General features: G+C 35.1%; 1 protein-coding gene across 1 annotated transcript; it reads right to left on the bottom strand.

The window, feature by feature from the left end:
- Positions 1-620: 620 nt before the first annotated feature.
- Positions 621-59,007, bottom strand: UGCG (UDP-glucose ceramide glucosyltransferase). Its single transcript, XM_074206685.1, has 9 exons — positions 58,868-59,007; positions 20,103-20,244; positions 11,732-11,834; positions 9,979-10,080; positions 8,187-8,299; positions 4,303-4,481; positions 1,937-2,023; positions 1,377-1,566; positions 621-916 (listed from the first exon to the last, which is right to left on the bottom strand). Exons 1-9 carry the CDS (start codon positions 58,963-58,965, stop codon positions 746-748), a joined length of 1,185 nt encoding a protein of 394 aa, XP_074062786.1. The 5' UTR covers positions 58,966-59,007; the 3' UTR covers positions 621-745.
- Positions 59,008-60,948: the final 1,941 nt, after the last annotated feature.

Raw genomic sequence — 60,948 nt, 5'->3', positions numbered from 1 at the left:
ACAGAACCAACAAGAGTTGGCCAAAAAGATGCCTTCAATACCTGGCTACCATTAAAAACCAAACTCAGTCTACTTTTGGTTCATTGCAGTGAGACCAAAAAAAAAAAAATTCTTTCTCATATATACATATAAATACAAGACTCCAGCTCTTTTTCTTGTTTGTTTTTGCAAGGCCAAGTTACCTAATACAATTTATATTTGCTCTGCAGCAACTACAAGAGGTAGTCGTAAAGCAAGAAAAAGTTTCTCCATTAGTCCCTCACTGTGAACTGTTGTACAATATCAAGACACTCCATATTGGCATAAAATTACTATCCAGTACTTCGCTAGCCAGTGGGCCAAAAAATGATTTCATTCCATAAATAGTTACTAGACTATTTTACTGCCCAATCTGAAACTTTCTCTACTGTAGGTTACTTTCATAGTATTTGGTACAGAGCAATTACATGTTCCTTTCTTTCTTTTAATGGTCCTGCATCCAATTATCTTGATTTTCTATTTGTACAAAACTAGGTACCACTTGGCCAAGATGACACATGTATTTTTTTCTTTTCACAGATGCAAGTGCCATGCAAAATAAATTAAAGAACAGATACCAAAACATACAAGTAACAAAACTATTGAAGGTAGATTTTTAAAGCATTTATATAAACATAATTTATAATACTTCTCTCTCTCTCTCTCTCTCTCTCTCTCTCTCTCTCTCTCTCTCTCTCTTTTCTTAAATACAGTCACAAAGCTGTGGTTATACATCAAGGATTTCTTCTGCTGTGCCTCCACAGCGTAATCTGTAGCGTCCTGTTCGCCAGCTTATAGTAGGGTCCCACAATGCCGATAGGAAAATGTATATTGTCATAGATTCTCTGATGAACCAAGCTACAGCATAATCAAGTTTTGAAAAACACAGAGAGCCACCCTAAAAAATCACAAAAAAATGAACATTTAATATAGCCTTTCTTTATTGCATTTCACAAGAATTATTTTGCAATATTTTAGAGCTTTTATCATCACAATATAAAGTATAATTTAACTTTGTGCAAGTAAAACTTTTAATAAACATCCTTCATATTATCTATGAATGATTTCCAAAATCTTTTGAAAAATTAACTAGAAATCATGGAATATTGAAATAATTTTCTAATGGCATATATTATAATGAACTTTCCATGACCCACATTTCATTTACAAGGAATTGAAATCATTCTAAATTCAACACTACACTAACAGAAAATAATGTCCAAATGTAATGCCAAAGTTCAGGAGAAAACTGATGAGTGCTTCTGACTAAAGGGTAGAGAATTTGTTCAAGTCTTTAATCTGCAAAAAATATTGTTTTGCTCAACCAACTGCCAAGTTTTATATGCTTACTCACATACCTGGACACCCCTGAGTTGAATATAGTCAAATATAAACCAGGCCAGGCAATGACACATGAAAAAGACCATGATATCCCATCGAAATACATGGTGAGCTGCCCATCCAATAATTAAACTGGCAACAAAGCATTCAGAAATTGGTTCACAAATTATAGTTGCAGGCAGCATATTGATTCGTAATTTAGTCCACCTAAAAGAAAAAAAAATTCTTTTAAAAAATAAAAAAAAAGCCAATTTCAAGACTAATCAGTTTAATTTCTAGTCAGAACATTTTTTGAAAGGTATTCCTTCTAAGATTGCAAGATTTTTCTAAAGTTTTATACAGCAAACAAAAAAATATGAAAGCAAAAAGATTAAATTAATTGTAATGGTCCATACTGACAAATACTATCAATTATAAAATCTAAATACAGCTTTTTAATTGAGCACTTTTAAATTTACAGAGATTATACAATCAAAAATATAACATTTTTCAAAGTAGGGAAGGGGGGGAGAGACAGACAGACAGACAGACACACACACACACACACACAGACACAGTCACAGACAGAAAGATTTACCTGATCATTCTGGATTGAAACTGAGAAATTGAATAGGACCCAGAATTTTGCATTGCAACTTGAGTAGCCATTGCAAACCTCCAACCTCTGGAAATTAATATAATTATTAAATGAGAAATTGTTTATAGCTCTCTAGATTAAAATAATAATTGCTTTCACATTTATCAAGAATAATTTGACATCACAGTTTTAGTTTGGAAATCTTATGCAAAACTGTTGTTAAAGGCAAGACCAGCAAACCAGAAAGATAATGTAACTGAGGTATAGCTTATCATAAAAAAGGTATTTTAATTTAACTTTCTTTTTGGTTATCTGTCATTGTTTAGCATGGGACATATAAGTTACAGTTACTAACTGTAACACACTAGAATCTGGACTTGTAAGACACAGAGCTAGAGGAGACCTTAGAACTCAGAAAGCTTAATTCCCCTTGATTTTACAGATGAAGAAATTAAGACCGCGGGATGTAAGTCGATTTTACAGATGACGAAATTAAGGTCACATGATGTAATAGCTAGGAAAATGGTAGATCTTGGATTCAAACCTAGGTACTCTGATTCCAAATGCAGTATTTTTTCAACCATGATATTAAACTAGGTATTGAAAAGATCTATAAATATTATACAATGAGGTTTTTAGATTTTTTTTTTGTTTCCAATATACTTGTGGCACAAAATCTAACAAAAAGCAATTAGACAACACATTGATTTCTTTAGTAAATTTAGAGCTAAAGTTAGGTTGCACAATGGATAAAGTTAGGTAGCACCTAAAGAGAGGAAGACTTATACTAGCTGTATCACTCTAGGCAAGTTGCTTGTTTTCTTATCAAAAAATGAGTATTAAACACATACTCTTACCTTAGCCTCAGCATTATGATGAGGATAAAATGAAATATTTGTAAAGTATTTTGAAAATCTTAAAATTATACATAAATGCTAGTTATTAGTAATAACCAGTATAATATAAATATACAGACACACATGCATATATTATATATAAATATATAAATGGGCATACCATATAAATAGCATAAAAATTTGAAGTCAGATACAAAATATTCATGTAACTTTTAGAAATATAAATATCAAATAAATAATTGCTCAATTCTGAAAGCACATTCTTTGCATTTTTATCTAAATTCTGAAAGATCAAAACATTAAAGCTATCTTGAATTACAACGAAATATTTGTGCTTTTTTCCAAAGGGGAAAAAAATTCATTAACACATCACATATAGAATACCTTTTAATGACATCAAATCATATTAAATTTGAAAAAAATTGAAGCATCTAGACAGTTTTCTTCATTGGGATATAACTATGAATCATAAATATATTTTTCTTTTTCATTCTTTCATAATTCTATTATGTTCACTAGAAAAAAGTTATAGCTATAAATATTCTTTCAAATATACTAGTACCTGAACTGATCATTTTTTCTTTAAAAATATAATAAATTGGAGAGAATAGGGAACTGGGTTTTCCCCTACAGTGATGTAACAAAAAAATAGCTTGTCTTATACAATAAGACTATTTTTCATGCATAGTTTATAAAATTGTTTTGTAACTTTTAAGTCATGTCATGCACAAATCTCAGGAGTAGCATATTTGAGAGAGCTTGATGAAAAAAGAAAACAATCTTAAATTTGGTAAGTTAAATTGATTTAGCATTTTAAATTGTTTCCCGTTTTTAAAAAATGAAATGCCATCTTCTATGGTTCTCTAATCTGAGGCCAAAAAAAATTAGAAGACCTTTTTATTTCTTCACTTGTTCAATAATTTCATAGATCTTTGATTTTGTTAACATAGGCATTCCCTTCACCAACACATCTCTCCAAAATGAACTGCCACAAATACATTTCAGTCCCTGGCAGCCAATCTTGGGCTAATAAGCCTCATTAAATTGAACTAGATTAGTAGGCCTTGGACAATAAGCACAAAGTCCCTCACTGGAACTTTTCTCAAAATCTTTCCAGTTTTGCTAGACCTTATTAGAGCTTGTATTCTACTGGAATAGCCTTTAAGAATCCAGGAGTAGGGGCGGCTAGGTGGAGCAGTGGATAAAGCACCAGCCGGAGTCAGGAGTACCTGGGTTCAAATTTGACCTCAGACACTTAATAATTACCTAGCTGTGTGGCCTCGGGCAAGCCACTTAACCCCATTTGTCTTGCAAAAACCTTAAAAAAAAAAAAAAAGAATTCTGGAGTACATACAACAACAAAGCCTCCAAGCAAGATTTTAGAGGTAAAAAAATTTGTGTAGTCATTTTTAATATTTTTTAAAAATTATTTTTTCTATTTCAAAAACACATACTACTTTATGCTGCTAATAAAAAAAAAAAAAACCCGATTTAAATTAGTTATCTTACCGGTCAGCTATTGCTTTAGCCATAAAGTAATCTTCAGCAATGTATTGGGCAAAAGCTATAAGCCCTCCAGCTTGATCTAATACATCCTTCCTCATCAAACATGACATTCCTGTTACACATTTGAACCCAGTTACATTAGCTGAGATATAGGACCTTGGATGTGATGTTCCAAAATATACCTGCCAAAGTAGAAATCAAAATTAATTTCTTATGATACTGAAACAGGAAGGGTAAAGATTTTTCCAAATAAAGTATCTTTAAACAAGCATCTATCATTTTTCAGGCAAACAATTAGGCTCAAAATAGAACATATGGGCATTTAAACAATATTCTCAATCTTTATCCTTCTTGATTTTTATGCAAGCATCTGACATAGTTGACCAGCTCCCTTTTGGATAAATTTTTTTCTCTCTGGATTTTTCATAATATCACTTCTATCTTGATTCTGCTCTTACCTGTCTGGTCAAGACTTCTCTCTTTTGCTGAATTATAATCCAACCCATAAAATGTAACTTAAGGGTCTATACTAGACCCTTTTTTTGGTCTTCATACCCTCTCTATGACCTCATCAGATGCCACAAGTTCAATTACCATATAAAATGGTGACTCCTAAATCTTTATGGCCAGACCTTATCTGTCTCCTGAGCTCCAGTTACACATTCCAGTTACACCTTCCCAACTAGTTATAGCTTTTGAATTGTATGTTCTGGGGGAATCCTCAAGGTTAACATATACAAAACAGATTTCATTATCTTTTCCCCAAAATCTATTTCTTTAATAAACTTCCCTATTTTCTGCTGATAGTACCACAATACTTCCAATCAAGCAAGTTCCCAACCTTGAATCACTTCTGGTTACTCATTTTCCCTCACCTCACATATCCAATGAATTTCCCCGTGCCACTCAGCTTCACTCAGGTTTAAATGACTTCTTACTTGCAACACCTTCCTAATTAATCTCCCAGCCTCAAGTATGTCCCTTTTCCAACACATTTTATGCATAAAGGAACACCCAACATTCTGTGCCCTGCTTTCATAATAACCATACAGGCCTATGCTTCACACATGGAATGCAATCCCTTCACAACTGTACTTCTTAGAATCCCTAGTTTCCTTAATAGCTCAGTTTGAATGTCACCTCCTACATGATTCTTTAGTTTCCAAAATGCTAACTAATGCCTCACTATATTTTGTCTCCTTGTTTTATACAAACTGATTTGTGTACATGTAATCTTCTATAGTACTTAAGCTCACTGAGAGTATAAACTGTTTTATTTTATCTCTGTATCCCCCCAGCACCTAACATAGTATCTGAAAAACAATAGATACTTTATCATTGATTTTGAAAGCTTGATCTCAAACAGGAGATAAGATCTACTACTCCTTTGAAGAGATTAGGTTTGATGATGTAATGTCACATCAGATTTTTTTCAATGTGATGGTGAGTTTGGCTAAAATTTTATTCTTTTCTTTTTAAAAAAATATTTATAATAAGATGGTTCTCTGGAAAGGGAAGAAGAAGAAAGAATACAGGGGTGTTGAGCAATGTAAAGATAAATACTAACAATAAGATGCATTAATAAAAATTTTTCACTGTGTAAGAAATACAGACTATTCATCCTTATAGTTTTCTTTTACAAGAGGCTTACAGGAAGGAAATAAAGAAAATATCTTGACTTCTGCTTAACAAAAGTTATTTTTAATATTTATGTATTAGTACAAATATAAGTTTTCATAAAGCATAGATCTCACACATAAAATAAAACCTTTGAAAGGGAAAAACATCAGAGGTATACACAACACACATAATTTTACACAGATATCTCTATGACAGGTTTTATATTAGCCGGAAGGTAGGGAAATGATGTTCTCTTATGTAAATAAAAATAACATGGTTAAACTACTTTTTTTGCATATAGGATACTATGTAGCATTTTTAATGCACTGTTTTTTCCAAGATTCAAATGGGGGGGAAAAAAAATAAAGGTAATACATTACATGCATACACCAAATAGTAATCCTCTTGTTTCTCAGTTTTAGATCCTGTTCTAATCAAACACTTCTTATCTAATCCCCAGAATGATCCTTCTGTCAACCAATTAAAAATTTTAAATTTACCTTTATCTTTCTCATACAAAAAAAAAACCTTAAAGGTTAACATAGATATAAAGCGTTTCTACAGTCAATATTTTAGTTTGTTCCTTTCCATCTCCAAAACTGTATTACAGATCATAAGAGGCTCAATACTGCCAAGAGGGAAAAGATAAAATATAAAGCCTTTTAATTTTTGAGGTGGTCTACTTTTCATTATTTTCTCAAATGAGCATACAACCAATTTTCCCAGAGAAGAAAACATCCTTGCAAAGTTTTGGAAATTTAATGAAAGAAACTAGGATGAATTGGAATCTTTCTTCTAACTCCTTATAAAACAATTAATCCCAAGTTTGGGGTTGACCTGAACTCAACGAACAGGTTTGACAATATATTAAACAATTCAAGTAGCAAAGAGTAGTTGATGAATCAAGTATAACAAAAGACAATTCCAGGGGTGGAGCCAAGGTGGTGGCAACATGAGAATAGCTAGGAGGTCTCTCCAAAATATTCCACAAACCTTAAAATTATGGTTCTAAAAATTTTTGAGACAGAACCCACACAAAGATCCAGTGAGGCAATTTTTCTAGCCCAAGATAATCTGAAAGATCATGGGAAAGCTCGGTTTCATGGATGTGGAGGAGGTGACAACACAGCCAGGAATATTGTTTCAGAGCAAAGGAGCTCCAGTCTTCCACACCTGGGTCCTGGGGAACACTGGCTCCCAGCAGCAGAAGCAATTTCCTGACCTGCCAACCCAGGAAACACCAAGTACAACTTAGAAGATCAGCAGGGAAACATTTACCAAAGTGAGTGGGAGCCAGTGTGGCTTTCAGTACATCTGTGGCCCTTAGCACAGCCCAGATCCTAGGAATGGAAGCAGGCTTGCAGAGCCATCTGTCCAGCTGCTACAGAGTGCTCAGCCCACGGAAGGTAAGGGTTTTGAAGTCTCTCCTCTGTCCCTGGGAGAGAACTCTGGGGCTTTGTCTATATTCAAACCCTGTTCACAGTCTGCCCTCCCCCCTATTGCCACAGAGCAGGGACCATCCTCACAGCTCCAGGGCAGAGGGGTGTGCTTGTGGTCATCCACAGACCAAAACAGACAGGAAAGCAGTCAGAGCCTCTCCTAAGACCTTGAAGGAACTGAGGTACTTGCAAAGTGTTCCAATAATACTCAAAAGTTCAGGAAGCACCCCAAAAGCAGAACACAGGCGGGGAAGTAAGTAAACAGAAAAAAAGGAATGTAATTACTTCGGTCACATGGAGGACCAAAACACACAATCAGAAGAAGTTCCAGCTTCTGTATCTAAATCTTCCAAGAAATATAGAAGTTGGTCTCAGGCTATTTCAGAGCTCAAAAAGAGATTTTGAAAATAAAGGGAGGTGGAGGAAAAATTGGGAAGAAAAATGAGGGAGATGCAGGAAAAATATGCAGAATTGGCCAGATGGAAAAGGAGATAAGATAAGATCTGGATTATCTTTAAATCATCAGAAAGGGCAATTTATAAATCCATAGCACTTGATCAGAGTCCAGTTGGCTCCAAGAGAGAAGCAAGGGAACCAGAAGCAAATGCAAATCTTAGTAACTCCTAGGGTGGAACAGTCTCATTTTTTTTCTCTAGGGAGATGATTCTGCTTTATATCAGATATTTTTCAAACATAACAAATATAAGGGGAAGATTCAGATTTCCTAGGTTCACTGAAATTCTAATTCATAATCCTAGAACAACTCAAAGTACTTTAAAGGATTGTGGCCTAGACAACATAATGGCACTCACAAAACTCCATGCTCACCTGTTCTAATGTAGCAGCAAAACCCTGTCTGTCTGCAACATAGGGAAGACCATGAACCAAACCCACTTTTTCTGTCATTTGATTCACCATGTCAGTAAGAGTGTCTGGAATTACTAGAAAAAAAGAATGAAGAGATTTAGTTTCCTTTAATTAAAATGTCAGACTAAAATTTTCTTTGTGAATGATAACACAAATATAAAATATGATTGCATTTAGACTTAAATAAATATAACTATCAAATAAAATTTCTGGGCTATGTGCCATTTCAAAAAAGTATTAAAACACAACAAATCTAAACATTTACAATGTGACAGACTGCTACTGATAATGGAGAGAGTTCACAACTGCCCACTAATTGGGAAGCTAAACTGAGAAAAAAATTGAAAACAGAATTAGATGTAAGTTTTAAACCAGTGACAACAAAATTGGCAGATTTGGGCCCTAACTTTAAGAAAAAATGCCTATGAAAACTTACAAAACAGTTTTCATGCTATTAAAAAAAACCTCACAATAACATTCCTGGGGAGGCTAGGTGGCGCAGTGGATAAAGCACCGGCCCTGGAGTCAGGAGTACCTGGGTTCAAATCCTGCCTCAGACACTTACTAATTACCTAGCTGTGTGGCCTTGGGCAAGCCACTTAACCCCATTTGCCTTACAAAAACCTAAAAAAAAAAAAATTCCTGAAAACATTAATCTTCTGAAGCAAATTCAATAAGATTTTAATTCTTAAATTTTAATTCATGAGCAACTTTTTGGGGTTTTTTTTTTTTTGTTTGTTTGTTTTGCAAGGCAGTGGGGTTTAAGTGACTTGCCCCAAGGTTACACAGCTAGGTAATTAGTAAGTATCTGAGGCCAGAATTGAATTCAGGTTCTCCTGACTCCAGGGCCGGTGCTCTATCCACTGTGCCACCTGTTGCTTTTAAGACAGGCAACTTTTAAGACAAATATTTTCTATAAAATGGGAGCACATCCATATTTTTAATTAAAAATAAATACTGAGCAAAAAAGATATTCAGAAGATGATATATTTCCTTCAAAGCCAATGTAATATATGCTATAATCTGCTTGCAAATAGAGGGAAAAAATGGGACTTAGGAAAATTTTAAATTATTATTTAATCAATGATGCTTGCCTGGACTCTTTCAATTAAATAATTAAGCTTTAAATTTCATTATTATCAACAGGTTACTTGGTTAAATCATTTACATAGATATGTGTATGCATATACTCAAAGAAAAAAGACATGGAACTTAGCATATTTAATAGAAAAATAGTCTGAAAGTCAGGAGTTGACAATTGACAAATATTGGCTGTGGCACTCTGGACAAGTCACCTAACAACCAAGTGTAACATCTAAGTTGAAGAATATTTGCCAATTTTCATTGGTAGGAGTCTTCTCCCAGAGGGTTGCCCACACTAATGAAATTTGAGGTCCAGATCACTCTACACGCCCCCTCCCAAAAGTTACAGTAAGAAATATACCTAATGTTGTTAATCTTTGTGTACACAAATTAAAAAATAAAAAGGAAGAATAAACAGAGGGAAATACAAAGAATAAATACATGCAAAAGTTATTAGGTTACACTGTTTTTTGTATTTAAGAACATGTTAAGACAAGTTCTAGTATGTACTACTAAAGATATTAGATGATAAAGATTGCAATGTAATTTACAGATCTTTTTAAAAGATGAGCCTCATTTGCCACCTCTATGCCATAATGTAATAACAAAGCAACGTTTTCAAGTCAAGAAAGAGGAGCTTGCAGCAAATTAAAAATTCAATTACACTCACCTTTGATTCCACTATCACAAATCCATATAAGGTCATATTTTGCAACTTCATATCCTGGCATTAAATTATTAATTTTGGGATTAATACCAACCTTCTTGCCACCTAAAAATACCAAAATAAAAGGAATTATATAATGCTATAAATACTTACTTCTAGAATTTGTAACAGTCAAAAGGAGAAAAAGTCACCAGAGACAACCCTACACTTTTCAAAAACATGTTTAAAAGCTGATTTAGTTATTATAAAATAAAAGTTAAAAACTGAAAACCTTAACATTAATTTAACTTTTCTTTCCAGATTAAAAAAAATGATGTAGTAAGAGAAATTAGTTTTTATTATCCAAAAGAAATTTCATATTTTTGTTGTATGGCATCAGGTTTCCAGTTCTAAAGGCACTGTCCTGCTTTCCTTTCATTAGTTGAATTTCTATCCATCCGGTAAGAATCAAATTAAATGAAACCTTCCTGATGATCCTACAGTATATTTATCTGTTTGGCTTCATCCCCTAAAAATTGAACTCTACAACAGAAGGAACAATCTCCTATCACTTTGTACCTATGTACTTATGTACAAAGTAGATACTTTCAATCTGAATTATCATAACTATGAATTTAGGGGCTAAAGTTGTTTCAGAAGCTTGTCTTTCTTCCACTGAATGAAACAGTATGCTTCTCTACTTGACTCTCAATTTTAAGTCTTGGTTAATCTAAGTCAATCAGTGAGATAAACAAAAGCAAAAAATATACAAAATAAAAATCACATATAAAGAAATTATTTTTTTCAAATTTCACTCCAAATAACTATTTTTTCTTTAAGATTTTATTTGAGTTTTACAGTTTTTCCCCTAATCTTACTTCCCTCCCCCCAAAAGCAGTCTGTTAGTCTTTACATTGTTTCCATGGCATACACTGATCTAAGTTGAATGCGATGAGAGAGAAATCATACCCTTAAGGAAGAAAAAATAAAGAATGAGAGATAGCAGAATTATAATAAGATAACAGGTTTTTTTCCTAAATTATAGGCAATAGTCTTTGTTTAAACTCCATGATTCTTCCTCTGGATACAGATGGTATTCTCCATTGCAGATACCCCAAAACTGTCCCTGATTGTTGCACTGATGGAATGAGCAAGTCTCAAGGTTGGTCATGTTGCTGTTAGAGTGTACAATGTTTTCTGGTTCTTCTCATCTTGCTCATCATCAGTTCATACAAATCCTTCCAGGCTTCCCTGAATTCCCATCCATCCTGGTTTCTAATAGAACAATAGTGTTCCATGACATACATATACCATAGTTTGTTAAGTCATTCCCCAATTGAAATTTAATTACTTTCCAATTCTTTGCCACTACAAACAGGGCTGCTATGAATATTTTTGTACAAGTGATGTTCTTGCCCTTTTTCATAATCTCTTTAGGGTATAGATGCAGTACTGATATTGCTGGATTAATAAAGAATAGCATTTTTAAAGGATATCCCATGTGAAATAATCTTGCTCTCATAGCAAAATTCAAATAATTGAGGTTGTTTATTTTCACAAGGAATATAACAGTAAAAATGTCGAAAGGTTTTGATTTGAATACCATAACTGAAAATCTCCTTCAGAGATCAAATAAATTAGTGTCTGTAATAAAAATAGAATTCCTAAGACTACACTGTCTTATTAGATAAGACTTATAAAATCTTATAGGGATTTTACAGCACAAAAAACAATAAAAGCAGATATAAAAATGAACCAAAGAATTGCCTTTACTTACCTATAAACAGTCTAGCATCCACATTTGGGTATTTGCCAAGAAGCTTTTTACATACATCAATGGCTGGGTCATCATGATCTTGCACACAAAGGAGAACTTCATACTAGTCAAAGAAGTTATCGCAAGTTAACTTTAAAAATCAATTATATCTATTAATTGCTCAAAACATAAGGAAAATAATCATATATATGTTAAAAGTTAAGAAATCAACATTGTTGATAGACATAACATATGAATACCAATGGAATAAAAGTCTAAAGATCATGCATTTCTTCAGAATTTGCTTGATATCCAAACAGAAAATGTAAATAAATGGATAGGCAGGACCCAAGGTACTTAAGTCTTGTCATTTCAACATAGCTTAGGGACATTAAATTAAAGCCCAAGAATTTGTATCTCATTCATTTGCAACTAAGTTCTACTGAACAATACAATGTTAAAATTTATAATAAACATACATAGTAAGCTAAACATCTAAAACCTCTACCTTGTAGAAACTTAGAATTTTTAAACCTAGTATCATTTATTGAAGATTGAAGAATCACAGGTCAAATCCCACTACAATTAATTTTAAGAGACTATCAAAAAATTGATTGTACTAAATACTGATTAAGTTATGTTTGCAGAAAGTAGGTCTGGAAATCATGTTTTATTTAATACTTACACTAGTGAAATTTGACTTACACAATATCCTTCACTATAAAAAATTCAACTTAATGACTTTGAAGACATCTATAACTATAAACTGACCAGGACTAAACACTACTGCTTGAGGGTAAGCTAAACCACAAAGTTAATACTTGGTACATTACAAATTTTTTTTAAAAAAAGGTTCTCACCTTCATGTATGAAGTTAATGCAAAATATTGAGGTATCATATCACACTTAGAGTTTTTATTTCCCCAAAATGGTAATAAGTTTAGGCTGATCTATTCCTAGTCTTAGGCTCCTAGGTAATCAAATTAACACACACATATATAACTTATTTCAAGAAGTGGAGAGGATGGCTATGGCCACAAAACTATGTTGAGTGTTTGCAGGATTAAAAGTAGCTAATATTAATTTTTAAGAGACTGCAAGGAATTTTCCCCACTTCCCTTTATGGCACAAAATTTTGATATACCAAATAATTAGTTATTTTTTATTCCCTATGACTCACATCCACTCCCATCTACTCTATTAAGAAACTGAAGATTCTAATTAGGAAAATGAGAATATTAACTGTCAGAAAGCTAACAAAAGTTTAAGAATGGAAAGAAGAACTATCAGTAGTAGTATGCCACTGGACTCAACTTTAACTTTTTAATTCCCATTATATTCTTTCCCCATACATCCTTCCTCCCACTCCAAGTGAGCCATTCCTTCTAAAAATTAAAGGAAAAAAGAAAAGTAGTCCTGCAAAATTAACCAACATATCAACCAAACCTGACAATCTATACAATGTTCCATTAACTGCAATCTCCCACTCAAGCAAAGGAAGTATCATCTTTTCTCAACCTTCTTGTGTAGTCTAAACTTAGGTTATTACAATTATAAATAAGGCCCTAAAAGTACTATCTTCCCTTCCTGAGTCTCAGAATATTTTTTGGAGTAAACCACAAAGAATATGAAAAATTCATAAGAAAAGTTAAGATTCTTTCCTTAGAAGAGCTAAAAATAGGGGCAGCTAGGTGGCACAGTGGATACAGCACTGACCCTGAAGTCAGGAGGACCTGAGTTCAAATCCATACTCATATATTTAATAATTACCTAGCTGTGTGCCCTTTGGCAAGTCACTTAAGCCCACTGCCTTGTAAAAACCAAAAATAAAAAAAAGCTAAAAATCATTGATTCTTTTAGCTAAATTAGGCTGCTCAAACATAATAAAAGTTCTAAAAAATTTTCACAAATATACTATTTCAAAGATTCAAAAGCTACTATGATACCTGTTATTTATGCCAACTAACTCTACAATTAAAAATTAGCAATAAAATATCACAAAGCAGGTTAAGTTAGCAGCATTACCAACACCCCACCCCCAAAAGCTACTTTTTAATGAGCAGATATTAGCAGTATAATCTCCACCATCCCAAAAAGATACCTTTTAGTGTCACTAATCTAATGCTTGAGATATAAAATACTAGAAGCACAGGAAGGTTATTTTCCTTTCTATGTAGAAGCAAAGGCTTTTAAATACTATTTTCATTAATTACAACTTCTTTGGCCCATTTTTATTTTTTTTTTAAATTAAAGATTTTATTTACTTATTTGTTTGTTTGTTCGTTTTGAGTTTTACAATTTTTCCCCTAATCTTACTTCCCTCCCCCCACCCCCCACAGAAGGCAATTTGTCAGTCTTTACATTGTTTCCATGGTATACCCTGATCCAAATTGAGCATGATGAGAGAGAAATCATATCCTTAAGGAAGAAACATAAAGTATAAGAGATAGTAAGATCAGACTTCAGTTTTTTTTCTATATTTAAGGTAATAGCCTTTGGTCTTTGTTCAAACTACACAGTTGTTTCTCCATAGATGGTATTCACAGATGGTATTCTCCATTGCAGACAGCCCCAAATTGTCCCTGACTGTCACACCGATGGAATGAGCAAGTCCATCAAGGTTGATCATCACCCCCATGTTGCTGTTAGGGTATACAGTATACTGCCCATCTCACTCAGCATCACGCAAATCCCTCCAGGCTTCCTTGAATTCCCGTCCCTCCTGGTTTCTAATAGAACAATAGTGTTACATGACATACATATACCACATTTTGCTAAGCCATCCTCCAATTGAAGGACATTTACTTGATTTCCAATTCTTTGCCACCACAAACAGGGCTGCTATGAATATTTTTATACAAGTGAAGTTTTTACCCTTTTTCATCATCTCTTCAGGGTATAGACCCAGTAGTGGTATTGCTGGATCAAAGGGTATGCACATTTTTGTTGCCCTTTGGTTTGGCCCACTTTTAAAAGAAAAAAACAAATATGAATACCTTCTTACATTTCAGATTACAACTGAAATTCAGTTTGCAAGACTAAAATATTTTAATCTTTAACATAACTGCCATTCAATTATGTTTTTGGTACTTAAAAATGATACCAAAATGAAAGTAGCATTTCAAGTAGGATCAAAAGAACTGAGGTTTAAATAAGTATCTTCAATTTTCAACTGGGATAATCAATCAACTTTGTGTTTTTACAGTTTGATACTGGTTTATTACTATACTATAATATTTAAACACTGGGTAGCAAATAGGATATTAGATCATATAAAGCCTGGTTATGACAGTACAGAAATTCTTCAAATACATAATTGTTTGCTACTTAAAATTTTTTAAAACTTTTAACATCACAATGCTACAAAGAAAAAACTCATGAGATAATTTCTCAATTATTTTGCTGAATGGGGAAAATATGAATAAAATATGTATAATTTTCTACAGTTAGTCTTTTTTTGTATTGGAGTTTATACTGAATTTTACTTTTTACTAGAATTGTTAATAAACTCATTTAAATTTCTTTCTTTTTCTCTGTCTCCCTCTCACTCTCTGAGAAAGGTAGAAATGAACAATGAAATGATCAAAATGTTTATTTAAAGTACAATGGAGGAAGCTTTGATAAATTAATCAATTTGTTCTTTTTTTAAAAAAACCTCTTGGGCAGCTAGGTAGTGCAGTGAATAGAGCACGGGCTCTAGAGTTGGGAGGACTTGAGTTCAAATCTGGCTTCAGACACTTAATAACAACCTAGCTGTCTGACCTTGGGTGAGTCACTTAACCCTATTGCCTTGCATAAACAACAACAACAAAAAAAAAACCCTCTTGATTTAAGTTTTGATTCCCTAAGATACAATTAAGCTTTCATTTTAAAAAGATATTATGAAAACATGAAACATTTTCAAAAGGTGTAGGAATTTAGATTTAAGCATGAGAGTAAAGATCTATTAACAGAAGCCCCCATTAATTTAACTCTATAGGAATTAGTAGACAATTTTATAACAGTGAATTGAAGTTTTCCATTTTAAAAAAACTGAAAATCTTTTTAAAATACACTACCCAATCACACTATATATTAAATGAGTATATTGCCACTTCTGCATAAATGTCCAATTTGTAAAAACACATCCTGTTTACAATGAAAGTATTTTGTCAAATTTGGATTTGTCCTGACTAACCTTCCAATAAAAACAGAATTCAGGAAGCAGAATAAGTACAATAGTTCTTTTCACAATAAGGGGTTTAAACAAGTAATAGTGAATGCATGAGGAAGAAAGTAGTTTCCAAGTCCAATTCTCTCTTTTTTTTTCTTTAGGTTTTTGCAATGGGGTTAAGTGGCTTGCCCAAGGCCACATAGCTGGGTAATTATTAAGTGTCTGAGATCGGATTTGAACTCAGGTACTCCTGACTCCAAGGCCGGTGCTCTATCTACTGCAACATCTAGCTGCCCCACAAGTCCAAGTCTTTAGTCTAACTTTTAGAAGCTATGAATTTCAAACTATAAATTTTATAAGAAAACAATGTACAGGGGCGGCTAGGTGGCACAGTGGATAAAGCACCAGCCCTGGAGTCAGGAGTACCTGGGTTCAAATCCGGTCTCAGACACTTAATAATTACCCAGCTATGTGGCCTTGGGCAAGCCACTTAACCCTGTTTGCCTTGTAAAAAAAAAAAAAAACCAATGTAAATATAGAATTGTTTGCAATGTTTTGAGGCCTTGGAGATTTTTTCATCTCTAGACACTAATTACATTGTAATAGTAATTTTATATTTTTTATACTACACTCGTGTTTTTAATACTTTTTACTTTCAATATTATGAAAGCAAAATTCTTCTGGCCTTCTTTACTTTTTCCTACAAAACAGCTCCACCTACTCCTTTATGCTTGGGTCCACTGCCTCCTTCCTCAAAAAAAAAAAAAATCCCAGCAATTTTTAATCACAAAAACATTCCTGTTTCATTTTAGCACATAAACCATCAGTGATGATGGAATCAGAGCTTAGAACTGGAAGGGATCTCTAGGGTCACAACATACAATCTTTTCATTTTGTAGATGAGAACACAGGATATCACAGCAGTCAACTGGCTTGTTCAAGATCACAGAAAACAGGATTTGTAGCTTTCAAAGTAGGACTTCAGACTCAAAATCAAGTCTCTATTTTATGAGACAAGGATTCTACAAAGGGTTCAATTAATACAAAATTTGCTCTCAAAATCTAATTTTAAAGTCATACAGCAGAATTTCTCTAATGTAAAAAATAAGACAAGTTGCTTTATTGGCAAAATAACTTTTAATATCAAAAACTTAAGTTTAATGTAAAATAGTATCATTTTTTTTAAAAATTCATATTGACAGTATGAATTAAGTGAAGAAGGAAATTCAAACTTGCAAAGAATTTTAAGAGGTACAAAATACTTTCAGATAAGGACCATAGTATAGATAATGTCCTCTGTAAATCAGGAAATAACAAATCTTTTAACTTGAGATACAAATGCATGCTTAATTTTAAGACTATAGATCCTCTCATCATAAATTAAAAAGAAAAAAATTATTCTCCATTTTAGCTAAAGTTTGACATTAGCCTGTTATTAAACTTGAGCCAAACCACATTGCTTTCATTTGTTTGTAACAAAGTGTTTTGTTAATTGTCTCTTCCATTAAACTATGAGGTTATTGAGGGCAAGGACTCTGTAATGCCTCTTTTTTTAATTCAGTGTTTAGCATAGTACCTGGCACAGATTAGGCATAAACACTTAATAAATGCTGATTGACCTATTGGAAAGAGAACTGTGTTTGGAGTCAGAGATCATGGATCTGAATCCTGACTCTTTACTCATTAGATTGCTCTGAACTTAAGTTTCCTCACACAGAAAATGAGAGGTTTGGCTGATCTCTCCAAATTTACAAAAATTCTGATTTTTCATATTCAATTAATGGAGATTTGTTTTTGTTTATTGCTTCACATTTAAAAATCTACTTAAGATAGCCCCCTTTTTAGCTCCCAGGTGCTAAAATTCATAAGGACATTTAAAACTCCCCTTAAGAGTTTTATACTATTGATGAAGATTAAATGACTGTCTCAATCATCCTTCCTTCATGATAAAAGCTAAATACATTGATTCCTGTTTAAAAATCAATTCAATACAGTAACAAAAAAATATAACAATTCTAAATTAAAGATATTCAAAAAAAATTTCTTCTTCTCATCCTTCTCTTGTACAAGCACCAAAATCTGATTGTCCTGTCTTTCACCTTTTCTCTAATTTCCTTCACCTTTCCTAATTCTTCCTTCACATGGTAGACAAAATAATCTTTCTAAGGTATAGGATTTACACATTAGTCAAATCTAATAAAAAAAATTTCTAAATTTCTATAATACCAGAAAAAAGTATATAAATCCTTTCACCAATCTGGTATTAAAAAGACCCTCTACAATTTGACTCCAACCTAACCTTCCAGTATTTTTTTTAGGTTTTTTCAAGGCAATGGGGTTAAGTTACTTGCCCAAGGCCACACAGTTAGGTAATTATTAAGTGTTTGAGGCCGGATTTGAACTCAGGTACTCCTGACTCCAGGGCCGGTGCTTTATCCACTGCACCAGCTAGCTGCGCCCCCCCAGTCTTATTTAATATTACTTCTTTTAAACTCTATATTTCAGCCAAACTGGTTGACCAGTTGTTCCTTAAACTCAAAATGTCATCTCCCATCTCTGTGTAATTACATAGGCCAGCCCATTATGAGATGAGAATTCATCTCACCTTCAACATGTTCAAAAGGGGACTCATTACAATCCTCCCTAAATCAGCCTCATCTATCAATTTTTCTATTTCTATTGATATAGCACCACCATCTTCCATATTACCTAGGCTCAAAAATCAGAGAGGCATCTTTGCCCATTTCTTTCCTCTCAACATACACATTCAAGCATAGTACCTACAATTTCTGTTTCCTTCTCCTTCTTCACACTACCACAAAGCCAAATTCAATCAAGTATTTTCCTTTTACCTATCCTATTAACTAGTTTCCATGCATCTACTCTTTCTTATCTCTAATTCATCCTTCACAAAACTGCCAATAAAGTCTTTCAAATGTATAGGTTTAACCATATCACCCCCATGTCTGGAATTCCCCTTTTTCTGGTCTTTCCTCTTCCTCACTTCCTCCTGTTGTACATCTCAAACTCAACAATGTCCAAAACAGAGCTCCTTATTTTACTCCCCCAAATTAATTTTTCTTCTAAACTTAGCTATTTCTGTCAAAGGCAGCACCATATTTCTAGTCTTCCAGGTCCATTAACTTACAGTTACCCTCAAATATTACTCCCTCAACCTACATCTAATCAGTTGCCAAACCTTGCCATTTCTACTCCAAAATATCTTTGGTATCAAGTCCCCTTCTCTCTACTCACAGTTATCACCTTAGTTCAAATACTCATTTGCTATCATATTACTGACAGTCTTCTGAATGGTCTCCTTAACTCAAGTCTCTTGTCACTTCAGTCCATCCATTACTCTTGTCAAAGTAATTTTCTTTAATCAAAGATATACTCCTATTCTGTAAACCAGAATGAACTCCCTATTGTTCCTAGGATTAAATACAATCTGCTGTTAACTTTTCAATACTTTTTCATAATGTTGCCCAAGCCCATCTTTTAAGCTTCATAACTCCCGCTCAAGTTTTGTGATGTAGCAAAACTGGTCTTCTCTATTCCTCATACAACAGTATATTTATCTCTCTTCTCCCAGCTCCATTGGTCTGGTCAAGCCTCTACAATGTGACCTCTCCTTATCTTTAGCCTTACAGAAGTACTCTCTTCCTTTAAGACACAGCTTTATGATAGCATCTTCAATATGAAGTCTTATCTGACTCCTACAACTCTAGTCCCCTTCCTTTTAAATTTCTTTGTATTCAACTACTACTTTGAATTTCTTGGTATTTGTTCTCTTTATATATATTCTATATGTAAACACTCCTGTGAGCCTGCCTGAATGGAAGCTCTATAGGTAGGGATTATTTTATCTACTGCATTTGCATATCTGGCTCAAATCACAGTACCTAGTATAACAAGTATTTTATAAAATCTTGTTGAGAGAATGATCAATTGATAAGTTAAGTTTTGTTGTTCAGTCACTTCATTCATGCCCAAGGTTTCACTGGCCCCATTGGAGGTTTTCTTGGCAAAAAATGGTTTCCTTCTTCTCCAGCTTGTTTTACAGATGAAAAAAAACTGACAAAAAAGGAGTGACTTAGCCAGTGCCACATAGCTAGGAAGTATATGAGAGGTTCATCTATTATAGCATCTAGCTACCCCATGAGCTATAGCTCTGAGAAGGATAAAAGACATGCTCCATCCCAAAACTAATTAAACAAACAATTATAAAAGTGCACTTACTTTGGGATAATCCAATTCAAAGAATGTTTCTAAATTGTTGATTAAGTTAGGATCCACGCCTTTCAATGGTTTCAGAAGTGTAATACCAGGGAGTTTGCTATATGGCTGTTTGTCTGTTGCCTTCTTGTTGAGATGTAAACGTCTGCAAAATACAAAATAGAAATATATTTGTTTAATATTCATTATATGAGTTCTAAAGGACAAGTGAACAGTGAGCGTAAATGACAATAAATGTCAAACTTCCCAATAAATTATTAAATTTTAGTTACAAGTGAATGTTTTAATGTTACTATTTATAACATTAGAAGTAAAGTTAGTCATAGAAGCTAGTAGTACTTTGATGTTTCTGGCCACAAAAACCAGTTTCAGTGCTTCCCCAATCCCTTGTCTACAAAAAAAGATTAATTAATATATAAAAATGGAAAATTTCTTACAGAACTGTATATTAGATGGAATCAAATAAGAATTTATTATTAAGAACTATTAAGTTTTTAAAAATTATTATTAAGCATCTCCTATAAGCCACACACACACACACACACACACACACACACACACACCCTTAGGCCCTGAAGATGTAAAGCAAATGTGAAAGGTTCTTGCTGTAAGTCCATGGTCAGCACGATGGCTCAGTTCTAGATCATGGAGAACTAGACTGGGGTGAGAGGTGGTTGGCCAGGACAGACTACCTGCCGTCTTCCAGACCCTCACCCCCATTCCCAGACCTCAATCCCTCCCATGAACCATCTGCCTTCCCTCCCTCCCCTAGCCCGAGCCTGGTCTTGAGGCCAGCCTCCCTCTCCTCTCCTCCCAGCTCTCCCCATTCTTCCCCTCTCTGGGTTCTTCAATCTTTCCCTACTTCTTGCCTCCCCTTATTTAATTTCCTCTCTCCCTCCGTTCTGATACCCTTTCTCTTTCTCCTCTAATCATCTTTTTACCAAACTTATTTTTTTTTCTCTCTGTGGTCTTTTTTTCCTAAGTCTTTCTCCCAATCAATCCTCTCCAACCTTCTCTTTCTTATGACTCCCTTCCCAGGCCCTCTTTTCCCTCTTCTGCTCCCCCATTCCTCTTTACCCCAATTTCTTTCCCTTTAAAAAATGAATTGGTCTACAGGATCTCAAGAGATCCCTTCCAAATCTCTGAAACCCATAGTCCTTCTTCCTCTAAAACACTGCTTCACCTGAATCAGGGGACCTGGGGTTGAAATCATGGGCAAGTCACCCCACTTCTCCGGGCCTCCACTATCACATCTGGAAAATGAACTGGACTAGAATAATTTAGAGCTGAGGTGAATCCAGACCAGGATGTTCTTTTCTTGATTGGAAAAATGACTTCCAAGAAAGAACATGCTCATTGCTCAGAACAAAAACAACCATCCAAGTATTCCTGAAGGCAGGAAAAATACATAAATGATGTATAGACAAAGTAAGAACCAGTCCTACTGTGATGCCTCCCACCTCTCCCAGCAAACAAGTCTGATCCCCCTCAGGTTCAAAGTTAAAAACTTTTCAGTTGTTCTCCATACCTGCAAAGCAACCCTGAACCCCCCCCCCCCAATATTGTGATGGCACTCACAAGAGTGAACAAATATAGAATGCTCAAGAGGATTTTCCACTCTGGCAGGCATGATCCTGACAGCCATACCACTAGGAGATCATCTCATGACCCTTCAATTCCTCCACACCTGGGGCTAGAGTCTGACTATGTCTGCTCTATAGGTGGGAAGCTTTTGATGTCTGTCATTCCCTGGATTTGATCTCATGATCAGTTGGTTTTGGTTCCCTTCCTCCACAGTTTAGAACACAGTAGCACATACTCATCCCCATCTGGCACCATTAAATATATCTAGTAATGGTTTAAAAAAAAAGAGTTCCTGCTGACAAGTTTTTTTTTTAATTTTTTATTTAAGGCAATGGGGTTTGAGTGACTTGCCCAAGGTCACACAGCTAGGCAATTATTAAGTGTCTGAGGTCACATTTCAACTCAGGTCCTACTAACTCCAGGGCTGGTGCTCCATCTACTGTGCTACCTAGCTGCCCCTTAGAACAGTGCTTCTTAAATGTATGCTGTGTTTTTTACACATACCATAAAATTATGGATGTTAAACATTACTGCAGATAGTTTTTATCTGCTTATATTTTATTTATAATAAATTTTACTTGCCCAACATATATATGGTAAGAACTGAATTCACAAAAGAAATAAAACTTGCCTATTACACATAAATACTAGCCTCAGAACATGAATTCAACAAAAAATATGCAAGCACAAGTCTTGAGTATTGCCAACTGAAACATCCAGCTTGCTAAAATTCATGTCAACAAATATACAAATAAGATGTATTGATTTAGAAAGTGATGTTTGAGTTTAATCATGAAGGAAACTAGGGATTCTTAAAAGAGGACAGGTAGAAAAGTCACAGAAAGGGCATTATGCATGAAAAACAATAATATCATTGGTACATGAAGCAGAATAGTGAATAATAAAGCTAGAGTAGTAGACCATATTGTGAAGTGATTTGGATGCGAAAAAAAAAGATTTGGATTTTATCCTAGGGTAATAAGTCACTAGAGTTAATTAGGTGAGGGAATGACATAGTCAGACCTGAACTTTAGAAAGAATCTCTTTAGTAGTTCCATGGAAGATGGATCGGAGTGGTAAGAGACTTGAGGCAGGAACAAAGTTCAACTTTACAGTCTTTTCAGAATTCACATATTAGCTTTAAAAAGTCAAGTTCAGTGACATATAATTCTCTTTACAAAATAGACATTCAAATACTTATTACATGTTAATGAATAAAAGACTTATTATTACATCCAAAGGGTTCAAAAAGTATTCATCCAAACAGGCAGCCCTTTCAAATCTTAGCCTAAGTGCACTGCTAACCTTTACGTTTTCAATGTTATTTCATAATTTATATTATTGAAATTCTTTTGACCATGCCTCCCTGCCAAGTCAACCTCAGGAAACACTGTACATAAGGTTGTATTCACTTTTATTTAATTTTCATGAAACAAAAGTTTGACATCACAGTAGAAACAAACATAGGAAAACCAAAGACTCAAGGACCTGGTAAATATTCCCAGTGATACCAAGTATTTACATATTTTTCCTTCTTAAAAAAACCTCCTTTACTTGTTTTGTATGAAAAGGGGTAAAGAAAATATTTGATATCTGTATTCCCTGATAAACTATACTGATCATTGCCAATGGGTAACTGGAAGAATATTCTTATTAAATGGGAAATAAATGGAATGTTAAGCAATGTGAAGTGTTTGGCTTACTTCCAACTAAACAGAAGCAGAAGTTAATATATCTGTTCTCCTGAGATATAGAGGTAGAGTGAAAAATAAAGGGATGTAATTATAGAAATTCTTAAATACTGTTCAACAATTAGATTAAAAAGCTAGGAAGAAAGAATGACAGAAATTTTTATGGGATCAAACTGGTTTATAAAGCACCTCTATTATTCTCAAAGTTCACATTACTTTTTGAAACTGAAGACTATTAGCAATAACTAAAATGCTGTTAGCTTCAATTATATACCAAATTTTTCCTTTAGTAAAAGGAGTTATAAAGACTCCAAAGTTCACAAGGATTCAGCCATATTCTTTAAAAGTAAACCTCTTACTGGGGCAGCTAGTGGCACAGTGGATAGAGCACCGGCCTTGGAATCAGGAGTACCTGGGTTCAAATCCAGCCTCAGAAACTTAATAATTACCTAGCTATGTGGCCTTGGGCTGCCACTTAACCCCACTGCCTTGCAAAAAAATAAAAATAAAAAAAATAAATAAACCTCTTACTTTTTTTTAAATGTGAAAAACTTTTATACTGTAACATGGTAAAATGATGTAATATATATACATATATATGCACATATATATTTATATTTGATACAAATGTTTACTGACTATAATTTGCTTTTTATAATTCTCTACTCATAGAAATAAGGCAGAAAGTGAGAGAAAAAGGTATATTAATGAGAAAAGTAGACTAATTGTGTCACTTTATAAGATTAGAGGGAAAGATCTGTCAAGTTTAGTCTTTGGGTCTTTTTATCATATCACTACTAGAATAAAATCATTTGCTTACTGTTAATGATTTCCTGAAAAACATTTTAATGTAGTACAATGTATTAAAGAAGACAATCTTAGTGAAGCTTTCTTTAGAATGAAATAAAAAATATTCTCTTACATTACCTGATCAATAACTGTGACCTCAAAAGATGTGGAGCTTTGGTTAAATTAAAATTCTATTCACTCAACCCACTTCAATAAGTAAAAATATATTCACCACTCAATACCCATCATTGGTTAAAATGGCAGACTGTATTTGATCTCTTAATATGCCTTTCAGTCACAAAATTCTATCATTCCATATGTTATTATTTACACCACATCTCCCACACTATTCCTCCATATTATTTTTATAAGAACAACATGACTACTAAATTAAATTATCTCTAATTTCATTAAATAACTTATGGTGCAGTAAATCAAATTTGGGGATTACTTGTTTTGTGCTTTAATGTAATTGATATTGTCTCCCTACGTTATTTTTGGTATCAAAGAAAATCTGGAAGCACAACATACCAAATGGAGATTATCTTTTGTGAATTTTGGACTCATTCCCCAGGATCTAGAAGAGTGTATTAAATACTTTTTTAAATCAAATATAGCCTAAAAACATGAATTATCTGGGAGTTCTAATAGAAATAGAGGAACCATTAGATAATGTAGAGGGCTGTGTGGGCTTTCTTCTAGAAATAGTTTAAGAAGAATAGTTTGTTCTTTCTTTAATATTTCTTAACCCTTAGAGGACTTCACTAGGAATATTAATCCTAAAATGGTTTTACTGGGAATATTCCACTCAGGACCAATAACCAGGGAACTAAAAGGAGAGTAGGGAGGAGACCTATAGGGAAAGTGCAGGCAAATAAAACTCATGCTAAAGCAGAATGAGTTCCAGGTTTTCCTGTCCCTGCCAAATTCCCACCCCACCCCCAAAAAAACAAACTTCTCTTTGACCTGTGACCTTGTTAATGCCTAGAAATTATTTCCTTAGAAATGAAAAAAAAGTTCTTTACTTATAATACAGGAATATTTTCCACAAAATTTCCCTGCTGATAATAAACAAGACTCAAATAACCTTATTCTGTCAATTTGTGAAATCAGCTCAGCTTAGGCCTACCCAATTTTAGTCCCTTTTCTTCATTTGTAGGTTAATACTTTAAGGAACTATCTATTTCCTTTATCAATATCATCCTCATTCATTCTAAAGAGCCATGAAATTCATCATGCTTGGCTGATTCAGGAATGAAAAGGAAAAAAAGAATGGGGGGGGAGACTTAGGAATTTTAAAATTTTAATACAATTTTTCAAAGTTCAAAGTTACTATGCTATTAGTTCTGGAATGTCATTTCTTATTCAAAAGGAGCAGAAAAGAACACAAAAGAGTATCCATTGTATTTTAAGAAAATAAATTCTGGAATCTTAATACAAACATGGAGAACAACATTTTGGTGAGATTTCTACAAAATATCTGGATGGAAGAAGGAAACTAAAGAATCAAAGAATCAGATCCCAAGCTGGTGTGGAGGCATGAATAAACACTTCAGTTTATAAATTTTTCTTAAAATATTTTGTTCAGCAAAGCAAAATGTAGCTTTCAAGATTCTCTTTGAACAAGATAACTCCATTTTTTATATAAATACTATTTTAAAAATCAAACAAGTTAATAATTTCATGATTTGTTCAGAAAGTAGAAGAAGCAATAATAGTAAAAATTCTTCTCAGTAGCAAGAAGGAACTGGTTACTTAAGCAAAAGATGTCAACTTTGAAGAAAGCCAAAGCTCTAGTAGTTTAACAAGTGTCTTAAATTCTGAGATGTCAAATTTTCAAAGGAATCTGAGAACTAAAATTGCAACAGAGGGAGAGTAACTCTCAAGGTCTCTCTGAAGAACTTTGGACTCAACTGTGAGATATAGGAGACACTGGCATAGAACCACTCAGTAAGGTGCGCCCACATCCAAGAAAGTGCTATGCTCTATGAGCAAAGCAGAACTGCAGTAAGTCAAAAGAAATGTGAGATTCATATATCTTTTTTTGAAATGAGAATGAAATAATTTATAAAAAGAAATGCAAGCTAACTAGCCAGTAGTAATGGAAAGCAGAGTCAGAATTTTTCCAGCTCTGGCTAATCAAACTGAGGCAAGGAAGAAGGAAGATGCCCTTCAGGCAGTAGGCTTCATAGCAAAGTCAGGGAAAATACACTAAGGATTATGCCCATTCCTGTCTGCCTGCTATGGAACATGATATTGGCTATTCCAGTGGGAGCCCCACATTTTTCTGTTCCATTAAACAGAATCTATCCTATTCCAATTTCAAGGGACACAACCAATCAAGCTACTTCCTCACTTCAGTTCTCTTTTACTCTTTCAGTCCCATAAATTCTTTTTTTCTTTTTTTGGTGCTTCAGTCTGTGTTCTGTCTTTGGGATGGGTAACATTCTTTATCACAAGTTGAGAAGCACAAATTTAAAGACATTTCCATGCTAAATATTCGTATAAATTATTTATGCCTGACTTGTGGAAAAACTTTCTGAGTTCAAATTGGTATGATCAGCCAGAGTTGAACCCAATGTACATTGAAACAGTGATGTCATTTTGGTCCTCTTTGAGCACAAAGGACAACAACCAATTTTGATTTGAACAACTTAAATTCTACAGGGCAAGTTAGTCTAGGAAGAATGGGAAACAAACTATAGAGGAAATAAATGGGGAGTTGTATAAAGAAATTAATGGGAACACAAAGGGAATATATTAACCTAATTTTTAAAGAACATTCTATAAAGGATGAAAATGAGGGGATTTAAAGAACAATTAGGGAAAGGTGGAAAATACTATAAGACTATCAGAAATAGTAAAGTCTGCTGATACTCAAGAAGGGAAATGACAGTGAATGAAAAAGGTCAAAAAAGATTTATTTCCTTTCTTGAAAGTTCTTTTTAAAAAAAGAGAGGAAGGGGGGCAGCTAGGCGGCACAAAGGCAGCACTGGCCCTGGAGTCAGGAGGACCTGAGTTTAAATCCAGCCTCAGACATTTAACAATTACCTAGCTGTGAGCCCTTGGGCAAGTCACTTAACCCCATTGTCTTGAAAAAGAAAAATAAAAAAAGACAATAGTTGCACAATGGATAGGATGACATAGATGGGGGGAAAATGAAAAATTAAGCAGGTCTTTTGGGGGGGAGGGAGGTTATGAGATAGTGGGGTTAAGTGACTTGTCCAAGGTCACACAGCTAGGTGTCTGACACTGGATTTGGACTCAGGTCCTCCTGATTTCAGGACCCCTGCTCTATCCACTGTGCCACCTAAATGCCCTGGTCTTAATTTTTATAAAGAAAGATACTAGAGTCTGCAATAATACAAGTCAATGAGCTTAACAATTAACAAGTCCTAGAAAAACTCTAGCATTCATACTGGTGATTTTATATTAATCCCAACATTTGGACCCTCAAAATATACATCATAAAATCACTGGCTCACCAATAAAGATCACAGATTTAGAGCATTTGTAAAATGAGGAAATAGGACTACAAGCCTCTGCAATCCCTTCCACTACAAATGTGATCCTGTGATGCTATGAGGGGGGAAAAAAATGACAATCTAATCTAATCCTTTCATTTTTACAAAGAAGAAAATGAGGATCAAAAACTTAAGTGTTTTGCCAAAGGGCACAAGATAAGTAAATGAAAAGTCCAAATTTAAATCTAGGTCTTTTGGACTCCAAATTCTGCACTATTAACAAATAAAAGTGAAGAAAATAAACTTTTAAAAATAATACTCTTTCTTCTATATCAAATTATTCCTTGATCCAAAGAGAGCCTATTGGCTGTCACTTCACCTTAAGTATAGTTGCAAGAGTCAAGTAAATGAGCAAAAATGCAAAGCTGCACTAAAATGCACTTGAAAAAGTTACTCTTTAAAGAAAAAATATCTATTTTCAAAGTTGAGACCCATAAACATTCATATAGAGTTATGACTTTTTTATTTCATAAATTAAAAAAACTGACTCTAATACTACCAATACTTGGGAAGGAAGTCTAAGAATACTATTCATCTGCAAAAATACTACTCTGATACCTTTCATGACATGGAGATAGTAAGTAGTATTGGGTACTCAAAAAGCTACAGAAGAGAAAAGCAAGTGTGAGGAAGGTGCTACTATGCAACAAAGGATATCCTCACATCACATCATATGCTGCTATTAGATTATTTCTATTTCTGAGAATTAATCTCACTAAAAACCAAGAGTTCTATGCAGAGAATCAAGGAACAACAATACTACACAGAATGGCACTCAATCTAATCTTCTGCTACAAAGACATTCAAGCATGGAATAAAGGATATTCAAAAATCAGTTTTTAGACCAACAACAAATATTAGCCCACACATGGCTATGAATGAAAAGAAAAGATAAATAAATTGTAGATAAAAAAAGAATGTCTTACATATATTCTCCTCTGAATTCACACAATGGCAACAGACATTATTTCATGATGTGCTTAATCATTTTACCTTGTAGTGCTCAAAAATAAGCATAGTCAAAAATATCTGAAATTATCCCATGACATTTTTTCCAAAGGCTAAGATAAAGAAATTTTATAAAGGACTTGATAAGATCTATCAAATTAACAACATACACATTAATACTAGGTCATGCAGATGCAAACAAAAGCTTTGAAAATGATAATTAGGATCAAGAAACAAAAGACAATTCTTGTAGACTATATGTGTCTCATGCCTATCTAATAGAATAAAGATCACAATCATCACCAAGACTGAAGACTAAATATATACAATTAAAAGAGATGAATTAATTAATTTTTAAAAATCTAATAATTAAACAATTCTTCAGATATTGGAAAAAAGTAAAGATTATGATTAGAAAATTATAAACATTGTTAGTACCAAGAGGCCTAGGAGAAAGGACCCATAACATTGAGTGAATACACCTGGAGAATTTACAATGGGGCATGAACAAGAGTTGTTTGGGTTGAGAAGATATGGATACAGTGGTGTACTGGTAAAAGTCTAGCATCTAGTACTCTCAGGAGAAAGGGGAAAGTGACACAGTTTTAGTTTAATCTTCATTATTAACATTTATCATTTTTTGAAATCTACACCATCAACAAAATAATAAATCATGGCTTGAATTGTAATTGCCAATGTTTGAAGTATAAATGCTCACATTAAAAATTTAACAATCTTACTTCAAGTTATCTCCAGCAAACCCTAATGTGAATGGAATATAGTTTTATACTATTAGAGAATACAGTTTTATACTATTAGATCATTTATGTTATCTATCATTATATTAAAGCGCTGTTAAAGCATTTGAGGAATTTCCTAATGATTCACATCCTTAGCATAATCAATATAATAAATTAAATTGTAAGTTAAATTAATGCAATATTCTGTAATGTCAATCATGAGAGAAAGTAGTTTTAGCTGATAAAATTGAATCCACCAAGGAAAATCAGGCTTGTAGGCACAGGTTGATAAATATTTAATCCAGAAATAGTGAATTCAGCAAACATACATTAAGCAACTACTATCTATGCAATACTAAGCTTTCAAAAAAGAAAAACATCCCTCCTTGTACTCAAAAATTTATAATCTAATGGGGGTAGGAGAAGTGGTGGGGTGAAAGAAGTGAAGTGGTAGTATAGTATAATACATATATATATATATATATATATATATATATATATATAAACAGTTAAGTATGATGAAAGCTAGAATGTGATGTTTACTACAGAAAAGTCTCAGGTACTCAGTACTCGGAAGTCATTGAACAAGGATTCATTAAGCACTTACTCTGTGCCAGGTATTAGGCACAGTTATAACCAAACTATAAATCACTTTAAAAGTGTCAGGAGTTTGGATTTGGTCATTTATATAAAGATTAATCATGCAACAACAAAATTATTTGCTGAATTGAATTTCTTATTTAAAAGCAATTACAACTTAAAAAAAGCATTGTTAGAAAAGCACTGCATGAAATTAAAGCTTCTCCAAGATACCACCTCTCAGACTGGCCAATATGATCAGAAAGGATAATGATCATTGTTGTAAGGGTTGTGGGAAATCTAGGACACTATTACACTGTTGATGGAGCTGTGAACTCATCCAACCTTTCCAGAGAGAAATTTGGAACTATGCCCAAAAGGCATAAAATGTGCATACCCTTTGATCCAGCAATACCACTACTGGGTCTAAACCATGAAGAAATTTTGAAAAAGGGTAAAAACATCACTTGTACAAAAATATTCACAGCCACACTGTTTGTGGTGGCAAAGAATTGGAAATCAAGTAAATGTTCTTCAACTGGGGAATGGCTTAGCAAAATGTGGTATATGTATGTCATGGAACACTACTGTTCTATTAGAAACCAGGAGGGACGGGATTTCAGGGAAGTCTGGAGGGATTTGCATGAACTGATGCTGAGTGAGATGAGCAGAACCAGAAAAACACTGTATACCCTAACAGCAACATGTGGGTGATGATCAACTTTGATGGACTCGCTCATTCCATCAGTGTGACAATCAGGGAAAATTCGGGACTCTCTGCAATGGAGAGTGCCATCTGTAGCCAGAGGAAACAACTGTGGAGTTTGAACAAAGACCAAAAACTATTACCTTAAATTTAGAAAAAAGAAACTGAAATCTTATAGTCTTATCTTGCCATCTCTTCTATTTTGCATTTCTTCCTTAAGGATATGATTTCTCTCATCACACTCAATTTGGATCAGTGTATACCATAGAAACAATGTAAAGACTGACAAATTGCCTTCTGTGGGGGGAGGGAAGTAAGATTAGGGGAAAAACTGTAAAACTCAAATAAAATCTTTAATTAAGACCAAAAAAAAAGAAAAGTATTGCATGAATCTCTAACCATAGATAGATAGATATATAAAAAAACACTGTAGTAAACAAAAGTCAGTGGCATTGTCTTCAAATTATGAATAGCGGAAAATAGATTCATAATAACATGAATAGGAATAGGAATAAAATCCCTTAAAATACAATGCATGTCAAAAGATCTTTGACATTCTGTATTTAACTTTTTTCACATTAGTCAAACATGTTAATCATATCAACTGTCTCTCTAGAAAAAGAAGTTTAAACATTTCAACAAATGTTTTCTTAACCACGTGCTTGATAAAAATTCAGATACTTTATTTTTGGACCGATTTTGTATTATACTCAGTTGTAGTTGCCCCAAATCTAAGTCATTACTTTCTGATATGTGAAAAGATTGTTTGCTATGTATTATATGCCCTGCTAATTAAGAGCCTGCTAGTTAAAGACCTTTCATGAAGGTTCATATAGAAACTAAGCCATCACAATATGTATAAAACATAAAAAGGATGAAGTGCCCTCTATCAGTATAGTTCCATCTGTGAAGTTAAGGGCTTCTCATAGACTAAATGCCTGGAAATAGATCTTGGGATAAAAACCCAAACCCTAATAGAAAAATTCTCCATTTCAGACAGTTCTGTTATCAAGGTATCAGGTCTAAGGCTAGGAGCCAGTTTAAAGCAGGGTGGAGGGGGGGGGGGGGGGCATCATATTATCATTGAGGGGGTCAAAAAAGAAGGGGAAAAGTAACTTTTGAAGGTTCATAGGTTTTTAAGGACATATGTTAGAAAATATTTTGCACCCAAGTAGAAAAACACAAATTTAGCTCAATCTCTTCATTTTATAAGTGAAGAAGCTAAGGGGTAGACATCATTGTCCCAAGGTCAAAGGGTCAGTTAGTGGTAAAATAGAAAATAAGCCTAGATCTCAATCTCTGGATGAGTTTAAGTCTAGATAAACTTCACTCTATGGTGCTGAAGAAACTTGCAAGTGTCACTTGTGGGGTAATCAGTTACCTCTGGAGTGAAACTAGAGGATTAGAGAAAAACAGATGATCGCTAAATTTTCAAAAGATCTGAACCTTACAGGGCATTAAGACAGACTTTGATTCCTGACAGAATTCTGGGATACAGTATTAATGGCACTGCTAACAAAATACTTGGAAAAGGAAGCACCAAGCAGAAAAAGATGACACTGCTTTAATAAGACCAGGCCATACCAAATTGGTAGCTCAAAACAATAGCAGTAGATAGTGTTACCTATGTTTAGATTTCAGCTTAGATTTTAGCTAATCATTTAAGATAGTCTGTTTTAAGATAATCTTGTCAAAAAGTTGTAAAGATGAAGGCTAGATGAATTCAGAACTGACTGAAAGGTCAGGCCCAAAGAATAGACACTAAGAGTTCTTGAAGACCAGTGTTAGAATGTTTTGCCATGTGCTTTTAAATGTATTTTTATTGAAGAATGGGTGAAACATAAGATGGTATATTTATCATATTTGCAGTTAACACAAAGCTAGAAGACAAGTTAAATATTAAATAATAGGTAAAATCAGAAGCCAGAAAGATCTTAGTAGTCTAGAATATCATCAAATCTACAAAGAAATGTAATAGGGAAGGGGCAGTTAGGTGGTGCAGTGGATAGAGCACTGGTCCTGGAGTCAGGAGGACCTGAGTTCAAATGTGTGCACATTCAGTATAAGTCAACAGTAAAATATGACAGACAAAAAAAGTTAACATGATCTTATATGACATTGAGAGATCCATAAATCTAAGATAGGGAGGAGGTAATCTCCCCTCCCTCTGCCAAAGACATTATCTAGATTATTACGTTCAGTTGTTCAAAAAGGTGCAAGAATCAAATAGGTTCAGTTCTAGGCACCACACTGTAAGAGCAAGAGCAGGGATGAGGGGTTGCAAGCTGGTCTAGAAATGTAATAATTCTAGAAGCTTTTTAGGGGTGAATTGATTAAATGTTTGACCAAATATAGCCCACAAATGATAAATATTCAAATTGCCCTTGGCAGAAAAAAAAAGATTCCCCACCCTTGGCTTTAAGAGGCACACTGGTAAGATAAAAAGTTTGCAAAAAAGGATGGCCAGAAAAAAGGGTAGTCTTAAGATCATGCTATGTGAGAATCAGCTGAAGAGACAGAAAATGTTTAAGCTTAGAGAAGAGAATAGTCAGCAAACATAATATATTTCAAATACGGTGACATGGAATGTACAATAGAGTGCCATAGGGGTAAGGGGATGAGTTTCCTCTTCATTTGAAATCTTCAAGCAGAGGTCTAGATGACTATTAGATACATTATTGCAAAGAATCCTTTTGGTAAAGATTATGCTAGATGGGGGCTAGATGGTGCAGAGGACAGAGTATGGGGCTTGAAGTCAGGAAGTCTCACTGACCTGAGTTCAAATCTAGTTTCAGACTTTTATTAGCTGATTCTGGGTAAGTCTCTTTCATTCTGTTTGCCTCATTAACAATTCTTGAGCCCATTTGGAATTTTCTTGGTTTGCTATTTCCTTTTCCAGTTTATTTTACAGATGAGGAAACTGAGGCAAACATAGTGGAGTGATTTGCCCAGGGTCACACAACTATAAGTGTGAGGCCAAATTAAACTTAGGAAGATGAGTGTTCCTGACTCCAGACAGCATAATCATCAACTAGCTACCCAACCACTTATAGGGTTTGTCATATATGAGATTCTTCTTTAGGTACAGATCCTTTCAAACCTAAAATTGTAATTTTATGAGACCCAAAGTTCATTAGTCTTTCTATTTATTGTATTAGCTCCTCTATAACCTTTGTTGTTGCCACCCAGTAGTCTCCACAGTCAGAGATTTTCATTTAAAGTTATCCACTGACCCAGGGAATACTGGGTGGATCTCTTATTCCAACTTACTGCCCAGCCAGGATAGTCAACTACATCAGACTATATTTCTAACTGATTTCTTGTAACCATGAAATGGGGAGGGGTAGAACAGATAAAGGAATCTGCTATCATGGATAGAAAAATGAGTTACAGTTAAATGGATAAACCCATAGGACCTTGAGTTTAAAATAGGAACATTTAGGTCCTTCTTATCCAATTTCCTCACTTTTTAGAGGAGGAAAAACTGACACCTAAAGAGGCTAAATGATTTTCCCAAAGTCACAAAGATGACCTGGCAGAGCCAAGTAAGTGGGTTTTTCCTCAACTCAGGCTAAAACTAGACTGGATGATCACATGTGGGTCACACTATAAAGATTATCATTTAGATACAGATTTGATGGTATCTGACTTCCAAATGACATTCTTAGATTGTACGGGGTGGGGGAATATATTTTTCTGATGAAGTGGTAGGTTCCTCTCAAGGCTTGATGTTTACACAAGAACTATATATTTAGAATTTTCTATAAATTATCTAGAAGAGAAAGTATAGACTGAAATGTTCAAGTCTGAAGATAACACTAAATTCTAATTGAGAATAAGATACAAAGTCAAAATTTTTTTGTACAATAAAAGGATATTCTGCTTCAGTCTGCATTCAGACAATGTCAGCTCTTTCTTCAGAGGTAGAGAGTACGTTTAAATGGACCTCTGGGAATGTTTTAGACCTTGGGAGAGTTGAGAGTAGCTAAGTCATTTACAATTCTTCATAGTACAATATTGTGTTACTGTGTGCAGTGCTCTGGTTCTGCTCACTTCACTCATCAGTTCATGTTACTTCTTTCTGGATTTTTCTGAAATCAGCCTGCATTTGACAAATATTACCTATTATGGGCCAGGCAATGGGGAAAAACGGGAAAAAATGGTCAAAGTCAAAGAGACAAGCTGCAAAAAGACTGAGAAATTTTAAAACTTAGCAAATGAGCTTCAAACTGTGGAAGTGCAATGTAATTCAGCTGGGAAAAAAATTAATCAAACTATACATTGAAACTAATAGGGTCTGTGGTTCATTTAACAACTCTGGGATGATATGGTTCAGTGGATAGTGTTGGACTTGAAATCAGGAAGATTTTGGTTGGAATTCTGCCTCAGGCACTCAATCACTAGTTATGTAAACTTGGGCAAATGGAAAAAACTGGTTTTAGCATCAGTTTCCTCATTTGTAAAATGGGGATGAAAAAAGCTCCTTTTTCACAAGGCTGTTGTAAGAATCAAATGAGATAACATGGAAAGTGTTTTTGCAAACTTTAAAGAGAGACATATAAATGTTAGTTATTAATATTATTAATCAGTTTCTGTATAGTATTCACTGAAGATAATTAGTCTATTGTACAAAGGTCAAAAAAAATTCCAACAAAATACTGGCTATTTTCAAACCAGGTAACTGCAGTTTAGCCACCACACCCCAAGAAAAACATTACAGGAGAGGGAAAAGATCAAAGAAAAGTAACTAAAATGGACCAAGGGAACATATTTATTATAAAAACGTTCTTTAATCTAAAAAAGTTAAAAATTGCAAGTACTTTAAATCTAAAGTGAGAATAAAGTGAATATGGACTTAGTCACCAAATCAGAGAATTCTAAAACTAAGGAGTAACAGTTTAAAAAAAAGATAAATAAATGAATGAAAGCTTGAAAAAAAGATAGCCTTTATGAAGGGGAAATGGATATTGTGCCAGTCAATAAACTTGTACAGTTCATTACTTAAGATTAGGGAACTAAACAGGAATAGAAGTAAGAATAATAAAATAATTTCATTGCTTTAAATGAATTCAAAAATCTAAGATTAGCTCAATTATTTGTAAGTACTAAGAATTTGATATCTTCGAATAACTGCTATCTATAACTTAAGGAATTGTGAAAAAACAAGGCTATCAAAAGATACATACAGATACATGACCTTAGTTTTCAAAAAAAGAAAAAAAGGAAATAACAGCAAATTTCTCAAATTACTAACCTAAAAACAATAGAACAGATATTGTAAATCTCTATTAAAACTTACAATGATTTGTTAAAAGAAATTGCTTGTAAGTGCTTAGAAATCATCAGCAGAAACCAGAATAGGGGTCACTAAGAATAAGTCATGACATTGTTGTTGTTTAGTTGCTTTTCAGTCATATCAGGGATGTTTCAGAAAAGAGTTTCCTAAAATGAATGGGATAATTAGCTTGAAGACTTTTAAACTTACTTTCAACTTCTGATTCTATGATTTCAGAGAGAAACCATAATTTCTTCTTTTTTTCTTTCTTTTAGGTTTTTGCAAGGCCAATGGGGTTAAGTGGCTTGCCCAAGGCCACACAGCTAGGTAATTATTGTCTGAGGCCAGATTTGAAACCTGACTCCAGGGTCAGTACTCTATCCACTACGCCACCCAGCTGCCCCATGAGAAACCATAATTTCTAACAAAATTTTCCTAGATGCTATTATCAAAAGAAAAAATATTGAAATGAACAGGCCATTAACCTGATACACTCTGACTCTCTTTCTTCACACACACACACACACACACACACACACACACACACACGTGTATGTGCATGTATCTATAAAAATATATACACACATACATATGCACTTATATAAAATCACAGAATCTTAGATCATAGTTAAAAGGTATCCATTTTTTTAAAGTAAGGAAATCAAAACCCAGTGAAGTTAAGTAATTTGTCTGAGCTCATAAAGAAGTAAGTGGCAAAAGTAAGGCTATAGACCTCAATTCCTATGCTTTTGAAATTCTAGGGATGGTATTCTCAAGCTATGAAACAATGATTAGGCCAATGACTCATTTTAACAGTTGCTTCAATGACATTACTAGAATTTCTAGTAAATATGTGTTATTATAAATAATGACTGCAACATAGAATGATAATGTCTTAAAATGAAGCTAGAGGAAACAAGCAAATAGTATCAATGAAATACTTTTTCAAATAGAGAGACACTTGGTGACAAAGTCATTCAGAAAAACTTGGGTCAAGTCTCTGAAACATGATTTTGTGACCCTGACCAAAGCAATTAGCATTTAGTGTTTGCAAAAAGTCCTCTTAAAATTATAAAATGCAGAGAAAGACTGCTTGCAAGGGAAGTGAGAATTTCCTTATCTGGGAGTTCCCTATCAATTAAATAATATATTTTAGCCCCTTTCTTATCTCTCTTAAAATGCATTTGTCTTTATTATAACAATTTTCAAGTCATGTGCCATGTAATAGGTGACACAAATTTTAAATGGGTAAAAGACCGTGTCAAGTGAAATATTCATCTTTTTTGAACTGTCCATTCCAGTATCTTTAAACCTCTATGATTTTTCTTCTAGTCATCTACTACAAGTAAATAACAGACCAAGTAGACACAGATAAAAAAAATATGGATGACTAGGTTATATGATTATAATTCTAATTGAATCCTATGAACAGTCTCATTGCTTTGTATTCATATTATATACACACGTGTGTGTGTCCATGTATATAAGAAAATTTTTTTCCATATTTTGTTCCTTCATCAAAAAACAGAACAGTTTATTTCACTTTATGGATAAATCTGTTGGTTAGGAATTTTTTAATCATATGGAGCCTAATTCACTTTTGAATCTAATCTAAACATTAAGAACTCCTAAATGGAAACATTCATAATTCCTAAAAATGACACTCACATGCATATTTTGCAACCAGAGTCCTTTTAGCTCTGTAAGAAATTTTGGATGAAAGGCACAGATCCCTAAGACAGTTCACTACAAACTTTCTTTTAAATAGATATTAAATTATGAATTACTCTTTGAGACTGATCATTAAACCAGTTCTAAATCAGTAATTACTACTGACATTTTACATGTCTATTTTTTGCAAAAGCCATATCAAGACATTTTATTAAATCTTTTGTTACAATCTTAGTAAATGCCATCTAAAGGAGTTCCTTGGTCAGTCTTTTGACCTTGTTACAAAAAAAAGTGAGGAGGGAATATCAGACTGATGAGTAATAAGCATGTAATGCAACTTACAAAATTGAGCCTCACTGGTTCTACATTCTGAAGGATGAAATTATCATTTAAGCAAGTTATAAATATTGAAATAATGTAAAAAGGAAAATGCAATAAAGAGAGTTTAGTATATGTGCAAAGGAGTTTGCAGAAGACAGAGCTGAATACTAGAAAAGGTGATAATTCGCATATAAAGTACATAATTCCCTTCCTTCATTCCTAAGTACAGCAGAGAATACTCAAAGAAGATTGGGGAAGGTAAACTAAAGGGATCCAGAAAAAGTCAACTTTAATTCATGAACATACAAAGAGATACCAGATGATGGGGAAGAAAAGGGGAGTGTAATATGGTGATGCTTACTGTATAAGCACTATTCATCCTCTATTTTTTCATATCTATATTTATCACTACTATCTTCTTATTATTTCCCAACTCTTGATTGGTCCAACAGAGTGCTGGGGCCTGCAGTCAGAAAGACTTGAATTTAAATCCAGTCTATGATATTTGTATCTGGGCAAATCACTCAACCTCTTTCTACCTCAGTTTCTTCATTTGCAAAATGAGGATAATAATAGCACTGTTCTTCAAGGATTGTTGTGAGGCTCTAATGAGAATATCTGTAAAATACTTAGCAATAGTGTATTTGTTTTCTTCCCTCCTTCATACGATCATAGATTAAAAATTAGAAAAACCTCAAGGTCATCAAGTCCAACTCCCTCATTTTACAAATCAAACTTGCTCCTAAGCATTTCAAAGAGGTTCACTCATCACATTTGAGTGATTTTACTCAAAAAAAGTCAGAATGGTAGTCAAGGTAGATAGGGCACCATCCTGAAGTCAAGAGTACCCAAGTTCAAATGTAGCCTCAGACTCTTGATACTTATTAGCTGGATGACCCTGGACAACTAATTTAACAATCCCCCTCCCCCCAAAGATACATAAACACACACACACACATACACACATACACACACACACACACACACACACACACACACACACAGAATTAAAGAGCTGAAATTTGAACCCAGGTCTCTCAAGTCCAAATCAACTTTTTTTTTTACCTAAACCATACTGCCTTGTAGCAAGAGAAATTCCAAAAGTACCAACCACAGGCAAATGACCCAAGTCACAGTACTTCAGAGATCATTTAGTCTTCAATATTTAAATCAATTTTGATAATAGGTATCTTACTATTCAAAAATCTATAATTTCATTGGTGTGGGTCTTACTTCCACCAGAGTAGATGCCATCTCCTCTAAACTTTTATTCACAGGGAATTTTATAAATACACACACACACACACACACACACACACACACACACATTATGGATAAAATCGGTAGCCGAGGGGGTGATAAACTTCTCTGAATTTAGGTAGGCTTAACTTTAGGTATACTCAAGGTCTTTCCAGTTTCGTAGAACCTAATAGTTTAGATTTTACTGGGATGTACTTCCCATGACAAGGAATAAAAATCAGACTTTAATAAGGGCTTTTTTTCCACAAGAAATTCCATTTAATCTAGTAATCTTGAAACCTATGATTTCATCGACAGGTAGAAGTCTTTTTAAGAAAGTCCTTCTACTGAGGCAAACTGGAAACTTCTGAAAATAAGAGTATGTGTGTGTGTTATGTGCATGTCTGTGCATGTAGTTAAACATACAGACCTGTGTGTCCTTGAAGATTTGCTTAAAAAGTTAAACTAATCATCCAAGGTTATATAGTCAATGCTTCTCTAGCGACCATAACATGCTGTCTCCATCAAAGGATATATAGGGGCAGAGCTCTGTCCTCTGCCCCTGAAACAGGACTCTGGAGCTCTGACCACATTCAGATCCTGATCGCAGTCTAGGCCCACCCCCACCCATAGAACAGCAGGGGCCCCCCCACCTCAGCCCCATGGCAGAGGGGGGTGCTTATGGTCATTCACAGACCAGGAGGGAGGGCAGAACCTCACACAGAGACCCTTGTGGGAGTGTCCCAAAAGCTCAGGAAGTACCCCCCAAAAACAGGCTTAGGCTGGGAAAATGAACAAAGAAACAAGAGAAAGACCATTGAGAAATATTTTGCAAATGAGCCCAAGAAGGATCAAAATACTCAGTCTGAAGATGAGGAAGCACAAGTTCCTGCATCTAAAGACTCCAAGAAAAACAGAAATTGGGCTCAGGCTACGATAGAGCTCAAAAAAGACTTTGAAAATCAAATGAGAGAGTTAGAAGAAAAACTGGGAAAAGAAAGGAGAGAGATGCAGGAAAAACATGAAAATGAAGTCAGCAGCTTAGTCAAGGAAATCCAAAAAAATGCTGAAGAAAACAGCATGCTAAAAAACAGCTTAGGTCAAATGGATAAAACAGTTCAAAAAGTTATTGAGGAGAAGAATGCATTAAAAAGCAAAATTGGCCAGATGGAAAAACAGATAAGAAAACTCTCTGAGGAGAATAAATCCTTCAGACAAAGAATAGAATTCAGGGATATTGATGAATTTACCAGAAATCAGGAATCAATACTTCAAAACCAAAAAAAATGAAAAATTAGAAGAAAATGTGAAATATCTCATTGAAAAAACAACTGATATGGAAAACAGACTTAGGAAAGATAATTTTAAAATTATTGGAATACCTGAAAGTCATGATCAGGAAAAGAGCCTTGACATCATTTTCAAAGAATTACTACAGGAAAATTGCCCTGATATTCTAGAAGCAGAGGGCAAAATAGAAATGGAGAGAATCCACCGATCCCCCAGAGAAAGAGATCCCAAAAAACCAACCCCCAGGAATATTATAGCCAAGTTCCAGAACTCCCAAGTCAAAGAGAAAATATTACAAGCAGCCAGAAGGACACAGTTCAAATATCATGGAGCTGCAGTCAGGATCACACAGGACTTAGCAGAAGCTACACTGGAAGCTCATAGGGCTTGGAATATAATATACCGGAAGGCAAAAGAGCTTAGAATGCAGCCAAGAATGAACTACCCAGCAAGGCTGAATGTCCTCTTCCAGGGAAAAAGATGGACTTTCAATGAACCAAGGGAATTTCAAAGGTTCCTTTTGGAATGGCCAGAGGTGAACAGAAGGTTTGATCTTCAGATGCAGGACTCAGGTGAAGCATGGAGACTGGAGGAGAGGGGGGAAATATGAGGGACTTAATGAGGATGAACTGCATGTATAGAAAATTGATACTGATAATATTCATATGAACCATCTCAGTTAATAGAGCAGGTAGAGGGAGCTTTTATAGTTGAAGCACAGGAGAAAGCTGAAATCGAAGATAAAATATGGTGTAAAAATGGAGTCAATAAGAAAAAAAGGGAAATGTAATGGGAGAAAGAAAAAGGAGAGGGGGAATAGTCCAAGCTATTTCACATAATAAGATTTTTTTTATTACAATGAGCTATTGCAATGATATGGAAGGGGGAGGCAAGGGGCAATGAGGGAACCTTTGCTCTCAGCAGAGATGGCTAGGAGAGGAAACAGCAAATATACTCAATGAGGTATAGACAATTGGAGTAAGAAGGAGGGGGGAGCAGGGGGAAGGGGTGGGGATGTGAATAAAGGAGGAGAGGATGGACCATGGGGGGAGAGTGGCCAGATATAACACATTTTCTTTTTTTACTTCTTGCAAGGGGCTGGGATTGGATGGCCTGCCCAGGACCATAGGGCCAGGTGGATTCTGGGCCTAAGGGGTGGTATAGGGGCTCAGGGCTTCTTGGCCCCAGGACCAGGGATCTGTCTGCTGCGCCACTCAGCAACCCTACAGCAGAGTCAGAGTGAAAAGAGAGAGAAAATATAGTACATGGTAGTGGAGAAATAAGAAAGGAGGGAGTTGCGATCAGCAATGGCAACGTTGGAAAAATATGGAAGTAACTTTTGTGATGGACTTATCATAAAGAATGTGATCCACTCACGAGAGTTGATGGTGTTGGAACAAAAACTGAAACACATTTTTTTGTTATTATTATTATTTGGGGGAGGGTGCAGGGCAAGTGGGGCTGGGTGGCCTGCCTGGGGCCACATAGCAGGGTGATCATTGGGTGTCTGGGGCCGGATTCAGACCCGGGTGCTCCTGGCTCAAGGGCCAATGCTCTGCCACCCAGCCACCCCTACTATTATTACTATCTTATTTTATTTTGGGTCTTTTTTTTTCTTCTTTTTGGTTTTTGCAGGGCAGTGGGGATCAGGTGGCTTGCATGTCACATGGCTGCGTGATTATTGGGTTTATGAGGCTGGATATGGACTCCGGTGCTCGTGGCTCCAGGGCTGGTGCTTCGTCCATTGCGCCACCTGGCCATACCTACAATTATTACTATTATTTTTTTTTATTTTAATTTTTTTCTCCCCCCTTTACTTTTTTGCCCAAGCAAGTCTATCTATATTCATGGGGGGGAGGGGTATTTTGTTTACTTGTAAACAAGTATATTTTATTAATGTAAATAAAAACATTTGTACAAAATAAGAATAAAAAATAAATTTAAAAAAAAAGGATATATAGGTCCAAATTAATCTCTATACCAGAAGTAGAACAATATGAAAAAAAATGTCCAGGCTGCAAACTACTTTCATTTTAGCCTAAAGTAGAGAAAATTAGCATTCTTTAGGGTTTCCCCCCTCACAAATAAACTGCATTTTTCTTGTATAAATAACTCTTTACTAGGCTTCTTCCATTCTCTTGTAGCTTTACCAAGATAGGCAAAGTACATTGCTCTTTGTTAGCTGTTAGCACTTGGCTACATCATTTTTCACATTTGTAAAAGGAAATAGTAAATTTCAACTCCATTCAACAGGTGAAAGCACACATGAAAGTACTTTGGTAATTGCAGGTAACTATAAAATATAAACTGCTAGAAAGAAAAATCATACTCAGTCTCATCATTGTTGTACTTAGAATTCAACAGTATCTAAATATATACATCTTTAATATTAAAAAAAATTAGAAGAGGAGCAGATTACCTATCTCCTAAAACTATGGACAGGAAATGTATTCTCAACCAAACAAGAGACAGAGGGAATTACAAATGATAAAATTGATAACTTTAATAACATGAGACTGAAAATCTTCACACAGAAAAAAACTAATACATCTAGGATTAAGAAAGGAAGTGATTAGGGCGGCTAGGTGGCACAATACATAGAGCACCAGCCCTGGAGTTAGGAGTACCTGGGTTCAAATCTGGTCTCAGACACTTAATAATTACCTAGCTGTGTGGCCTTGGACAAGCCACTTAAACCCACTGCCTTGCAAAAAAAAAAAAAAAAACCCTAAAAAAAAGTAAAAAAAAGAAAAGTGATCAAATGGGAAAAATCAAATTTCTCTGATAAGGGCTTATAGTATCCAATATAGGTTTGATATCCAAGATAATAAAGACAATGAAGAAATATTTAAAACTAATAGCCTTTCCTCAATATTTAAGCTGTAAAAAGATAAAAACAAAATAGTTCACAAGCCTCCACAAAAAAATTCTACAGAGTATTCACAATCACATGAAAGAATGCTCCAAATCTAGAGAAAAAAGCAATCAAAACAACTAAAGGGATCCAGAGAAAGTCAACTTTAACTCATGAACATACAAAGGGATACCAGGTAATGGAGAAGAAAAAGGAAGTGTAACATGGTGATGCTCATTGTAAAAGCACTATTTATCTCTATTTTTTTCAAATCTACATTTATCACTACTTTCTTTTTATTATTTCGCAACTTGATTGGTCCACTAGAGTGCTGGGCCTGGAGTGAGAGAGACCTGAATTTAAATCAAATCTCAAATATTTGTGTCTGGGCAAATCACTCAACCTCTTTCTGCCTCTATTTCTGCATTTACAAAATGAGGATAATAATAGCACTTTCATTAAAGAATTGTTGTGAGACTTTAATGAAAATATCATTATAATATCACCTCACATTTGTCTATCAATAGGAAGAAAGTCCCCATATATACCAAAATATTTAAAGAAACACTTTTTGTGATAGCTAAGAATTAGAAACAAAAATGTCCAATGATTGAGGAAGGGCTAAATAAATTGCAGCATGTGAATGTAAAGAAATACTTCTGTGCTTTAAGAAATGATACATGTGACCAATAAAGAGAAGTAAAGAAAGATGTACAACTATTGCAGAGTGAAGTAAACAAAACCACAAAACAATCTATGAACTAACCACAATATATATATATATGAAAAGAACTTCACCCAAAAATTGAAAAGAAAAGGTCAAAATATTATAACTCTCAAGTATGATTTGAATGAAAATATATGAGGAAACACTATCAGCTCACCTTTAAGTGGAAATGTACACAATGCATTCATACAATTCATATTGCACATGCTAGACTTTTCCAGTGTACTGATCGATTATGCTGATCCTCTTCCCTTTTTAAAAAATATGATTTCTACATGGGATGACTCTTTGGGAGAGGAAGAAGGGCTACTGAGGATAATTATGATTTAAAAGCAGAAGATATCAATAAAAATTTATTTTAAATAAATCAAGATATATACTGTACATGTCCAATTCAAAAATTATTTGGACAGGCAAAAGCCAAAAAATTTAATATCTTTCATTATCTTACATCAAAATTTTTCAACTATTATGACCTAAGTTCAATGGCATGTCAAAAGCTAATTGTTAGGTATGTCAAATACTGGTAACAATTACTGTATGGCACAAACATTGAAGTTAAAATATTAAACTTCTTTCCCCCCCCCCGCCCCAGACTGATTTCCTATCTGTAAGAGCTACCTTCATATCTAAGTCATTCTCATCATTTCCTTAAGTTCCAGTATATATCCCAACTTCATACTTGACTGCTCTTACCTAGATGTCCCAAACTCCTCTCTCAAATTCAATATGTTCAAAATAGAATCCATTATTTTTCAGCCTGAAATCCATCCTTATCTATTCTATTTCTTTTGCTAACATTACTATTCTAGAAATTCTTGTCTACAACCTATGTATTTTTAATTTTTTGTTTTCTCATCTTAAATCCAATCAGTTGCCAAATTGTTTTGTTTTCTTTCACTTCACCCCACAAATTAAAATACCTGTTTAATTTTAACCAAGTCACTCAACCTCTCTGAAACCTCAGTTTCCCCTTCTTAAAAACTAGAGAACTGGCACATGTACAAAAATATTTATAGCAGCTCTTTTGGTAGTGGCAAAGAATTGTAAAATAAGGGAATGCTCACCAATACTAAAATGGTTGAACAAATTATGGTATATGAATGTGATGGAATACTAGAGTTTTATAAGAAATCATGACAGACTTCAGAAAAGCCAGGAAAGACTTACATGAATTGATGCTGAGTAAAGCGAGCACATTAACAATGCTCATTATATGATATATACATTAACAGTAACATTATATGATGATCAACTGTGATGGATACAACTCCTCTTAGCAGTTCAAAGATCAAAGACAATTCTAAAAGATTTATGATGGAAACACCATCTGCAGATCAAGGCATAAAATTTTCACTTTTTAAAACTTGTTTTTATGCTTTTCCCTCCTTTTTCTCATGAATTTTTTTTCCTTTTAGTTCTAACTCTTCTTTCACAACATTACTAATACAGAAATAGGTTAAACATGATTATACATGTATAACCTATATCAGATTACTTGCTGTTATGGGGAGTAAAGAGGGAAGGAAGGGAGGTAGAAAATATGGGACTCAAAAACATCTTATCATGTAACTGAAAAAATAAAATAGAATTTAAAAAATCCCTAGCAGTTGGATTATATGAATTCTCAGGTCCCTTCTAGTCTTAGATTTATCATCTTATGATCCTATAAACATCTCTCACAGTCATCCCTGCTGACTCAGTGCAATCCCCTCATCCAGGCTTTTATCACCCTTGCCTTTATTGTAAATTTCTCCTCATTTTTCTCTTTATTTTTCCTAATCCATCCTCCAAACAAACTACCAAATTAATATTCTTAAAGTATAGCTCTGAATATATTATTTCCTTGCTTGGGCTTAGATGGCTCTTCATTGCCTTTAGGATAAAAGACAAACATCTCTGTGTTTAGCATTTAAAAGTTTTCATAATCTGACTAAACGCCTCCCTCCCTTCTCCTCTCACAGGTCTCTTCATGTACTTTGGCAATATTTGCTGTTCCTTATCCAAGCCATTCAATCTCCTGCATAGGATATCTCTTCTTTCCCCTCCTCTTCTTCCCCAGTGGAATGGTCTCCCTATCTTCAAATCTTGAAACCTCTAGCTTGCTATTCAGCCCAATTACCATCTCCTCTAATTACCACTTTCTGATTCTCCCAATTTGTAGTGCCCTACCTCACCACAATTCACTGGATATATTGTATATGTGTGTTTCCCCAGAAGAGAAACAACTTAGGGAAGGAAGTGCCCAATTTTGTGTATGTATCCCAAGTCCAAGCATAGTATTTGGTATATAATAGTCATTTAATAAATGCTTATCAATAAACATCAAAATCACCTGAAGTTGGCAAGGAAAGTAAAAGAAAAATGGGTCCAAGGGGTTTTGTTTTGTTTTGAGTTTGAGCAGGAGAAAGGATAACTAAGAGTCAGATCAGGATTGCTCATTAGCATAGACTAGACTATAATAATGGAAGAAAGAAGTCACAGCTGTTCAACTCTATTGAGTTTCCATTTTCTTTGCCAAGAAGAATGATCTTTGGACTGAAAAAGATGTAACAAAAAAAAAAGCTAAAAGGTAAAACTCAAGATAAACAGGGAGTATCTTGATGTGTACAAGCTAGCAGGTCCAAAAAGAAAATCATTCTAGGGTAGTAAAAAATCTTGCATCTGTAATTAGTAAACTACAGGAAGAATGGGAGAGTTGTTGTAGGACTGGAAAATGTTCCACAGAGGGTAGAGTCTGAAATCACAAGCCAGTGAGCTTGAAAGCGTGATTTCTGGCAAAATTTGACATCATATTTTTGAAGGGATGGTTAGTGAAATTCCAAACAAGAAAGGATGATGAACAGTTCAACTAACCTACTCATAGTATATACCTACTACAAAGCAGAATGTGCTATAAGAAATATGAGAAAGGAGAAAAATGCTTGTATCTATGAAAATAAGGAAAGATTTCCTTAAAGAAAGAAAAGAAAATTAACAGACATGTAGAGTATATCCAAATGTGGGAACAGGAGAAAGCTTGTAGCATGATTTGACTAGAATAGAATGTAAATAATAGTAACAACAATTTGCATTTATATAGCTCTTCATACTCTTTGAAGAATTTTATTTTATCTAATTTGACCCCTAAAATAATGCTTTAAGGTAGATACTACAGGTATTATATCTTTTATAGATGAAGAAATTAAGGTTAAATTACTTGTTCATTGTTAACTAATTAGGATTCAAACTCTGAACATTCCTAACCGGAAGTCTAAAATTCTTGCTCTTGCCTCTTGATATCTCATGTAGAATGAAATAAGTCTGGAGACTGACTAAAGTTACTCCACAGAGGAACTTAACTTCCAGGTTGTATTTATCCTTTAAGCAAAGGAAAGCTATTCAGAGTAGGAGAGTGATATGTGTTAGGAAGATTGTTTTCACAACTGTGGGAATGCTATAACAAAGAGGAGATAGATGCAAAAAATCCTGTATAAATGGCAGAGTTTAGTAACTGAATTTTGGGTTGGGGGGAAGAAAGTAGAGTCAAAAGAAATGTTCCAATAAAATTATGTTTAAATATTAGGCTTCATACTAAAAACAAAACAAAAAACAAAAACCTACCCCACTTTAAAATTCTTAGTTCTCCTAACCTATAATAATTAATGCTCCTCACTAACCCTAATTACTAAAGTCAAACATGCTATAAATTATATTGATCTTATATTTCACCCAAAGGGATTTAATTACTGAAAGACTTCATTATAAGATTCCCCCCCCACAACCCCCACCCCAAATGCCTGAAACTGAAACATTTAAACAGTTTCAGTGTTCCTACTCCCTTGAAATCTAGCCTAATTCTATCCAAGAGTTTTGCTTTGAGGAATTTTTTTTAAATATGTTCACAACTGAACTTCTAAGGTCCACAAAAAACATACATTTTGAATCCTTTAGGTAGAACTTCAAGCAATAAATTTTTACAAAGTAATTTTCTAAATACAAAATTCACAGCTATTCATGACTTATCTCCATGGTTTCCATTATAATCATTCATGACATTAACTTCCATATAAGATGAAACAACTTTTAAAACTCATAGACTGAATCAACTGAGTTAAAAAAAATACTATAATAAAAAAGTTGGAAATAAAAGTAGAAGACAGCATTGTTTGTTGTATCTTTTTTTAATACTAGGAAAGAAATGTTCACCTAATTAGAAAGAACTTAAAAAATATGTAAGAGAAAAAATACAAAATTTATACCTAACTAATTGGGTTTTAATTCCATTTCTTAAAAGCAAATCACATGGAAAAAGTCACTCTCAGAGCGTCAGCCTCTTCATCTAAAATAAATGATATTTAAACTTCTTATAGTGAAGAATTCCATTAGAAAATAATACAGTAATACAATTACAAAAGTATTTACAACTGGCAAGCAAAAAAATTAAGTGATTAAAACTAACATTAAAGATGAGGTCAGGCTATAAAGAAGAGGGGTTTCAATATTAGAAAAGAGGAAAGGACAGACAGTATTCTTTGGAAATCTATTCTCTTGGTATAATGGTCTTGAATATGAGAAAAAGAAGGATACCAGATTAGTACAGTTCCTTTTACAAAGAAATAAAATTCTAACAAATTGTCCTAATATAACAAAACATAATAAAAATGTGCTCCTGTTTACTAGCTTTGACTAGTTTTGACATTATATTATTTCAGGTTGCAGACAATGCAGTCCTAAAATTTTGGAGTTACATTAGTTTTAGAAGTGATTCAAAAAAATAGCCAACAACCAAATAAAACTTAAAGCTTATAATTCTTTTAGGGGGATTAAATCTTGCACAAAAATTCTGATAAATTGTCCAAAAATGGTAATTTTAGCATGTAAAAAAACTGCAAACATTTTATCATTGAAAATATTTACTCTAATATTTAATAACATTTTGTCTATTTCCACCTTGTTCATTCAAAAATTACCATATTTCAAAAAAGTACAAATTTAAAGTTGGAAGGTACCAAAGAGCTTCACTTAACCAAATAGAAAATTGAGGCTCAGAAGAAATGAAGGAGTTCTATGGTTACACAGGTTAGTAACTAACTAGCAGACTTGGAATTCAAAAGTAGATTTTCTGACTCCAAATTCAGAACTCTTTCCGCTAGTTATAGGTCCTTGATGAACACAACAATAAACAATGATGATCTCTGAGGACAGTACTTTTCTAGATGAATAAGATTCTTTAGTAAAAATGAATTATCTGTATTGAAAAGCCATCATAAGTAGCACCTAATCAACTGACATGTATCTACTCTAGGCCATGTCAGAGTGAAAAGTTCTGATGATACAAAGATAAGTCTTGAGACCATATTTTATGGGTGTGGGATAGGAAAGAGGCATTTACACATATAAATATATACAAAGTAACTCTGAGAATTGTTTTGGAGGAGAACAGTTTCAGTTAAAGTGAACTAGGTAACTCTTTAGATATGGGGTTGCTTTTGAACTGAGCTTTGAAAGAAGCCATGACTGAAAGTAGAGATGAAGAAGATACATTTCACACATGGGGGACAGAAATCCTTCTGCAATATTTTCATTTTACAGATGGGTCATCAATATTCTATTTTTCAAGTATATAATAATAAAACTTCAAGGACTTTACTTTTTAAAAATCAGGTTCACTGAAGAGGCATGAAAAGGGCCTTTTCTAAATTGGAAACATGCAATTCTTTTTAAGTGAAGGATTTTACCACTGTGGTATTCCAGAGACTCTAATTCTAGAATATCTATGCCTTTTCCTCCAATGTGGTTCTTGTCTTTATTCTTTAATAGTGCTTACAAAGTTCTCCCCAACATGACAGAGACTTTCTTTTAACATTCTGTGGAGGTTTTTCTGATTTTTTTCATCTAACTTCTTTTTTTTTAGGTTTTTGCAAGGCAAATGGGGTTAAGTGGCCAGTGCTTTATCCACTACGCCACCTAGCCGCCCCTTAACTTCTCTTTAAAAAGAAAAAAAACTTTTTTATAAGGAGGCTAGCTCTCTGGCAGGTGGCAATGGAAGAATAAAAGGGAAAAGGTGATGTAAAACAAAGGAAATAAGTTTTAAAATCAATTATAAAAGTATTTTGTAGTTCTTAGCGTGATAATCATATTGTCTATCTTCTATCCCTCAATCTCAAGGGTTGACCAGATCACATTCTTTTCTAGTTACACATGACATCAAGGAATTGAGAGATCAAAAAGGCTTTAGAGATCTGGGATTCCTTTATTTTGTAGAAAAGTGACCATCAGAGAAGTAAAGTACCTTAGTCAAAATTCCATTCACATTCCCTAGCTGCCCCTGCGCCATCTAGCTGCCCCAAGTCCTTAAATTCTTACTTATGTTGGTAATTTTTAGAAATAAACTGCTATTATCCCACATGTCATTGAGCACTCTTTGGGTCATCTGAAATTTTGACCATTTTGAGATTATGTGGTTATTTCATGTCACACAGGATGGAGGGGAAAGAGAAAAAGGAGGAGAAAGAGCAAGAGGAAAAGGTGAAGGAGAAGAAAGTAGAGACAGAGTCAAGCATTTGAGGCAGGGAATAGCTTTACATCATTGAATGTACTACACAATTTCCCTTTGGATCCTGTCACAGATTCATAGAAACCAGAATTTGAAGTCACCTGAGCAGTCATACAGTCTAATCTATACCAGGAATGAATTCTTTGAAGTAATGTACCTGACAAATGGTCATCCATACTCTGCCTGAATATCTCCAGTGAGGCAGAATCCATCACAACTTATTTTTTAATCCCTTCATTTCTTTTTTTAGGGTTTTTTTTTTTGCAAGGCAATGGTGTTAAGTAGCTTGCCCAAGGCTACACAACTAGGTAATTATTAAGTGCCTGAGGTCGAATCTGAACTCAGGTACTCCTGACTCCAGGGCAGGTGCTCTATCCACTGCACCACCTAGCTGCCCCAATTCCTTAAATTCTTAAAGTATCCTACCCCACTTTTTGTACAGGTCTCAGGATTAGGAAGTTTGCTTATTTTTTCCCCCTTATATCAAGTGCAAATTTGCTTCTTGGCAATTTCCTCTCACAGCTCCTGCTGGGTCAAATAAAATGAACCTACTTCCTCCTTCTCATGATAGTCTTTCAAATACCTAAAAATGTCTATCATGTTTTCCTAGGTTCAACATTCGCAGTTCTTTGAACATGACTCAAGTCTTTCATATTTCTACTTACCCTTCACTGGATGTTCTCCATTTTATCACTATCCTTCTTAAATTGTGGTATCTGAAGCTGAACACAACACTCCAGATGTCATCTGACTAGGACAAACTATTACCTCTCTCTCCTTTTTTTTTTGACAAGGCAAATAGGGCTAAGTGGCTTGCCCAAGGCCACACAGCTAGGTAATTATTAAGTGTCTGAGGCTGGATTTGAACTCAGGTCCTCCTGACTCCCCAGTGCTCTATCCACTGTGCCACCTAGCCACCCCAAACTATCACCTCTTAAAAATGCCTCTCTTTTTACATTTCAAGTACACACGCTTTTCTAGTTACTCCACATATTTATTGAGTCTGCTACTATAATTTTCATATATTTCTTAGGTAAATTATTTTCAAATCATTACCCCCCCCAACTAAACTTTCTGTTGTTGCTTGTAATCAAAGTATAAGACTTGACATAACTTCTGTTGTTTGTAATCAAGGTATAAGACTTGATATCCATGATAGATGATGGACAATCTTAAAGAGTACATATGCCCATAATCCAGGGATTGTATATACTCTTATACACTTGGGTTTTCTCTATACAGTGCTAGGCTAATATACTGAGTAGTCATAGATTTAATTAAGGAAGCATTATATGGTGTTTTATATCTCAATAATCAGCATAATAACATTCACAAACAGAAATTTCTGAAAAACTTCACTGCATTAAAAAAAGGCACTGCTGAAGTGCCTTCAAATTCTAGTTTCTGTAGACCTATAGTAATGTAGACTAACATCTTTGCAAGCAAATAAACTGCCTGGTTTGATGTTCTGTTTATCTTGACAATCAAGAGAAGAGTTGTATAAAATTTACAATTATTCTACAGTTACATTTACCAAGGAAAATCACATAATTTTAATATAAGCACAAAAAATATCTTGTGTGAAGGGAATCTCTAACGCTACTTTTGTTCCAATGAAGATATTTTTGTAATCAACACACAAGAATTTGCTATATCTCCCAGTTAATTGGCTTTGAAAATGTAATCATCTACGGAAAATCATTTATGAAAGTTTATTATAGGTTCATGTTTTCATCAAGAGACAATTTTCATAGATTCTTTAGAGATGGGGAAAAGTATTATGTTTATATTTTATTATATATTTATTATTACATTACATATTAGTTGAAAGCTGTTCATTTTCTTTCCTTCTTTTGTCTTGTAATACTGTCCATGATCCATCCTATTTATAAAAAAATTTTATGGATCTTCAAATGCTTTAAAACACATGTAACCTTTAACACAGATTGTTCCTGTGAGTATTTAATCAGGTAAAAGAACTTCTTTCCCTATCTTGAGTACCATTTCCACTTTCTCACTGATTATGTATCTTCCTTGAACACATCCTACACTACCTCAAAGGAGAGAAGAGGTTATCAGACTGACTACCAAACTGAAGGTCTACAGAGTCATTGTGCTGACATTGCAATATGCCTTCGAAACCTTAAGAGTCTACCAGTTAATTCCCTGTCAGGAAACTGAATCACTTCCATTTAATTTGTCTTAGGAAGATACTGAAGATCACCTGACAGGAAAGGATACCAAATACTGAGATCCTTTCTCAAGCTTAAAACTGCCTAGCATTCCAACATTACCTCAGAGAGTGCAACTACATTTGGTTGGACAGATTGTTTAGAATGCCAGATGTACACTTGCCAAAAAAAAACTATTTTTATGGAGAACTCAAACAGGGCAAGTGCTCTCAAGAAGGTCTGGGAGACACTGGCACAGGACTGTCCAGAATGGTGTTCCCTCATCAGTGAGAGCGTTGTACTCTATGAGGAAGACAAAATTGAAGCAGTTCAAAGGAAACATGACATCGTAAGTTTATGAGTATCCACTCCAGATGTTCACATGGACTATGTGTGCCCAAACTGTGGTAGAGCCCATACTGGTCTGATAAGTCATGGTAGGACACATTGCAATTTGTCTCAAACATAGTGATGTCATTTTGATCATCTTCAATAATGAAGGACAAGAACTAACCAACCAACCAACCAAAATATAGAGTGCAAATGAAAAAGGTCTGTCACTGATGATGAGACTAGAGCTCTACAGAAATCCTGAAAATCTGTTCCATTTTATGTCTATTTGTTGTCCTCCCAGTTTCATCAAAAAAGTCTGAGGGTAAGCCAGATTAAAAGATTTGATGCCACAATTTCTATAAATTCACTTTCCTCTCCACAGCTTCTAAATCATTTCTAAGATGAAACTACTAATAATCTTTTACCTCCTCCATAAATGTTTTACAAATGAGGCTCATAGGATCACAGATTTCAATCATTCTAAACTACTGTTATCCTTGGCTGCCATATCTCTACTAGGGGAGGAAATCAAACTGAGGCAGTTCTAATGTTCTTTCTATCTTCTAAATCTTCATATCTTATCTCCTAAAAATATATCTTCTAAAATTCTCTTTTAAAATGGTAACAATCAATCAGTGACTGGCTTTTTTCCCCTATTCCTTTCCCATTTTTCAGAATGAATCAACAAGCATTATTTAAATGCCTCTGTACCAAGAACTGTGCTATAAATAGCTCTAGTTCTCAAAGAATTTACATATCATGGAAACAACATGAACATATATATATATATATATATATATATTATATATATATATATATATATATAGAGAGAGAGAGAGAGAGAGAGAGAGAGAGAGAACACAAAATAAATAAAATGTAGATTAGTTAAATACATGTAAAAGAGGAGGACACTAGCAACTGAGGGCAAAATCACTAAAGGTTTAGCTAACATTTTTGAAGGAAGTGAAAAATTCTACGAAGTGTAGATGAGAAGGGAATTCATTCCAGGTACCAGGAAAGTAACAGCTTGTTTAAATAGGTCAGCTTGGCACTATTGTGATAATACAGTATCCTTATCCTTTATTCTAACTTTTACCTTTTTTCTAAACATCTGATGATCTATCTAACTACACAAAGAGATGGTTCTGAAATGATGACCACTATGATAAAGTCATTTTCTGTCAAGATAAAATCAATTATATTTTGGCAGTATTATTCAGTTCCTATCACATCCAGTATTTTCCAACTTTCTTGAAGTGTTCATGATATATACTGTTTCCTTTCTTAATTTTACACTTTATTTTCCCAGATTTTTTTTTACCGTCTTCCTATGTGCACACCTGGCACATTAAAGTCATCAAGTATTAAGGCAGAAGTTGATTTGGCTTGAAGGATCCTGTCAGTTTCTATGTGGAATTTTAATTTCTTCTTGTCCTTCTAGTTTCATCTAAAAAAACCTCTCAGTTTAAACAAAATTAAAAGCCTCTGATGCCAAGATTCTTTAGATTCATTTTCCTATTCATAGCATTTTTATCATTTCTGAGATGAAACTGCTCAAAATCTTTCATCTCTTCCATAAATGTTTTATAAATTAGGTTCTGAGATAGCAGTTGGCACTACTACAGTTACATTTACATTGCTCTGTTTGCTTACTTGCATCATGAGCACTGACTGCCAAAGTGAAATGACCAAGTGTTCCATAAACTATTTTCTGTGGCCTTTGGACATATGAGGAAAAACAACAGCACCAACTTTTTTTTTTAACAAGACAAAATGATTAAGTGACTAGCCCAAGATCCCACAACCAGGCAATTATTAAGTGTCGGAGGTCAAATTTGAACTAAGTCCCTCCTGATTCCAGGGCAGGTGCTCTATCTATCTATCCACTGCACCACCTAACTGCCCCCACCTTCTTTACCACAGTCCAACCTTACATATAGTTGCAACTTTACTATGTCTTCCAGTTTTATGTACCTGAGAAGCATTTCTACAGATGTAGGTCAGTTTCTCAAGAACATTTCACCTTAGAGATCATTGGGCAAATTTTACATATATCATTAATGTTTTTATGCAATCTAAAAACAATGTATTCCTTTCCTCTGCTCCTCTTCCCTCCTCCTTGTGTCCTCACAGTGATTGTGCATCTGTCAATGAAAAATGTAAAGGGATCCCAGAATCCTGAGATTCATTTTAAGTTTAATTTATCCAATGGTTCATAATGGCCAAAGATTAATTTATCACCTACTGGCAACTTTGCTTGTGATAAACCCAGTCAGTTTGTAGACACCATCTATTTCCAACACCAGACTCAACACCTTTCCAGGCACAGCCAAAGGTTCCAACTGTTATGTTAAGGTCAACAGAACTATGTAGGTAACAATTAGTAGGAATACTTTTCTTAACAGCAGCATTAATAACCAACACATATAAACATTTATCAGTATTGTTTTTGTTCTCAGATAAAATCAGAGATAAAATCTGATATGCATTCAAACTGTTATATAAGTTAACATGCCTAAAAAAAAAAGGTGGGGGTATTTTATATAGCCCTACAAATATGTTTAACATTTTGTCAATCAAGATATACTCACTAACTGAAGAAAAGTTTAAAATATTATAACAGTTAGTTAAATTACTGTCATTAAAAATTCCATATTTAAAATTTATTAATGAAAAATAATCAGTTGTTTTTAAAGAGAAATTCATAATCTTTTATGCTTTTATGTAGTTTTTGAACTTTTTGCTCTCAAAACATTAAAAGAATCTTAAGACTGATCAGAAAATGTCATTTATGTTAATGTATATGTAGAGTCAGACATTTGAATAGAGGCTTAAATTTTTTTGTTCAAAGAACATATCTTAATTTTGCTAATCCCATGGCTACTAACCTTCAAAAGAACATATAAGGTCTTTTGAGTTAATACATTTAAGCTAATTACAAAGTTTAAAATACAAACAAGGTGGAATGCTCTAAAGTTATGAATGTAAAATAGCATATTCAAAGATTAAGAAAATTTAAAAATACAAAGGTCAGAGAAAGTGTCCAATCCTCTAATCTTGCCAATTGGGAAAAAAAAAGGTCCAGAACATGCCCAAGGCTAAACAGCTGGTAAGAGGTAGGGTAAGGTTTGAAAAGAGGACTCTTTTGAAGGATTTTGAATTCCCAGTCCAGAGTTCTAGAATGAACCATAAGAAATGCCACTTCCTTACTGAAAATAAGGAATAATGTAATTACAAAATAGTATATTGTTTTAACACAAAAGTCTAATTTAAATTATCTACTATGCCTTTATTTTTCATATATACTTTCTTGTGAAAATTCTGACAAATAAAAGCTTTAACATCAACTAGTTTTTTAAAAAAAGAAGAGAAGTTTCCTGTTTAAGAGTATGTCTCAAATATTCAGAAACTGTCTATTTCAGTGAAAGTAATAATAACAATAAAATAAGTATAAAATGTTTCATATAAAGCAGAATTAAGCAGAGTTTAAATTTAGGTAGTAGTTATCTGCTTTACAAAAGAATTCTCTTTTAAAAAGTATTCATAATCATATCTTTATCAATTTCCCATTTTGCTTCCAAACATAAGTTGACTTAATATTAGAAATACAACTTTTCAAAAATACATCTTCACATTTACATAGAAGCACATATAAGTATACCGGTATAAAAAAATTCAAAAACTTAATGGGGAAGGAGGCTCTATTTCAAAGTTTTTCAATTATGCACTTCCCCCCCAAAAATTTTAAAAAGTATTTCAATTATATGCCTATTTCCATTCATGTTTCTCCTGTTAGATTGTAAGCTCCTTGAAAACAATAACTTTCATCTTTTTCCTCTTGTAATAGCTATGTAATACACTAGCAGTTTGATGTAGCCTAATGGGGAATCATTAAGCAAATATGTTTTGATAATACTTAAAACTACAGCTAAGTTGATTTTTAATTCTGTCAATGTTTTAAACTCAGTTTTAAAATTCATAAAAAAATAAAATGCCCTTATGTGGAAAAATGAGATAATACATATTATTAATACTTATTACTATTATTATTAATAGAACTGAGCTACAATTTTTTGACAATACTACTTTTAAGTAAATTACCATCATCTGTAATTCAACTAACCACTAACTCCAAAATCTATAAGACTGACCCTCAAGTCCCTTCACTGATACAGAAAAAAAAAATCACCACTGCCATTCGTATGGATTATGTTTCTTTATGTTTTAGAAAGTATCACAAATCATAGCACCTTTCTTTAGTACCAACAAATACAGCAATATAGTAACAATCGACATGGGAGAGGAAGACAAGTTCGATTTTATTGGAATAGGGGTAAAAAAGTATTACAAAAACTTGAAATCAAACAATTTTTTTTCCTAAAATCAAACAATTTTTTTTCTAAATACTTATCAGTAACTGCTATATACCCAACAAAGAGGCAGTCCTAGGAACCTAAGTTGAATGGGTTTTTTCCCTATTGAAAGGATGAGCTAGATGAAAAACAACCCTCAAGTATCTATCTTTTTCCTATACAATTATAGACAGTTAAGACAGTTAAGTAGCACAGTATGTGGAGTGCTCCGGTCTGAAATCGGGAAGACTCATTCAAGTTTTGTTCAAGTATAGCCTCAGATACTTGCTAACTGTATGACCCTAGGCAAGTCACTGAACTATGTCCTCCTCTGTAAAAAGAGCTAGGGAAGAAAACAGGAAGCCACTTCAGTTTCTTTGCCAAGAAAACCCCCCAAATGGGGTCATGAAGAGTTGGACAGGACTAAAAAAGAACGACAACTGCAGAGAAAGGTTAAGCTAAACAAGACTTCCAAATTAATCACAAAATTTAGGTCATCTTTCCATTCTTTGTAATAAGACAACAACAATAAAGCATTTTAGTGTCTCTAAGTTAAAAGGAGAGAAGAGTTTTATTTTTTTGAAAAAAAAATAATTCTCACAGGGGGGTTTAAATTACGTCCACGTTAAGATAATTAGGCTCAGTTGAACCCAAGAAGAAAAAAGAAAACTATTCAGCTGATTTGACATATCCTGGACGGTTTAGAAGGCCAGTATTGGACATTTTTCAAGGTGGCCAAGGGCTACACCTAGGTAAACAGATCCCTCTTCCAGGAAGACAGAAATCAGTAAGGTGGCCAGCAGGTGGCTGTGAGCAACAATCATCCCCTCAAAAGAAATGTGAACAATGACAAAAAAAATCCACCACATAAGAAATTCCAAACACCCTCACTCACAGTTGACTAGTGGATTCGGATAGCCATCGACATAATACAGAAAGCCCCAGTCCGCCCTTCCTCATCCCAAATGGCAGCCACCCTGGGGCTTCCCGTGGCTCCGTAGCGGTGGGCACCCCCGGCCTGTGCGCTCCACTGCAGCGGCGGCAGCCCCGCATCCACACAAAGACAAGCCTCCTTGCTCCCCGGCTCTCTCACACACACACGTAGGTAGCCCCAAAACCAAATGGTAAAAGCACAAGCTGCGCCCCACCCCCACTCACTATGCCCCCCCCCAGTCCCCGCTGCCAATCGGGACACCCTTCTCCAACCCGCGGTTCTTCAGAGAGCCCCCCGTGCCACCCAGTAGGCCGCGGAGTCAGCAGGGGGGCGCCCGTCTCCGCGCAGCCGGCCTCCACTTCGGGGGCCCTGGGCTGGGGGTCGCCGGGGCCGGCCTCCCGCCCCCGCCAAGCCGAGGCGGGCGCCAGCGCGGGCCGGGACGGGCCCGGCCCCCGGGGTCCCGGCCCCCCGCGCCCCGCCCCGCCGCCGGGGCCGCACTCACGTGTAGATGATGGACATGAAGTGCATGAGCCACAGCACAACGAACAGGGCGAACCCGAAAACGGCCATTCCCTCCTGGGCCAAGTCCAGCACCGCCATCGCCGGGGCCGCCCGGCCCGGGCCGCCGCCGCGGCGCCCGCGGACACCCCTCGGCCCGCGCACTCCCCCTCGGCCCGCGCGTCGCTCCGCCGCAGCCGCGGCCTCGGACGGCGGCTCGCGGGCGCGGGGAGGCCGGCCAGGGGCGGGGACGGCCGGGCCGGGCCGGGCCGGGCCGGGCCGGGCCGGAGGGGGCTCGCGGCAGGCGCCGCGCTCGGGGCGGGCGCCGGAACGGCTGGGCGGGCCTCCCGGGCCCCGGCCAGAGGCCGCGCAACGCCGCCGCTCCGGTCTCCGCCTCCGCTGCCTCCCCCAGGCTGTGCCGGCGGGCTCGGCGCGCGGGACGTCTCCCAGCTCCTGGCTCTCCGCGCACTAACCGAAGGCGGCTGCTCGCGCCGCACGGAGCCCGAGGCGCCCCGCCTCTCCCCCTCCGTCGCCGCCCTCTCCCGCTCCGCCCAACCCGCTCCGCAGACCCTCCCCAGCGCCGCCCCAACAGCCCCCACCCTGCCACACGGCCGCGGCGTCACCCGTCACCGCCAAAGGGGGAGTGCCGGCGCCCGGCGCCACCCCGCCCCCGAGGCTCCGGACCCTGCTGCCCTGCCGTGCCCGCCAGCCGGCGAGCCCGGGAAAAGGAGCCCAGCCGTCGGGAGCCCTTATCTTCACCCCACCCCCAAGGAGAAATCATTTTTAAAAGTCCCCCTCTTTCCTCTTTTTACTCTTCCTCGCCAAAGAATCGGCGGGGTGTGGAGCGATGAATAAGAACATTTAGCAAAAAGAAGGAACTACATTTATTGTCTCTTTTTAAAAGGAACTCCACCTCCTCATCTCCGACTCTTGCCTTCTCTGGCTTCACCTTCTGCAGAAAGCATTTCCTCCATCCTTAATGCCTTCCCTCTGTTGATTATTTGCAATTTATCTTTCATATCTACACACACGTATGAATGTGAAGATTTATATATTTTGTGGAGAAAAATGCATAATGTTAAGAGATGCATTTGTACATGTGTATCTGTATGTTCATCTGTGTAAATATACAGACACATCTTTGTACATGGATGTTTTCATAGTGTCTCTCCCATCAGACTGTGAGCACCTTGAGGGCAAGGACTTGTATTTTGCTTTGGCACATCGTAGGCATATAATTAAGTGCTTGCTTGATTAATGAAGAGCAATAGAATACAGAAGGGTTGTAAAGCATATCCACTTAGTAGTGGAAGGAGTCCTGTACTTTGGAGTTAGGAAAACCTGAATTCAAATTCTACTTTGGAGTTAGGAAAACCTGAATTCAAATTCTACCTAAGACATTTATTAACTATGCTCGAACCCGGGCAAATCTCTTGACATTTCCTCATTTGGAAAATGTGAACTATCTCCAAGATTTCTTCCAACTATAAATTAGATCATAAGTTGAAATCTAAGCTCCCATTATTCCATTAGCCAATTATCCTACCACCTAAACTGGTTCCTGTAAGAAATAATGTTTTTGGGGTGGCTAGGTGGCATAGTGGATAGAGCACCGGCCCTGGAGTCAAGAGGACCTGAGTTCAAATCCGACCTCAGACATTTAATAATTACCTAGCTGTGGGACCTTGGGCAAGCCATTCAACCCCATTGCCCTGCAAAAAAAAAAAAAAAAAAAGCTACCAAAAAAAGTAATAATGCTTTTCTTTCCCTCATTCCATCTTACATTGAATTTTCTGAACCATCTCAGGATGGGGCATTGGGCACAGACTAGACCAGGAATAAGGAAACTCCCCCAGACGAAAATGGATTTTGGAATTTGAGCAAACTAATAGAAAAGTATTGCTTAAGATTTATGATTAGGAAACTGACTTTAGGAAATATATTTCTCAAGGTCTGGGTTTATCAGAAACAACATTTGGAGGTATGTTTCTCCTAAAGGCTTTGATTTGGTCAGTTCATTTTGTTCTGTTTTGGGGTTTTTTTGGGGGGGGAGAACTTTAGACAGTTCTTTGGATTCTGGAAAAA

Source organism: Macrotis lagotis, chromosome X (genome assembly GCF_037893015.1).
Source record: "Macrotis lagotis isolate mMagLag1 chromosome X, bilby.v1.9.chrom.fasta, whole genome shotgun sequence".
Lineage (NCBI taxonomy): Eukaryota > Metazoa > Chordata > Mammalia > Peramelemorphia > Peramelidae > Macrotis > Macrotis lagotis.
Note: the sequence above shows the minus strand (reverse complement) of the source record. Positions and strands in the feature narration are given on the sequence as shown.

Excerpts from the sequence above, each read along its gene's own strand:
- UGCG (XM_074206685.1), bottom strand. The coding sequence starts at position 58,965 with ATGGCGGTGCTGGACTTGGCCCAGGAGGGAATGGCCGTTTTCGGGTTC. Across the intron at positions 10,081-11,731 it reads GGATGCTAGACTGTTTATAG|GTGGCAAGAAGGTTGGTATT; the intron begins GTAAGTAAAGGC and ends TGGTATTTTTAG. Across the intron at positions 8,300-9,978 it reads TTGTGATAGTGGAATCAAAG|TAATTCCAGACACTCTTACT; the intron begins GTGAGTGTAATT and ends CTTTTTTTCTAG.